General features: G+C 44.4%; 1 protein-coding gene across 3 annotated transcripts; it reads right to left on the bottom strand.

Annotated features, from left to right (window-relative positions):
- Nucleotides 1-5,651: 5,651 nt before the first annotated feature.
- ADPGK (ADP dependent glucokinase) lies at nt 5,652-37,818 on the bottom strand. 3 transcript variants are annotated; one of them, XM_027971563.3, is made up of 7 exons: nt 37,501-37,818; nt 29,737-29,962; nt 26,202-26,264; nt 16,947-17,067; nt 12,471-12,667; nt 11,754-11,852; nt 5,652-7,235 (listed from the first exon to the last, which is right to left on the bottom strand). In XM_027971563.3, exons 1-7 carry the CDS (start codon nt 37,731-37,733, stop codon nt 6,684-6,686), a joined length of 1,491 nt encoding a protein of 496 aa, XP_027827364.1. In that variant the 5' UTR covers nt 37,734-37,818; the 3' UTR covers nt 5,652-6,683. The 3 variants fall into 3 exon arrangements, with proteins under 3 accessions (XP_027827364.1, XP_027827363.1, XP_060274901.1); XM_027971562.3 differs by having other exon boundaries at nt 5,652-7,238; XM_060418918.1 differs by lacking the exon at nt 37,501-37,818 and adding an exon at nt 34,540-34,773 and having other exon boundaries at nt 5,652-7,238.
- Between the last annotated feature and the right edge of the window lie 34,271 nt (nt 37,819-72,089).

Raw genomic sequence — 72,089 nt, forward strand, 5'->3', positions numbered from 1 at the left:
AATGGCAAACCACTTCAGTATTCTTGCCTTGAGAACCCCATGAATAGTATGAAAAGGCAAAATGACAGGATACTGAAAGAGAAACTCCCCAGGACATTAGGTGCCCAATATGCTACTGGAGATCAGTGGAGAAATAACTCCAGAAAGAATGAAGGGATGGAGCCAAAGCAAAAACAATACCCAGGTGTGGATGTGACTGGTGATAGAAGCAAGGTCTGATGTTGTAAAGAGCAATACTGCATAGGAACCTGGAATGTCAGGTCCATGAACCAAGGCAAATTGGAAGTGGTCAAACAGGAGATGGCAAGAGTGAATGTCGACATCCTAGGAATAAGCGAACTAAAATGGACTGGAATTAACTCAGATGACCATTATATCTACTACTGCAGGCAGGAATCCCTTAGAAGAAATGGAGTAGCCATGATAGTCAACAAAAGAGTCTGAAATGCAGTACTTGGATGCAAACTCAAAAACGACAGAGTGATCTCTGTTCATTTCCAAGGCAAACCAACATCACAGTAATCCAAGCCTATGCCCCAGCCAGTAACGCTGAAGAAGCTGAAGTTGAATGGTTCTATGAAGACCTACAAGACCTTTTAGAACTAACACCCAAAAAACATGTCCTTTTCATTATAGGGGACTGGAATGCAAAAGTAGGAAGTCAAGAAACACCTGGGGTAATAGGCACATTTGGCCTTGGAATACAGAATGAAGCAGGACAAAGGCTAATAGAGTTTTGCCAAGAGAACACACTGGTCATAGCAAACACCCTCTTCCAACAATACAAGAGATGACTCTACACATGGACATCACCAGATGGTCAACACCAAAATCAGATTGATTATATTCTTTGCAGCCAAAGATGGAGAAACTCTATACAGTCAGCAAAAACAAGACCAGGAGCTGACTGTGGCTCAGATCATGAACTCCTTATTGCCAAATTCAGACTTAAATTGAACAAAGTGGGGAAAACCACTAGACCATTCAGGTATGACGTAAATCTAATCCCTTATGATTATACAGTGGTAGTGAGAAATAGATTTAAGGGCCTAGATCTGATAGAGTGCCTGATGAACTAAGGACGGAGGTTCGTGACATTGTACAGGAGACAGGGATCAAGACCATCCCCATGGAAAAGAAATGCAAAAAAGCAAAATGGCTGTCTGGGGAGGCCTTACAAATAGCTGTGAAAAGAAGAGAGGTGGAAAGCAAAGGAGAAAAGGAAAGAGATAAGCATCTGAATGCAGAGTTCCAAAGAATAGCAAGGAGAGATAAGAAAGCCTTCTTCAGTGATCAATGCAAAGAAACAGGAAAACAACAGAATGGGAAAGACTAGAGATCTCTTCAAGAAAATTAGAGATACCAAGGGAACATTTCATGCAAAGATGGGCTCGATAAAGGACAGAAATGGTATGGACCTAACAGAAGCAGAAGATATTAAGAAGAGGTGGCAAGAATACACAGAAGAACTATACAGAAAAGATCTTCACAACCAAGATAATCATGATGGTGTGATCACTCACCTAGAGCCAGACATCCTGGAATGTGAAGTCAAGTGGGCCTTAGAAAGCATTACTACGAACAACGCTAGTGGAGGTGATGGAATTCCAGTTGAGCTATTTCAAATCCGGGAAGATGATGCTGTGAAAGTGCTGCACTCAATATGCCAGCAAATTTGGAAAATTCAGCAGTGGCCACAGGACTGGAAAAGGTCAGCTTTCATTCCAATCCCAAAGAAAGGCAATGCCAAAGAATGCTCAAACTACCACACAACTGCACTCATCTCACACATTAGTAAAGTAATGCTCAAAATTCTCCAAGCCAGGCTTCAGCAATACGTGAACCATGAACTTCCAGATGTTCAAGCTGGTTTTAGAAAAGGCAGAGGAACCAGAGATCAAATTGCCAACATCTGCTGGATTATGGAAAAAGCAAGAGAATTCCAGAAAAACATCTACTTCTGCTTTATTGACTATGCCAAAGCCTTTGACTGTGTGGATAACAGTAAACTGAAAAATTCTTCAAGAGATGGGAATACCAGACCACCTGACCTGCCTCTTGAGACACCTGTATGCAGGTCAGGAAGCAACAGTTAGTTAGAACTGGACATGGAACAACAGACTGTTTCCAAATAGGAAAAGGAGTACGTCTAGGCTGTATATTGTCACCCTGCTTATTTAACTTCTATGCAGAGTACATGAGAAACGCTGGGCTGGATGAAACACAAGCTGGAATCAAGATTGCCAGGAGAAATATCAATAACCTCAGATATGCAGATGACACCACCTTATGGCAGAAAGTGAAGAAGAACGAAAGAGCCTCTTGACGAAAGTGAAAGAGGAGAGTGAAAAAGTTGGCTTAAAACTCAACATTCAGCAAACGAAGATCACAGTATCTGGTCCCATCACTTCATGGTAAATAGATGGGGAAACAGTGGACAGTGTCAGACTTTATTTTTTGGGCTCCAAAATCACTGTAGATGGTGAACTGCAGCCATGAAATTAAAAGACGCTTGCTCCTTGGAAGAAAAGCTATGACCAACCTAGACAGCATATTAAAAAACAGAGACATTACTTTGCTGACAAAGGTCTGTCTAGTCAAGGCTATGTTTTTTCCAGTAGTCATGTATCTGTGTGAGAGTTGGACTATAAAGAAAGCTGACTGCTGAAGAATTGATGCTTTGGAACTGTGATGTTGGCGGAGTCTTGAGAGTCTGTTGGACTGCAAGGAGATCCAACCAGTCCATCCTAAAGGAGATCAGTCCTGAATATTCATTTGAAGGACTGATGCTGAAGCTGAAACTCCAATACTTTGGCCACCTGATGCGAAGTACTGACTCATCTGAAAAGACACTGATGCTGAGAAAGACTGAAGGTGGGAGGAGAAGGGGACGTGAGAGGATGAGGTGGTTGGATGGCACCACTGACTCAATGGACATGAGTTTGAGTGAACTCTGGGAGTTGGTGATGGACAGGGAGGCCTAACGTGCTGCAGTCCATGGTGTTGCAAAGAGTTGGACACAACTGAGTGACTGAACTTAACTGATGGATGTTCCTTACTGTACGATGCTGCAATGCCACTCCTGAGCATATATCTGGAGAATATAATTTGAAAAGATACATGCACCCCAGTGTTCACTGCAGTGCTATTTACAATAGCCAGGACATGTAAGCAACCTAAATGTCCATCCACAGATGAATGGATAAAGAGGTGGTGTACACACACAGACACACACACGAATATTACTCAGCCATAAAATAGAACGAAGTAACGCCATTTGAAGCAACATGAATGGACCTAGAGTAATATACTGAGTGAAGTAAGCCAGAGGGAGGAAGACAAATAGATTGCTTATTATGGAATCTAAAAAATGATATACAAATGAACTTACTTACAAAACAGAGACTCACAGACATAAGAAAACAAAATTATGGTTACCAAAGGGAAAGGGGGGAAGATAAAATAGGGAGTTTGGGATTAAAATATATATACTACTATATATAAATCACCAACAAGGACCTACTATATGGCCCGGGTTACTATACTTAGTATCTTGTAATAACCTATAATGGAAGAAAATGTTAAAAAAAAAACACACTACGTATTTATATACATTTATAACAGTCAGTTTGCTGTACACCTGAAACTAACACAACATTGTAAATCAACTATTCTTCAATAAAAATTAAAAAGTCAAAGTCAGGAAACATTAAAAAAAAAAAGCTTTATACAAAAATATAAATACTGTGTGTTTCCATTTCTAAGAAGTTCCAGAACAGACAAAACAATTTATGATGAAAAAGATGATGATGTGTGCTTTGGGGGTCAGGGCTGAGGCTGATGCTATCCTGGAAGTGGCCTGACGGAACTATGTGGGTGATGGGAACGTTCTGTATCTGGACAGGCACTTGGGTTAGGTATGTATATAGATTTCCCAAAACTTACCAAGTGGACTTGAAACTTCTACAGTTTCATTGTTTGAATGAAAATCTTTACCTAAAAAAAGATAAAAAAATGTTAAATGATCGCTGTGGTAGTGTTTCAGTGACTATTTTTAAAGAGACCCAGGAAATGGCCTGTTCAGTTGTAATTGACAATTACCCAACTTTTAAATGTGTGCCACATATTGTGCTAATATTTTGCTTGGCATTCCTTTTTAATTAAAAACACTACCAGGGTAAGGACCATTACAAGTCTCATTTTACAGATGAGGAAAGATGAAGCTCAGGAAAGGTACCAGTATCATATGACACCTGCCATCTCAAGCCCTGCAGAGTCCAGATTTCTGCTGATGAATAACTACCTCTGCCCCACTCAAACTTGACAGAGTAAGAGCATGGAAACTGAATCTGAATCTGCACAGTAAACATTACTGAGTTTTGGTTGAATTTTTTTGTCTCCAGACAGTGTTCTGTGTGCTGCAGCTTTCCCTGAACATTAAATCAGTTTTAAGGGAATGCAAAGAGTGCTAGAAGTTTTTAGGAAGGATCCTTTTCACCAGGCATCCTTTCTAGTCCAAGGGATTTTCAAACTATTCTTCTTCATATAAAATCATACATGGAAGCCTTTGTAAAATATAGCTCACAGCCATGGGGCCAGCAGCGCCACCTCTTCAGTTTCTCCAGCCCTTCCAACTCACCGCAGCATCGTCTGTCCGTCCTCGGTGACGGAGCCCAGTTAACCTTCCCAAAGCTTAATGTGCTTGTAGGATGGTGGGAGGTTCACAGAGGGATGCGTGTACACTCATACCTGCACACACACACTCAGGAATATAGTTTTATAAACAATACTTAAAAAGAATTATTCCTGTAATGTATGATGCATTTTGATACTTTATAACCAAGTTGATTTAGTGATGATTAATAGTTCAAAACCCACCTTTTGGAAAACACTGCTGTCCACACCTTATCATCTTCCTGACATCACCAGTGAGAACTGGGGAACTTGTTGAGAATGTACTAAGGACAAGGGCTGCCTGTAAGAAAAGGATCACACAGAGAACATTGCTGCTTAGGGTTAGAACATAAATGATGAGTTATTCTGACTTTTCTTGGGAAAACAGAAATTTCTTCTCACTGAAGCTTTTCTAATAAAAGCAGAAGACTGCTAACATTTTTAATTGAGCTTCAAGGCAGACTGATGAGGTAGCAGCCAGAGATTCCCTTAATAAGCTACTTGGCTTTGAATTTCAGTCTGCATAGTTCTCTAGCCTTAAGTTGTCTTCAAAGGAGTAATCAAGCTGTTCCTTCTCAGCCAAACCAGGAGGAAAGATCATAAATTGAGAACGTGAGGTGGCTTTGAGATTCCAGAAGCTGCTGCTGTGAGCCCAGTGTGAATGATCACCCCTGACCCAAGAAGGCCTGCCACCAGTTGACACGTGTTCCCAGTGCTCTCTGAACAAATCGAGAAGGCTCTTCACACACATTTTCAAATTACTGGGTCATACTGGCTTGACTGCTTGAGACTAGTATGTCACTTTAAACCAGAGGACAGACCTATAGCTCAGACTCAATGCAATGGGGAAGACAAGATAGTCAAACACCTCAACAGCAGAGGAACATGCAAGTCACAAGTCAAGATCAAAATGATTTACATTTTAGCTGGCTCCAGAATCATGGTAGAAATGAAATCAATCACAGACAGACTTAGGATTCCGGAAATGTAAATCGTTTTTAATATATTTAAAAGCACGCTGAAGTCTTGATTTATAAAAATAAATACATAATATGACAAATTTATTTATGACCCTGGGGCTCTTAGGAGGTCAAACTCTTTAACAGATGTGATGTATCACTGTAAAACATACATGATCTGTTATACACCCAGAAGCAGATTCCAGTTGTAAAAGTAAAATTCCTTCAAGGATCAGAATGAACACAGATCAGTCTTCTGCTATAGAAATCATATCCAGAGCTGGGCAATGAGGGTGGGCCCAGGCACAGCAGCCTCTGACCAGCCAGTCTGCAGTTAAGGAGCCAGGGCAGGAAGGTGCAGCCCTCTGGCTCACAGCGCCACCCTGCAGGCCAGCCAGGCCCCTAACTGCAGAGTGACTGGCCCCCTCAAGGGCTCCATGGGGCACCCAGCCTCTGCTGTGTCTCTGAAGCACAGGAGGGCTATTTTGTCCTTACCTGTGGCTCTGTCTTAATTTGGGAGCAGAAAACTGAGAAGGTGTATTCGTTGAATACTGTCATTATAACACTGAATGGAAATTATGATCCTGTCATGGGTGCTGAGCTGAGAGAATGCAAGAACTCACACTGGGCTTTCAGAGACGGGGAGAACGGGTGAGTGAGCATGCGCATCTGAGGTGGGCAAGAAGGGAGTGCTTTCTCCAACCGACATGCTCTCATGGGCAAGGAGTCTGGCCTTAAATACCTGAAAAGGGTTGGAGAATCAAGTTTTTAGCCCTGTAACACACAACATAAAAATAAACGAGAACAAAAATCCAGTCTTGTTAGTAGATAGCTGAATTGCGATTAAAACCTGAAATGTTTCTGTGTAACTGTCAAAAGGCTGGAATGTATCTGGTAGTTTAATCTGCTGTTGTTTCTTTGGCTGTCTTTCAGTTTGATCAACAGAAATGGTTTTTGACACTCTCGATCCTATTTCCCAGACCACTGAATTCCTGTCATTTTTAGGTTGGCTAGTTTTCCTTCATCAGAAAAATGACCCCAACAACCTTCCTACGAGTGAGGGTGTACTTCTGAATAGAAGAGGCCTTCGGCTGAGATGGCATCTCCAAGGCCCACAGTTCGAACAGGATCTTTACACACCAACACTGGTGTGAAGTGGAAGGACACGCCCTCCCTGTGCCATTCGACCACTGGCTCATTTGGGTTTAACACAACCCTGGAGCCGGCCTCCAAACGGGAGGTCGTGAACTCGTGGGGTGCCTTCAGAGACACGCGGCGGGTGTCTATGGTCTCCGTCGCGCAGGCCTGTGTCCCGGCCACGCGGGCTCCTGCAGCCACGGCAGCCAGCTGGTTGGCCCAGTGTCCGTCCACAGTCGCCAGGATATGGTAGGCCAGCGTGTGGAAATGGATCCTGCTGAGGTCCGAGGCTCTGCTTTCACTTTTCCCATGTTCCTTCAAGATCCAAAAGAGGATGTCGCTGACCACGCCCACATCAGGAACACCATTCCAGGAAGAAAGAGAAGAGTGAGGTCCAGATGCCGACTGGCTGAGAAATAACAGCTCCTGTTCATTCAGCCCCAGGGAAGTCACGGCCGGAAAGACCTGCTAACAGAAACAAAATGGGGGTCTCTTTCTGATGGACACCTAGCTCCTAACCTCCTAGGACACGGCCAGTGACAAAAGTCAGGGAGGGAAGGCAGGGCCATCTTTCTTCCTTCCCAGAGGACTCCCCGCCCCTGAAGTCGCTAAGTGACAGATCAAGGTCACTATCTTGGCTCTCACACATCTAACTATCTCCACTCGCAATATCAAGTACAGTAACTGGGAAGGTGCAGTGATGCTGTGTTAGAGCCAGCCTCCTGTTACACGCTGGAGGACAAAGCAGAGTGTGTGCACTCTGGATTCCTTTCCACAGTGCCCAGTCTCTGCCTCAGCACACGCAGCAGAGCCTCTCATCACTGATGGGGCCTGACTCTCAGTTCCCGAACATCAGCAGGTGTTATATCCACACAAAGAAGAGCCCACCCCACAGCCAGGGTTGCAAGGAGAGTGCCTCGTGTCAGATCTAAGTTTTTTGAACAGGTGTGGGTTAGGAAGACTGTTAGGCGACAGTAACACTGTGGAAAACAGCACTGAACAGGAGCCAGGTCTTCTATCTTGAGGGGAACCACGATGTCCACCTCATGATCTTTCTTACTTAGCACTTCCTTCCTTAGAGCAGGGACCTGCATAAAGTGAATGTTTGTGCAAGAGATATGAGCCCTGTGTGTATTTAAATAAAAATCAGGGGTGCTAATGTAACAGCACTTCTGTTTGCCGTATAGTCTATATCAGATGCCAAGCTAACGGCTCTATTTCACTCACTTCTTGCTGTAACGCTCTGAAGGAAGCAGGGGTTGCCTCCACCTTACAGATAAGGGGACTGAGGCTTAGAAAGGTTAGGTAGATAGTTATGTAGAAAATGAAACAAAGATGGCTTTTTAAAGAAGTGAAAAAATAACCTCAAGAAGAGAAATACATGAATAAAAATCATACTGAAAAGCACCAGGCGTGAACCCTAGCGTAAACTGTGGACTCTGCATGACGACGACTTGTCAGTGTTGGGTTAGGGTTAGGGAAACGTCCCACCTGCGGATGGGGGTGCTGGGGGTGGGGGAGCTAAGTGGGAACTCTACATCCTGCTCACTCCTGCTGCGAGCCTAAAACTGCCCTAAACACCATTCACAGGTTAGACTGATGAGAAAGCACATTTAAAAATCACATTTCAGCGGCAAAGATATGAGGAAAAGAGCACTGTAAAGAAGTAGAAGTAAACCTGTGCTGTGCTCATGGATGCCAACTTTGCAGGATCAAACTGACAAATGCTTTTTATGCCTCAATCTAGCACTTCAACTTCTGAGAATGTATCATCCACATGTACCCGGTCATGGGTCCAATTAAACTCATGTAAAAGGTTACTCACGGCAGCACTGTAGGAGCAGGAAAGGGCAGTGAGCCAAACCCTCGGCTCCGGCTGGCAGTGAAGACCCTGTGTGCACCCCTGCTGCTTCTACGCATGTGGCAGCAGGGAGACTGATGACTCTCCACGTGATGACGGAGAAAACATCTCCAAAATGCATCCAGTGGGAAAAAGCAAAGTGTGCAACAGTCTATGCAGTATGCTATGCTATCTCTTGGGATAAAGAGGGACGAGATTATAAGGCTCTTCCCCATTTGCTTATATATGCACACAATGAATCTGGAGGGATGAGACAAAACTCGTAAGGAGGTTACTAACAGTGGGTACAAGGGCAGGAGGAAGGGAGATTTCACTGTGCATCTTTTAATATTTTGTGAATTTTGAACCATATATTACCCATGAAAGAAGTTAAAAAACAAGAGGTTAACTAACCTGCCTAAGTTCACAGGGCTGGAGAGTGGCAGGCAAAGCGGGCATTCCAATCCTGGTTTTCAAAATCTGTGCTCTCAAGCATCCCACTCTTGGATTTATCTGATCATTGTTACTGTCCAAAGGCTGAACACCTGGGGGCCTGATGGCGAGGGAGTGAAGTGTCCCCCGAATTTCCTTTCTCTAAGCTTCCTGAAGTTCAACTGAAAGCACCGGAGTTGGGTTTTTGGTTTTCTCCTTTGGGTTCCACTGCAAAGGGCATTCACTTCCAGCCTCCCCATGCTAGAAGGAGAAACACACACTACGAACCCATTGGTAACACGCCCCGTGAAACATATAAAAATCAGACTGATTATATTTTTTGCAGCCAAAGATGGAGAAGCTCTATACAGTCAGCAAAAACAAGACTGGAAGCTGACTATGGCTTATATCATGAACTCCTAATTGCCAAATTCAGACTTAAATGGAAGAAAGTAGCCAAAACCACCAGACCATTCAGGTATGACCTAAATCAAATTCCTTATGATTATACAGTAGAAGCGACAGATTCAAGGGATTAGATCTGACAGAGTGCCTGAAGAACTATGGGCAGAGGTTCATGACATTGTACAGGAGGCTGTGATCAAAACCACCCCCAAGAAAAAGAAACACAGAAAGGCAAAATGGTTGTCTGAAGAGGCCTTACAAATAGCTGTGAAAAGGAGAGAAGCGAAAGGCAAAGAAAAGGAAAGATATACCCATCTGAATGGAGAGTTCCAAAGAATAGCAAGGAGAGATAAGAAAGCCTTTTTAAGTAATCAATGCAAAGAAATAGAGGAAAACAATAGAAAGGGAAAGACTAGAGATCTCTTCAAGAAAATCAGAAATACCAAGGGACTATTTCATGCAAAGACAGGCACAATAAAGGACAGAAACAGTATGGACCTAACAGAAGCAGAAGATATTAAGAAGAGGTGGCAAGAATACACAAAAGAACTATACAAAAAAGATGTTAAGGACCCAGATAACCATGATGGTGTGATCACTCACCTAGAGCCAGACATCCTGGAATGTGAAGTCAAGTGGGCCTCAGAAAGCATCACTATGAACAAAGCTAGTGGAGGTGATGGAATTCCAGCTGACCTATTTCAAATCCTAAAAGATGATGCTGTGAAAGTGTTGCACTCAATATGCCAGCAGATTTGGAAAACTCAGCAGTGGCCACAGGACTGGAAAAGGTCAGTTTTCATTCTAATTCCAGAGAAAGGGAATGCCAAAGAATGTTCAAACTACTGCACAAATGCACTCATCTCACACACTAGCAAAGTAATGCTCAAAATTCTCCAAGCCAGGCTTCAACAGTACGTGAACTGTGAACTTCCAAATGTTCAAGTTGGATTTAGAAAAGGCAGAGGAATCAGAGATCAAATTGCCAACATCCATTAGATCATAGAAAAAGCAAGAGAGTTCCAGAAAAGCATCTACTTCTGCTTTACTGACTACGCCAAAGCCTTTGACTGTTTGGATCACAGTAAACTATGGAAAATTCTTTAAGAGATGGGAATACAAGACCACCTTACCTGCCTCCTGAGAAATCTGTATGCAGGTCAAGAAGCAACAGTTAGAACCAGATATGGAACAATAGATTGGTTCCAAATTGGGAAAGAAGTACGTCAAGGATGTATACTGTCACCCTGCTTATTTAACTTGTATGCAGAGTACATCATGTGAAATGCTGGGCTGGATGAAGCACAAGCTGGGATCAAGACTGCTGGAAGAAATATCAATAACCTCAGATATGCAGATGACACCACCCTTATGGCAGAAAACAAAGAGGAACTTAAGAGCCTCCTGATGAAAGTGAAAAAGGAGAGTGAAAAAGCTGGCTTAAAACTCAACATTCAAAAAAATAAGATCATGGCATCTGGTCCCATCACTTCATGGCAAATAAATAGGGAAACAATGAAAACAGTGACAGACTTTATTTTTTTGGGCTCCAAAATCACTGCAGATGGTGACTGCAGCTATGTAATTAAAAGATGCTTGCTCCTTGAAAGAAAAGCTATGACCAACCTAGATAGCATATTAAAAAGCAGAGACATTACTTTGCCAACAAAGGTACTGTCTAGTCAAAGCTATGGTTTTTCCAGTAGTCATGTATGGATGTGGGAGTTGGACTATAAAGAGAGCTGAGTGCTAAAGAATTGATGTTTTTGAACTGTGGTGTTGGAGAAGACTCTTGAGAGTCCCTTGGACTGCAAGATCAAACCAGTCCATCCTAAAGGAAATCAGTCCTGAATACTCACTGTAAGGATTGATCCTGAAGCTCCAATACTTTGGCCACCTGATGTGAAGAACTGAGTCCTTGGAAAAGACCCTGATGCTGGGAAAGATTGAAGGCAGGAGGAGGAGGAGATGACAGAGGATGAGATGGCTGGATGGCATCACCGACTCGATCGACATGAGTTTGAGCAAGCTCCGAGAGTTGGTGATGGAGAAGGAAGCCTGGTGTGCTGCAGTCCATGGGTCACAAAAAGTCAGACATGACCTTTTAGCTTAGTTGGCTAAACTGAACTAAACAAACCCATCAATAACCCTGCCCCATGAACCCATCAGTAACTCTGCCGTCTTCCTAACTTAGCAGGAGATCCTGCTCCAGGGCAGTCCTGGCTCCTGACTTGGATCTCGTGGACCAGGTCTGGGTGAGATGGCTCCCACAGCACACTGAGCCCTGAGTACTGCCCGTGGGTTACCTGGTGCACAATGCTGCTCATAAGCTCCTTGTTGGTCATGCTGGCCAGCTCCAGGTGAACTGGAACACCCGTAGGGATGTCAGAAATGGAGGTCACGACCTGCAGAGACAAGAGGAGAGCACTGCCATCAGAAACAAGGAGTCAGGCAAGAGGGAAGGATGGGTCCAAGAGGCAGTGCATCCTCATGACAGCTCCTGGCTACGTGGGCAACCACACTCTCTGTGGACAAGGGAGGCTTTGCCCAACAGGGACAACTAGGCTCTGCAGGGAGGCGCTGGGGTTAAGGACTTGGAGCACACGGGGAACCTCCCCAAACAGTCACAAAGCCAGCCTCTTCCTGGGGACCTAAACTGAGCAATTGGCTTCAACTGCTGTGTGAACCTGCAACACGCTGATGTGAATGAGAGGATACGGAAAACATGAAGGACACAGACCACAAACACTGCAGCCTGCAGCCATGTTTGGTTTAGCACAGGAAGCAGAGGCTCAGGCAAGATGATGTTCTGACCTGTCCTACTCAAGCTGCCGCCTGCGCCTGAAAGAACACCGTGAGGCGCCTTGCTGGAGTGGGAGGCAGGCTTCCTGGCTACCACGGCCCATCCCGGGAGGCTGGGACCTAGGGCAAGGTGGTGCAGGCTGCAGAGGCCCAGAGAGGCAGGAATCCGAAGGAAGACACGAGCTGCGATCTGTGAAATTCTGTAGCAGTGCCACGGTTACCTCCAAGAGCCTCTTCCTCTGGAACTCCTTGCTCTGTCCCTCCATCATGTGCAATCCAGAGAGGACCACCAGGTCTGGCTGAAACTCCTCCAGGCTAGACACAAACACCTCCAGCATATTCATGGCCCCGTTGGAGAGGTCGTGGGAGAAGATGAACCGGTTGGCATGGGGAGCTTTTAACTGGTCCCACTCCTCCCCTAGAAAAGCCCAGTCAACACAATGGGAAGAAAAGGAAGAGGCTTTGAGTCTCCGAGCTATGTGGGGAAGCCAGGGCCTCACTGGAGCCTTGGCTCGGGGCAGGTGGGCCTCTGGTTGAGTGAACCCCAGCTGTCACGGCCTAAGGGGAGCACGGTGCCCTGGCCAGGACAGTGGTTGGCAATGCACCAGAAACCCCAACCCCACAAAAACACAGTATGGGTGCTGTGTGCCTTTGTCAAGGGCTGGCAGGGTCACGCCCCTGGAGTCCCAGGGAAGTTCTCCTGCCCCCTCAGCTCTCATACCCAGGAGCCCAGGTCCCTCCCCACCCAGAGCATGATTCCCAAACACCAGTGTGCAGCACACAGTGTGGGCCTTCATGCAGGCCAGGCTGCCTTTCCTGAAGCAACTTCCACCTCACGGGAGCGGCCTAGCACCTGTCATTTCGTTGGGACCTGAGGAGGCTGGAATTCCAAGAGCCAGGCTGACCACACCCCACCCCCCAGCCCTGCTGCCCACTGGTGGCTTCTGGGCATTTGATCTGGAAGCAAAGAGTAAATGGCTGCTCTAGCCTGTGAGCAAGCTGCTGTGGAATAATGACTGTAACAAGGAATAAAGACTGAGTTCACGCCTTATTTCCTCCCTAAATGGTTGCTGACTGCTCAGCCCACGGTGTGCTCCCGCTACTTTGAGGATCCAGTGGTTTTCCTTTACATGGTCTGAGGATCTGTCACTTTGCTTTGAGTTTTCTACTGTTTTATCTAGTGTTCAAACCTGTATCATTACTCCTCTTTGGGCCACATCCCCACTCAACACCGTGTGTCTTTGATTCCCACAGCCCAGTCACGGCCCCCTGCAGAGACTGCCCACTCAGTGTTCACTAATCTGATCCAAGCAGGAGGAGGCCAGAGCCTCCCCAGCTGGGTCCTGGGCAGGGGTAGCTGGGAGTCTCTACAGCTTCAGGAGTGCCTCTCAGCATCGGCCTAGTCAGAACCTAGTTTTTAATGTGCAGATGGCAGCCCCCTGTAGATCCTGATGTGCAGTCAGGTGGTGAAGTACCAGTTAAGACACCCCCATATACATACACACAGCTGCCAAGCACTCGAGGGGAGGGTGCTAGTGCCTGAGTCCTAAGGGAGGGGGCGGTGTGGGGGCAAGAGGTTTTCCTAAGCCCACTCTGCGCCATACCATGCGGATCCCACATTCCTCTCCTTAAAGTCTTGAAAATCTCAAAACTCAGCCTAAGGGCTGCCTAGGCAATTCCTTAGAGGCCATGTCCGCCTGAGCACCAGGTGGAAGCAGTCACCCCCAGCCTGGGGTGCTGCCAGAAACTGGCATGATTTATGACCCGAGTGTACACAGCTTTCCTTCCACGTGAAGCATCTGTCCCATTTACAAACCTCAAGTCCATATGATGAAGCCTAGTTTTTCACTGGTTTCATCATTTACTGGCTATTCCTTCAGAAAGTTTTTCCCAAGGCAGACTAACCCTGGCAGAGGGTCCCTGTACGCTGCAGGCTGATCTGTCCCCTGGGTCAGTGCCCCACTTCCTTCCTGCCTCCGCTGGGCCTCTGTGTTTTTTTTTTTGGGGGGGTGGGGGAGTGGCAGCTATCCTCCCCTTACTCTGAATTCAGCTTTACTGAATCCATTCCTCTGAAAAACATTTTATATGTGGGACATATGTATAAAAAAATCTATGAAAGCAGGAAAGAAAACAGCACCAATTTCCTAAAACCTGATATAATGGTTATATTTGTTAAAACACCACATTCCTTTCTTAACTCCTTGCCCATATCTTATTATTTGTCCAAAGAAAATGCCCCATGGTGATCCACAGAGCTGACGGCAGCATTCCCCCTCTGCTTCATCTCTGAAGACCCAATGCAGGGGCGCCTCACTGAACTGTCACCTCTGAGCAGACTCAATTCCAGTACCTTCTCCCCCAGGCCACTGCTGTATTAGAGGACTTGGCACTTGACTGTGCCATCATTTATTCAAGAGTCCACCTCCTGTAGTGACGTGTAGGCTGAGGAAAGGGCCCCTGTCTTCTTTTACCAACACACTTCTACTGCCTCACACCACACCTGGCATTCAGCACAAGACCGAATCAGCAAAGGAACAGTAAGGAAGAGGACAGACCAGTGACTCAGGTCCCCATGACAAGCGATATGGGGTATGCATTCTAAACCAACAGTTCCCCAACCAACAAGATTCTGTACAATGGTAAAAACATGCAACACGGGTATTCTCCGCAGGACAAGACCTGGAACTGCTACTCAGACTGAAACTGTGCAGGAGCATGCTCTAACTTAACCCAGGAGAGAAGCGCCACACAGCATTCAAAACAAACTGATTCCCTCAGCAGAAACGAGAGGGAGGCAAAAATAAACACGCTTCCGCAAGGCAAAGACACGGAGGGGAGTGGAGAGCTGACTGCGGGGAGTTTCCTCAGGACGGATGGAGTGGCTCGAGAAGCAAAGTGGCTGAGACGCAGACAGGGTGAGCCTGTGATAAAAGCCCATGCCCTTCTTTTCTAAGTGTTGAATTTATTTCCTTAAGTGATCCCTTTTCTCAGTTTATGATCCTGCCCTTCAGCCAGTAAGTCAGCAAAACCAATGCAGTGACTCACTGCCCAAAGCCTGAAAATAAGCTTCTCTGAGGAGGGCTGGTAAGAGAGAAGGGACAAATGTTGACAAATCCCGTCTGGGAATTTATCCATCTAGGTTAGAGACGCTGGGGATGGATTTATGTTAAGAGAGCTGACCTGAGGGCTGCCGCCACGAGACTAGGTTTCCTCCAGAGGCTGATGAAAATGTAACTTCACACTGAGCTGACTGGAAGGCCACTGCTTAGTACTAAGAAATAAGGCATGGAAAAGAAAAACGAAAGTGGGAAGCTTGTAAACCCAAGGATGGAAACAACCTCTTCAAGATAAGCTGTGCTGTCTTCTTTAGCACATACAAGGCACAGCTGTCAAATACACCGAAGGCTTGGTGGTAGCTCTCTCCACTCTGCCATCACCAGGGAAAATGACTGGAACAGGGACCACAAGCTCTGAAGGGAGCACCAACAAAGCGAACATGAGACAGGCGTGGGACTAGCAGCAGCGGCAGTGGCGCCCCGAAGGCACAGCTTCGGCTCTAGACCCTTCCAGTCAGCAGACTGACTCATGGCTTTCGCTGAAGCAGTTCACTGCTCACCACTGCCTTCAGGCACTGAAAACCATCACTCTGCTCGCCCATGAAAACGGAGAGAAACTCAAAAACTGTGCAGATGGGAACTGCCCAGTCCAACATTCTGGCTCTAATTTTCAGACTCTGCCCTTCCTAACCCCCTCAATTCCAGTAAGCATCCAAAAGAGAAACAGAAAAATTCTCTTTTTGTACTTGTAGGAAGGCGTAATTTTTAAGATGCACTATATTTTATTTCTTAAAGTCAACTACTCTAGTAGGTAAGGGTTTCTTAAGCGTCAGACTTGGAAGTACTTCACTAATGCTTATTAAGTAAGTACTGCTTTAAGGTACCAATTAGTCTATTTAGATGCTTAATTAAATCTTTAACTTGAGTTAATAATGTGAATCAGAAATTCAAGAGTTCTATGCACAGGAAAGACACAACAGCAAGTACATGGACTCAACCAATTAAAATGCATTCAGGTATTCAGGATCTCTCAGAAATCGGATCTGTGTTCTGTTTAACACATAAAATCTAGTAGGGGTAGGATGGGGTGAATTTGGAATTATAAATCTTGCAACATTATATAATGGGAAATAGTATGTGTAGTTAAATATAAAACACTTCCACTAATGCACCCAAAGGAAAGGAAAATCCTTCAAAGGAAGTTTGCCAGAGGCCTGGAATTAATCCTGAGCAGCTTGGAACAGCTGGCCAGCAAGGCCGAGGGCAGAACCCAGCACAGAGCTCAGAGATGCTACCTGCCCTTCTCTTTTCTTCATAATGAAGGAAAACTTTATATACATGTGTCTCACACATTTTCATTTAAGGTGCCTGCTCTCCTACCGCCTGATTTCTCTTGGGTTCAGATCAATCATACTTGAGGACCTGGGAACTTTATTCAGTGTTGTAATACTCTCCATTATTCTCCCTTGAGACAAGGCCCTGTATCAGCTCCGTAGGACCAGGGACCAGGAAACCTGTGGTAAGGCAGGAACAGGGCCCTGCCAATTTACAAAGAAACATTTCTAGCACATTCACACCCCCACCTGACAACACACAGCCTTCTGACCAGGCTTACGCCGTTACTTACTCATTTCCTCTTACCTGCTTGATACTCTAAAATGAGGTGGAACTCATCCACTTCCTGCAATGACTCTGGTGGGACAAATACATTGTCATCAAGAAGCTCATGCAGCTTTGGACCAACTGGACCACAAAGAAGAACCTGGAGACAAGCAATATGAAGTCTATCAGGAGATCTGCCCCCTTTCCCATGAAATCTGTTCAGTAAGGTACATCCAGCACTTTCATTTGTTTCAACAAAAAACACTGGACTCCAAATCCAATTCTGAAAGCTTTTGGTTTGGAGGTATGGACTGGAAGAGCTCCTACCAGGGAGCAGGCCTGGACGGTATGGACGCCAAGTACCCAGAAATGAGAAGCTGACAAAAGACCCTTGTCAAGCACCCACGTGTGTTACACAGGCACTCGTGCGTCTGCTGAATCCCAGGCACTCTGTTAGGGGCTGAATGTTTGTTCCCCACCCCCACCCCCGCCTCCCCTGGTTTCCATGTCAAGGTCTGACTGTCGATGATACTGGAAAGGGTTTTCAGGATGTAAATGAGGCCATAAGGGTGGGTTCCTAATCCAATCGGACTGGTGGCCTTAGAAAAAAAGGGGGAGAGAGCAAGAGATTGCTCTTTCTCCACTACATCCATTAAAGAAAGGCCCTGTGAGGACACACAGGCAGGCAGCAGTCTGCAAGCTGGAGAGAGAACTCTCACCAGGAACCAGACCCTGCTGCAACTGTGATCCTGGGGCTGTCCAGCCTCCAGAACTGTGAGAAAACAAATTTCTGTTGTTCAAGCCACCTGGTCTACAGCATTTTGTCATCAGGGCAGCCTGAGAAGACGAAGATGCACTGTACCTCACTTTCTTTTCTTTACTGACTCACATCCTGTGTAAGCAAAGAGATACAGGGTGCTGTCTGCTCAAAGCTGCCAGACAAAAGCAACTGGTTGACTTTTACACAGTATAGAAAAAAACCTCAGGGTCACAAGACTCTAATCAAGCAGTGACCTAACTTGTGGGGTCAGGCTGCCTTGTGAACAGGACTGACTTCTCAGCAGAAGAATTAAAGAGTGCTTCAGTTCATTAAGTTTGGGGGGAGGTATGCTGCAACTTTTAAAAAGCATTTTCTTCAACTCCAACCTGGGCCTCTTCCTGGCAGTTCCTTCTAGAAGCCATTTCACACCTTCTGCTGTTTCTGCCATGCCAGCTCTGGCCCCACTCATGACCAGGACAGACTCAAAACCACTGAGGCATGAAGGCTTGGACCAGGAATCAAAGGCAAGTCCTCAGAGATGACTGTCACCAGTGCAGGTTTAATATGCCCCACCAGAAGCTTCCAAAAGTATTTTTACTTTCTAATTAATACTTGTTTGTACAGAGGCATTTTCATGTATCTAAGAAATCCCAGCTAGTGAGCAAAAATACATCTCCCTCTCCTTGACACATGTCTGCTGTTTGCCAAATCTGAAAAGTCTCACCGCTATAATTTTATTTATTTTCTCTAATTCTTGGCTAGAATTTCGGCTTCCAAGGTGAGACAACAAGGGCCAGATTTACCCTCCTGCCTGAAACAATCACAACAAAACAGATAAAATACATGAAACAACAGTTTTCAGAACATTTGGGCACTGGGCCACCAAGGACAGTGATACCTATAAAACTGAAAAAAACTGGGTAAGCCCTACAAATCCCTCTGTACAAATGAGCCCAAAGGAGTTTTCAGAGGTATAGATGGTCAGTACCAAAATCAGACTGATTTTATTCTTTACAGTTGAAGATGGAGAATCTCTACACAGTCAGTAAAAACAAGACCTGGAGCTGACTGTGACTCAGATCATCAGCTCCTTATTGCAAAATTCAGACTTAAACTGAAGAAAGTAGGCAAAACTTTAGGTCATTCGGGTATGACCTAAATCAAATCCCATATGATTATACAATGGAGGTGACAAATAGATTCAAGGGATTAGATCTGGTAGATAGAGTGCCTGAAGAACTATGGATGGAGGTTCATAACACTATACAGGAGGTGGAAACCAAAAACATCTCACAGAAAAAGAAATGCAAGAAGGCAAAATGGTTGTATGAGGAGGCCTTACAAATAGCTGAGGAAAGAAGAAAAGTGAAAGGAAAAGGATAAACAGAAAGATACACCCATCTGAATGCAGAGTTCCAGAGAAGAGCAAGGAGAAACATGTATACTATCATGTAAGAAACGAATCGCCAGTCTATGTTTGATACAGGATACAGGATGCTTGGGGCTGGTGCACGGGGATGATCCAGAGAGATGATATGGGGTGGGCGGTGGGAGGGGGGTTCAGGATTGGGAACTCATGTACACCCATGGCTGATTCATGTCAATGTATGGCAAAACCAATACAGTATTGCAAAGCAAAATAAAGTAAAAATAAAAATAAAAAAAAAGAAAGCCTTAAGTGAACAATGCAAAGAAATTGAGGAAAACAATAGAATGAGAAAGACTAGTGCTCTCTTCAAGAAAATTAGAGATACCAAGGGAACATTTCATGCAAGTTCAGTTCAGTTGCTCAGTCGTGTCCAACTCTTTGCGAAGATGGGTACAATAAAGGACAGAAATGGCAAGGAACCTAACAGAAGCAGAAGGTATTAATAAGAGGTGGCAAGAATACACACAAAAGATCTTAACAACCCGGATAACCACAATGGTGTGGTCATTCACTGAGAGCCAAACATTCTGGAGTGTGAAGTCAAATGGGCCTTAGGAAGCATCACTATGAACAAAGCTAGTGGAGGTGACAAAATTTCAGATTAGCTATTTCAAATCCTAAAATGATGCTGTTCAAGTGCTGCACTCAATATGCCAGCAGATTTAGAAAACTCAGCAGTGGCCACAGGACCAGAAAGTCAGTTTTCATTCCAATCCCGAAGAAATGCAATGCCAAAGAATGTTCAAACTACCATACAATTGTGCTCATTTCACATGCTAGCAAAGTAATGCTCAAAATCCTTCAAGCTAGGCTTCAACAGTGGGTGGAGCAAGAAATTCCAAATGTACAAGCCAGATTCAGAAAAGGCACAGGAAACAGAGATCAAATTGTCAGCGTCCGCTGGATCATAGAAAAAGCAAAAGAATTTCAAATAAACATCTGCCTTGTGGACTACTCTAAAGCCTTTGACTGTGTGGATCACAATAAACTGTGGAAAATTCTTAAAGAGATGGGAATACCAGACCACCTTCCCTGCCTTCTAAGAAATCTGTATTCAGGTCAAGAAGCAACAGTTAGAACCAGACATGGAACGACGGACTGGCTCAAAATTGGGCAAGGAGGATGTGAAGGCTGTATATTGTCACCCTGCTTATTTAACATCTCTGTAGAGTACATCATGAGAAACGCTGGGCTGGAAGAATCACAAGCAGGAACCAAGAAGCTGGGAGAAATATCAATAACCTCAGATGTGCAGATGACACCACCCCTATGGCAGAAAGCAAAGAGGAACTAAAAGGCCTCTTGATGAAGGTGAAAGAGGAGAGTGAAAAAGTTGGCTTAAAGCTCAACATTCAGAAAACTATGACCATGGCATCCGGTCCCATCACTTCATGGAAAATAGACGGGGAAACAGTGGAAACAGTGTCCGATTTCATGTTCTTGGGCTCCAAAATCAACGTGGATGGTGACTGCAGCCATGAAATTAAAAGACGCTTGCTCCTTGGAAGAAAAGCTATGACTAACCTAGACAGTGTATTAAAAAGCAGAGACATCACTTTGCTGACAAAGGTCCATACAGTCAAAGCTATGGTTTTCTAGTAGTCATGTACAGATGTGAGAGTTGGACCATAAAGAAAAAGCAGAGTGCTGAAGAATTGATGCTTTTGAACTGTGGTGCTGGAGAATACTCTTGAGAGTCCCTTGGACACCAAGGAAATCAAACCAGTTAATTCTAAGGAAATCAATCCTGACTATTCATTGGAAGCACTGATGCTGAATCGCCAATACTTTGGCTACCTGATGCTGGGAAAGATTGAGGGCAGGAGAAGAAGGGGACGACAGAGGATGAGATGATTGGGTGGCATCACCAACTCAATGGGCATGAGTCTGAGCAAACTCCAGGAGATGGTGAAGGACAGGGAAGCCTGGGTGCTGCAGTCCGTGGAGTCATAAAGATTCAGGCAGGACTTACTGACTGAGCAACAATGAGATATACAGAATCTGAAAGAATTAACCGCTAGCAGACCTGTACTACAAGAACTATTAAAGGAAATCCTTCAGGCAGAAGGAAAATACCAGATGGAAATACTAATCTAAACAAACCAAGAATGCCAGGAATGGTACTCTAAGTACATAAGATCTTTTTATTATTTAACTGTCTTTAAAAGATAATTAACTATTTGAAGAAAAGTATTAACTGCATAGTGTGAGATGTACAGTCTGTCTAGAAGTAACAAATATGCCAACAACAGTATAAAGACTGGAGGGGAGAAATGAAGGCACACTACTGTAAAGTTCTTACATTCCATCTGGTGGTTTAATAGTATCAGTTGAAAGCAGACTGTGATAACCTAAAAAGGTGCATCATTAATCCCATCAACCGCTAAGAGACAAGAAGCAAGCTGTGAGATTTAAATTTAACCTGATATAACAACAATGATGCTAAATGAAAATGGTCTAAATACCCCAATTAAAAGACAGGAAGGACTTCCCTGATGGTCCAGTGGTTAAGAATCTGCCTGCCAATGCAGAGGACATGGGTTTGATCCCTGGTGGGAAGATTCCACTTGCTGAGGGACCACTAAGCCTATGCACCGCAACTAATGAGCCCACGCGACCTGGAGCCGTTGCTCTGCAATAAGAGAAGCCTGCGCACCGCGAGAGCAGCCCCTTCCCGCAGCAACTAGAGAAGGCCCGAGCACAGCAATGAAGACCCAGTGGAGTCAGAAAACAAAAACTAAGCAACGTCAGAGTGCATTAAAAATCAAGCCTCAACTGTATGCTGCCTTACAAGACACACATTCTAAATATACAGACACAAACAGGTTAAAAGCAGACGAATGGGAAAAGATATATCATGATGACACTAATCGAAACTGGAAAGGCTATTTTAATCAAAATTGATTACAGAGCAAAGAATATTATCAAATTATTTTCTTTATCCCTGGTAATGATAAAAAAAAGTCAGTCCATGAAGAGATGAAGCAATTCTAAACAGTTATGCATCTAAAAAGGGGCTTAAAAACACATGAACCAAAAAGTTATAGAACTTCAAGGGAAACAGACAAATCTATAATTATTGTAGAAGATGTCAGTCTCTCTCTCAATAGTAGATAAATCAAGCAGACTGAAAATCAGAAGACTCTAGAAGACTTGAAAACAATCAACTTGGCCTGACTGACATTGATAGAACACTCCACCCAAGTGCTCACCAAGATACACTATCTGCAAGGTCATAAAAGTCTCCATAAATTTAACAGGAATCAGAAAAGCATATTCTCTGATCACAATGGAATTAAAATAGAAATCAATAATATAAAGATATGTGGAAACCCTCTCAATATTTAGAAACTAAATAACACTTCTAAGTATTCCACAAGATAGGCTATTAAATACCTCACCTCAAGAAATCAAAGGGAAATCAGAAAGTATCTGGATTGGATGAAAATAAAAACAAAGAATCAAAATCTGGGGGATAGTACTGAGGGGAACATTAAATGGCAACCCACTCCAGTACTCTTGCCTGGAGAATCCCATGGAGGGAGGAGCCTGGTAGGCTATAGTCCATGGGGTTGCAAAGAGTCGGACACGACTGAGCGACTTCACTCTTCACTCTTCCAGCACTAAACACCCTGCATCAGAAAACAAAGGAAGCTCTCAAATCAGTGACCTTAGCCACGAATTTAAGAAACTAGAAAATGAAAGCTAAATTAAAAACAAATAGAAACCAATGAAATAGAAAAGAAAAAAAAATATAGAAAAAAAATCAACGAAACTGAAAGCTATTTATTGGAAAGATCAATAAAATTGATAAACCAATAGCCAAACTTATCAAGGAAAAGGAAAAAGAAAAAGATATAAATTACCAGTATCAGGAAAGACAGAACATCACTACAGATTCCACAGACTTAAAGGAGTAAAGGAACATTATGATTAACTTCAAGTCAATAAACTCAACAATTTAGATGAAATGGACACATTTCCTGAGAGACAAAACTACTAAAGCACACTCAAGAAGTAGATAATCTGAATTTCTTTTTATCAAATCATTAAACACCTTCCCACATCAAAAACTTCAGGCCTCTACATGGGAAAAGAATTCAAAAAAATAGTGAATATATGTATAACTGATATACTTTGTTGTACACCTGAAACACCACATTGCAAATAAACTATACTCCAATAAATTTTTTTAATCTCCCCTCCCCAAAACAACAACAAAGTGAAATGGAAAAATTAAACACTAAAAACCAAACAGAGGTAAAACTTTATGCCTGGAGGGCTTCACTGGTGAATTCCACACAAATACTTTTTTAAAAAAAATCGAAATACTCCCCAATTCATTCTATTAGGTCAGTATTACCCTAATATTAAAATCAGACAGACATATGAGAAAAGAAAAATACAGATTAACATCCCCCAGGGAAACTGATGTAAAAATTTTAAACAAAATGTAAGTAAACTGAATCCAACAATATATAAAAAGGGTACTACATCAGAAGCAAGTGAGGTTTATTCTGGGATACATGGTTCGTTCGACATTTGAAAAATCAGTGTAATTACCATTTACCAAAGTAAAAAGCAAAAACCACACAATCATCTCAACAGATGCAGAAGCAGCATCTGCCAAGATCCAACATCTCCTTCTTGGCTAAATTCCAGAATATATTTCATAAAGACACTGCTCTCTTCTGTTATCTGGCTTCTATTTCACCATTCCATAACATCTGCCTTTATTATATTCACCAGGGTCTATTTCTGAGACCCTGGTTTGCTTGGAAACAGCATGGACTCTGGAGCTAGACTACTTGGGTTCAAACTTTAGCTCCACTCCTTACTATGTATGTGGCCTTGAACAGCTTTAACTTCTTTATGCCTCATTTTTCCTATCTACAAAATGGGGATAATAATAGACCTCCCTCAAGGGCTTTTTGAGGATCAAATAGGTTAATATAAAGCAAAGCACTTAAGACAGTGCCTGGGAAACAGTAAGAACTATGAAAATGTTAATGATTATTATTACCTATGGAAAATGCTGCTGCTGCTGCTAAGTCGCTTCAGTCATGTCTGACTGTGCAACCCCGTAGACGGCAGCCCACCAGGCTCCCCCATCCCTGGGATTCTCCAGGCAAGAACACTGGAGCGGGTTGCCATTTCCTTCTCCATTGCACGTATGCATACTAAGTCGCGTCCGTCGTGTCTGACTCTGTGTGACCCCATGGACAGCAGCCTACCAGGCTCCTCTGTCCACAGAATTCTCTAGGCAAGAATACTGGAGTGGGTTGCCATTTCCTTCTCCTTAATCTATGGTTGTTTTTAGATATCACTTGGTCATGTTGAGAGGCATTTCAGCAAGTTAAATTGAATCTGAGACAGCAGTATAGGGTGGTGAGGTCAAGGCAGAGCCTGGTGTTTGAATCCTGGCTTTATTGTTTTATCACCCACCATCAGCTGGGTGACCCTGGGCACATTACTTAACCTCTCTGGACCTCCTTTCTTTAAAAGGATGGTAATACCTAAATTCATCAGATTATTGTGAAGATCATAACAATCTGATGAAGGAGTAACAGATACCCTTTTCTTCCCCTCAATCTTTTACTAAGGTTAGACTCTCTCTTTTTTTTTTTTTTCCCCTTCCCCTTTTTCTTACCAGAATACTTTCCAATTGGACTGGTCTCAGGCCCAGCTTCTCCAATGACCAACAGCAAATACTGGTCTCAGGAGGAAATACTGAAAGGAACATCTAACCTAGAACTTCCAGGGACAGAATTAAATTACTTCTCAGGGTCAAGAGGGCATTCTTCTAGGGACCCAAACAAATGCCCAGGATTCTGATACAAAGGGCCTGGGTTCTCTCCAATGAGCTTACGATTGATCTTCTTTTTCATCCATTAGCTGGCAATACTTCTAAAGATCAGCTCTGGAACTTCAAATATTCTTTGTCTGAGAGTTTATCACTATCTATAAAGATAGTGACTCAAAAAAATTTCCCACTGTAATCTCTTATTAAAACTTTAATCCTTATAAAAATGTGAATGCCCACACTTTAATATGCTCTCTATATCTAAGCACATCCATCTCTCGGTGTACGCTGTGGGTCCATATGAATTTTGTCCCCTCAAACTGTTGATCATTTATCTGTGTTTCTGGGTCCGCCTCTGCACTTTTGATTCGGCACCCCTAGGAACTGTTGATGGTTTCCTCTCTCCATCGTCAGTAGTCACATCTATTCTGCACTTCTCAGGTTCATTTACTTCAGAACCATCTCCGTTAAACTTACCTTCTTTGTCCCTACATATGGTCTATCACCAAGTGATTCCACTAGGCTTTAGACAGACATGTTTCTCCTCTTCTGGCTACTCGAGCCAAAGCCAGCAAGGAGGTTAGTGCTGTGGTCTCGCTGCAAAATGACTGCTTTTACAAGACAACAGCAATAACCTCCTTGTTGGCTTTCCCTCTCGGACCTATTCCACTTGCAGCAAAAAAAAGAACTTCTTACTCAGAAGCTATTTTGAAAATAGCAGTGATTTTACTTCTACTTAAACCAAATGATTTAAGACTTGAAGACACGACCCTAACAACCCCCATCCAGTAGCCTCTGTTTTTAACACTGTGGATCCAGCCTCAAGAATCAGCCAACTAAGTCTTCTCTCATCACTGCACAATCCCCAGCCTCAGGCACTGACTCCAGAGCCCACACATGCTCTTAATGACTACCTGGTAAGGTACTCGAGGACATGGACTCTGGGGTCTGAGGTTACAACTGTTCTATTTGTTCAATACAATTGTTCTAGCTGTAAACCTCTCTATGCCTCAAGCTTCACACAGAAAGCATGACAATAACAGTACCAACAACAGTATCTATGACCCTATAGGTTATTGCAGGGATTAAATGAGGTAATCTACATCACACACTGGAGACAACATTAGACACGTAGCAAACACTCAGGAATCATTAGCTACCACTCCTGTCCTTCGATGACTATATTCCTAATGAGAATCCCAGGCAAGTTGAATCAAGGAATGGACAGGTACTCAGTATTGCCCCTAAAATTACTGAAATACTAGTGAAGGACATAGGTTTTAATCTGGGAATCTGACTTACCTTTAAATCGGAGTTGGCTGCAAACTTCTGTCCAATTAAAGCTGCATTTCCTCCTACATAGTGCTGTAAGACAGTTCAAGGTTATTAGGCAGTTTTTTAGCATAACTATGCTACTCAAGCTTAATAATGTTTTGATTTATTTAATAATACTCCATTTTCCCCCAAAAAAATTTGAGGTGACTTTACAACAAGTACACACATATGGGGTTAATAAAAACATTAACTCCACAGATGAGGAGACAATGAGTTATAAGGAAAGGTGAAAAAAACAAAACAAATTGCTACCTTTGGAAAACAGTGTAATTGCCTTAACTGTAGATCAACCTTGGCTTTGAGCTTCCAGGCAACCAGAACAGATAAATGAAACAAAAGGGAATACAAGTATGGACAGACTTTATCTTCTGCACTGTGATCCTTCTAAAATGTGTACAACTATGTCAGTCTCCTCCTGAAAATCGTTCGATACTACAATGATCCAAAATCCAACTCTCAATTTTTTCCCCTTATATTTGATATATGTTACAATGGTACAATGTAGTGATTCACACCTTTTCAAAGTTATATCCCATTTATAGTTATTATGAAATATTTTCTATATTCCCCATATTGTGCAATATATCCCTAGCTTATTTTATACCTAATAGTACCTCCTAATCCCCTACCCCAATACTGCCCCTTCCCCCTTTTCCTCTCCTCACTGATAACCACTAGTTTGTTCTCTTTATCTGTGAGTCTGTTTCTTGTTACATTCACTAGTTTGTTGTATTTTTTAGAGTCCACATGTCTAAGTGATATCATACAGTATGTGTCCTTCTCGGACACTATTTCACTAAGCATAATGCCCTCCCAGTCCATTCATGTTGCAACAATGGCACACTTCCATTCTTTTTCACGGCTGAGTGAGAGTCTATTACATGCATGCACGTGCGCACACACATCTTTATCTGCTGATGGACACTTGAGGTTGCTTCCTTATCCTGGCTACTATAAATAATGCTGCTATGAACACTGGGATACATGCATCTTCTTCAATCAGTTTTAAAATCCAACTCTAAGTGAAGTACACGGGTCTTTATGTGTCCCCTGCTTTCCTTTCTGCTTCTGCCTGTCTACAGCTCTCCAAGTCTGCCTTCCTCTCTGTGTCTATGCCTTTAAGCACATGCTGCTGCTTAGACCAGGATGGCTCCATTTCTCACTCACTGGTCAGGGATCACTTTTCAAGTATCAGCTGTAACGTCACCTCTTCTGTACTGCTTTCTGTTGCCCTTTCCCTATGGTCACCTCCATCACCACAATCCTCCTTCCAGAGAGGACTGCGGATCCTTTGCTACTTGCCACCTCTAGACTCAGAACAGACCTCCACTACAGCCCTTGTCCTCTTGCACTAGTGTCACCTGGGGACATGTCTAGCTCCTTCAGGGCAAGGACTGTCTTCTTACAGCAAGTGCTCAGTAACTGCTGCCAGATTTTGAGAAAGGAAGAAACACACATTGATGCATCACGAAAGGAAATGGGTTCTAAAAGAAGACACATCACATCTCTCAGCTGAGGACTAAAGGAGAAGAGCAGAGAATTCTCGTATTCCTTTGTTTTAAGGATGGATTCACATGCTCTGGAAACCTGACAAATAGGAAATAAAGCTAATGCTCTACTATGTAAGCTGAGAAACTGCATCAACAGCCCTGTCTGGAAGGACCGAATGCTATCACCTTACCTCTCTAGTCCCTAGCCCCACGTAGAGGCACAGACTAAACAACTCAATTCTAGATGCTCAACAACACTTTTAGTCCAACCAAGTTTTGTGCTGATGGATCACTGGATTCAGATGGGACAGTATGGCTTTCTAGAGATAAATTTGAAACTTTGTGATATACAGGCTGAAATCTGGCCTTTTAACATGTTAACCTTAGTTTTTTATTTAACTCTGATGGCTAGAAGAATTTACTAAAAATCCCAGGGGAAACATTAAGATTCCATGTAATGGATTTTAGAGTTTTCAGACAATAGTTATTATTAACTGCTGTTTATCAGTCCATCTGCCTTATAGTTTAAGGGAGTTTGACAAAGTACCAAATGAAGTGTCAGACTAGTGGAAGATAAACAACACATTTTAGGTTTTACAACGTTAAGAAATAATTTTGATGATGTAAAAGATAGATAAAATTTCTGTAGAAAAAATGTTTGCATTATGAAACAAAAGGCCAAAGAGACTACAACAGAAAGCAAACTGGTGTTTTAGTTACTACAATCTTAAAGACTTTTAAGCAGTAGATTTGCCATCTTGTTAGAACTTTCAAGACTATTTCATAAAAGATAGAATCTTGGGAGTTCCCTGGTAGTCCAGTGATTAGGATTCCATTGGGGAACTGAGATCCCACAAGCCATGCTGTGTGTACAAAAAGGAAAAAAAAAAGATCAGAATCTCACTACCAAATTCAGCTATCAAAATGACTAACTGAGGTTTTAACAGCTTGCTGTCTCCTTGAGAAACTCAGCTGGGAAATACCAGTGCCCACTGCTAATGTTCAAATGGGTGGCTTCCAAAGAATAAAAAAAACTTTAAGAGCTCCCCAAGTGAGAAATACACCCAGACTGGGGTGATGGGTAAGAGAAGATTTTAGGTAAAAATTGGGGATGAGATGCTCATGAGATGCAGTGGGCGTAAAAGAGATGCTTAAACAACAAAATCCTGCCCTTAAGACGTGTGTGAGCCTTCAAGAAGTGTCTGGACCATGCAGGCTCCAGAGCCTTGTTCGTGACCACCAGGTGGGTAAGGAGACTCCTAAGTTCTATCTCTGACAGTCTTTACCCTGTAGACAAATGGTTCTCAGAACAAGGTGTTCAGAATAGCATCAACATAACCAGGAAACTTGCTGTAACGGTAAATTCCTGGAACCACCCCACAAGTACTAATCAGAACTCTGGAAGGGCAGCCCAGGAATGTGTGTTTCAATACCTTCCACATGACTCTGATGTGCATTCAGGTCAGAGAGCCACCAAACTAGACCAGAGGTTCTCAATCAGGGTGATTTTGCATCCCTTCTCAGGGTCATGGGCCCGACCCTGGAAACATCTGACATGCTGGGAGACATTTTTGACTGTTACAATATGGGAAAAGGAGGAGTGACACTGTCACTATTTCTCTGTGGGTTTGGCCTTTTTTGGTTCAGGAAGAACTGAGCCATATTAATATTACTGCATGGTATCAGCCAAGCAGTACCCAAACAACTGTGGAGTAGACATTTTCCTACTTTAAACCTGAGTAACAGGAAAGAAGAGCAATCTCATGGGTAACTCAGGACTAAAATTTTAGTAAGCAGGCCTCGTTAATGTTGGCTGAATTGAAATGACTAGCAACAGCGGAGTTAAAGGAAGGTCAGATACACACTTTTCCAAAAAGAGAAAAACACTACAGAACTGTATTGCCAACAATCACCCTCTATGGGCGAACTGGAGAAGAGTTGCTTGGTTGCTTCTAGAAATCATACAAAGTATCTTTTCCCACCCTATCTTAATTTACCACTGGTAGACAGACCTGGGCTTCTGGGAACTCTGATGCAACCTGGGCGATGTCATGGAAAGTTTCCTTATCACTGAAGAAGCGTTCAGCAGCTGCTCCCTTCCCCATGAAGTGAACGAAGGCTTCTTCTAGATCATTCCTTGAATGCAGCTCGCTGTGATCTTTCCCATTCCCAGGACTCAAGCCAAGCGCCTGCAAGAGCTTCACCCCTGACAGCACTACATCTACACATGCATTGACGCTGGAAGGAAGGAAGGAAGAGATGGTGAGAGACAAACAGAAGCACTGGGGCAACAGCTTTGCATTTAACACCAGGGAAATGTTTCAGAGGCCTGTGCTCAAACAGGGAAACAGAGGTAGTGGATCTGAAACCTGGCCTGGAAGGCAAATAGCATATGGTGGAAGGAGGATTACTTTATCTGGACATGTATGTCTTATCCCAGCAATAGCTTGGTAAACTTTTACACAGGACTCCTGGCAATAGTTTGGTAAACTTTTACACTCATTACAAAGAGAGAAGACAGGTGCTCAGCATTTCAGAACAAAGTATCATAACACAAATATACCATTTCTGAGAAAATGATGGCAGAGCCAAACTGCCTGGATTCACCCTGGCTGTGTGACCTGGGCAAGTCACTTTAATCTCTTTGTCTTCAGTTTCCTCCTCTCTAAAATCGTGTAATATGAGTATTTAACTCACAGGGCCGTTGTGAGGATCAAGTAAGATAATACATGTTTAGGAACACTGCTTGCTACAGAGAAAGCAAAGTAAAAGTTTTGGTCAAAAGCCACCTTCCCTCAAAAGACAGCTGAGGATGGTGGTTAAATACACTGACTACTTCCAGGTGAAACTGAGAGCTGAGTGATGGCTTAAAGACTTAAGTGCACCTGCAGCCTTGTAACAACTCAACACTTGGCAGGTGTTCATCATGAACTTTAAAGACTAGTAAGCAGTCAGTGTGGTATCACCTGGTTAAGGCATATAGATTAATAAAATACACATAAGGTTGTCTGGCCCTACCTCTCCCATGCATGCATGGAGAAGTTGTGGCTTACCTTTTCAGTGTTGTGTGTGTGTATGTGTGTGTGTGTGTTCCAAAAGCCAATTCTTAAAAAAGAAGTTCCAAATACTTTGCGCAGGTAGATGAGGTCCCTAGGTACCTTTATTCCTGCCTCTGCCATTCCTGCCAGTGGGGTTGGATGACCAAATGAAAAGGCTTTGGGTGACAAGGGTGGCTTCCCTTCCATGTTAGTTCCAAGTAGTTATGAAACCAGAAGTTGTGTGCTTCCCTGGTAGCTCAGATGGTAGAGTCTGGGTCGGGAAGGTCCCCTGGAGAAGGAAATGGCAGCCCACTCCAGTATTCTTGCTTGGAAAAGCCCACGGACGGAGGCGCCTGACAGGTTACAGTCCATGGGGTCACAAAGAGTCGGACACAACTGAGTGACCTCATTTTCACTTTTCATGAAATCAGAGGGTAAATTCATCAATCAAGAAGGCCCAATGAATTGGATTCTGGTGTATAATATATAACCACAATGTCTCCCTTCTAGTCTCCTTTAAAAATCTCTTGATCACCAAATCGTTAATGGTGGCCAGCTCTAAAGATGAGGAAAGAGACTGCAGGAAGGGAGAGGAATTTTATTTTTCATTAGATGTATTTTTAATATTGATAAGCATACATTACTTTTAGAACCGTACAAATAATTCTTAAAAGGTCCTCATGTGGGTTAGATATCATTTACATCACTCATGGGAGGTTTACAAGGGCTGGAAGACACACAGCCCTCCTCACAACACAAAACTGACTACATTCTCATTAAGATTCTATTATTAACTCTTCTCCTATGAATCCCACATTTTTGAAAAGGTTTTTGCCTACCATACAGCATTTAAATACTCAAATGGTCTTATTCTTTTGAAGTCAAACATACATAATTACTCTGGTCAACTGGGAAAGCATAACCTAAGAGTGAGTCTACCTATCATACAAAGCACATAAAACACACTGACCGCACGTCACAGCCTTACATGATGCGAACCACACACCTTGTAAACTGGTCTCCGTGGCACCTCACACGGAGTGTCCTTTATTTCTACTGGACATCACATTAGATGTCTGAAGGGTAGAAGCTTAAAAGGAATACAGGTATCCCTGGCTCTCAGACTCCAGAAGGCTTCCAATGTTCACACAGTGAAAGTTTGGATAGTGTGGGACATTATTTCCATGAAGCAGTCCTACCTAAAATAAATGTATCTAAATGGATTTGGGTCCTGAGTCTGCATAGCAAAGGTTCAGATACCAAGGGATGTACCCATATTTGGAAATAACGACTTCAAAACAGACGTCAATAAACACATCACTTCCGAATCTAGTTCTGCTGAGAACTTAACTAATTTGATTTCTTAAAGATGAGAATGGAGAAAGTTACAGTTACAAAAAACAAAACCAAAAAGAACACTGTTTATTTACCACATTTTGCAGCACAAGAGGAAACCCAACCGAACTAATTTTGAGTTTAAACAATATAACTACCACAGGAACATTTTCCATCCCCCACCTAATTACACCATGAATACTAAAGAGGAAAATCTTAGGAAAAAACTTACTTGGTAGCTATTAAAATAAAATCACTGTACCCTACTGTGTGCCAGATACCAAACAAGGTACTTTTACCTCTGCTTCCTAGTTATATTTTATAATGCTTCAAACAGAACAGGAATCTTTCTCTCCACTTACATCAATTCAACAGCACACTAAAATGTAAACAAGCATACTACTTATAGGGAAAAGAAGTATGTGCATGTGGGGGGTGGTCAGGGTGGAGCAAAAAAACCAGAAGACAAAATTATGTTCATTTGACACGCAGAATTTCACAGAAATGTATCAAAGATTACAATGTGAGTTTTGAGAAAACACAGACACAGACAAAACAACTGGAAGGTAAAATGAGGTAACAGACGCTGAATGCCTACACAAGTGGCTGTGCTAGCAGAGGGCGCGGGGAGCCAGGGCTGCCAGGCATATTATCAGAGATTTGGGGTTGGGGTGGGAAAGAGGAATTGTTTCTTCTAGTCTGTAAATTCCTTAAAGACAAGGACCATGGTTCTTATCACCTCCTTTCTGTTTTATCATCTGTAAAACGTTTCCTAAGGTTCTTTTCAGCTTTCACACTATGCCTGAGATAGTATGAAAGCTAATCATAATCGCTCTAAGATACACAACCACAGAGAAGAGAAACCCAAGAGGGCAGGGTCAGTAGTCCTTGGGCCACACCCTGGATGATGCTCTGGACAGAGAAGGCAGGCATTTTCAGACAGACCACACCAATCTGCAAAACATTCTAAGACAGGAAGTAGTCATCACTGCTTTCAGCTGAGAAGAGTAAGGCTGGGGGCCTTACATTCCAAGGTCATGACTGGAGGAGCCCACATTCAAACCCAGATTTATCTGATATTGAAAGCCACAAGGAGCATGCACAAGCAAAGACATAGAATAAGGGATTAACCTTGTGCCTGGACACAACAGGAATGGTGACCCAGTTAGGAGAGTCTGAACATGGTCCAAGAAGAGCAAGGCAGGTTTCAAAGGTCAGAGTGAAGCAGGTGAGGGAGAATGAGTGCTAGAATGAGGGATTCATCATGCACCCAACAAGTCTTAGGACCAGAGCCCGGTTCTGAAGCAGAGGAGGCAGCATACATTTTAGAAAGATGTGGCTGTGGGCTTGCCATTGACCATCTTCTTGAAACTGCTCCTTTATTTCTCTGGTCCTTTCCCATCAGGCCCTTACTTGGCAGTGCCCACCCCTCCCCCACCCCTGCCATTTACCTTCCCTTCTTGTTCTCTTCCTGGGTGACGCTGTCTAGCCTCTGGCCTCAACCTAGGTGCTGGAGTCTCCAAACTGCGACCATGCTCCTCAACTACAGCCTCTAGCTGTCAGCAGTTGAGGGCTCAGCTTCCTCTATAATCCTATAGGCATGCACATTTCTCCCCTCTGAAACCAAACTGGTTACCTTCCACCACATACTGGTTCCTTTCTTAATCTCTCTTCATGGCAACAATGTGGCACATAGAGCCACAAACAGGTTTCAGCTGCACCTCTGGCACTTGACAGCTGTGAGATCATGGGCAAATCAGTATATATGCTAAGCTGTGTCTGACTCTTGCGTGACCCCACGGACTGTAGCCCGCCAGGCTCCGCTGTCCACGGGATTTCCCAGCCCAGTATACTGGAGTGGGCTGTCATTTCCTTCTCCAGGGACTGAACCCACATCTCCTGCATTGCAAGTGGGTTCTTTACCACTAAGCCACTAGGAAAGCTTGACAATATATGTGTCTGCCTACACGAAGTTATAATATCCCAAATACTAAGAACGTGTCATTTGGAACTGCCTCTATTTACTCCACCACATCTAACCTCTTGTCAAATCTCACCTGTTTAGCGCCAATGCCAAACAAGATAAAGCTCTATGGCTTTGTAGCTAGTGTCAGGGTCTCAAGACTTTCCTCTTTATTAGTCTGTTACCCACAAAAATAACGTGAAGCAGTCAAATAGGTCAGAACCACTCTCAAATTTTCCATTCCTCCAGTGAAGTCTGTGAAAAGGACTCAGCATCATTTGTGTGTGTGCACGCCCATTCATGCTCAGTTGTGTCCAGCTCTTTGCGACTTCATGGACTGTACCTGCTTATAAACTTTTATGGTTTTCCCATCACCCACACTGACACATAAGGCCCCTTTCAGATTCAGCTCGACATCTATCATAAAGTCCTTGCCCTAAACACAGGACCAACCTGCTATTGCCAAACAAGCCAAATACCTTTTCACATTTGGTTCTCTCTTCCCAGGTGGGCTGATTCCCCAGCCTTCTTGTGGATAAATTCTTTTTTTCTCCAGAGCCTGAGCCATGCAAGTCACTGTAGCAGAATATATTTTCCGAGGTTGCCACAAGATGTCCCGTCCCACATGTTCATTCTACAATGAGACGCTGACGTCCCTCCCTCCCAGGTGTGTTCTCTGTCCCGTCTCCTCAAAACCATTTGGACCTGAGCCTGTGGAAGAAGTGACACTGTGTGCTTTTAAGGTTAGGTCATAAAAGGTATTAACACTACTGCTCGGTCCTCTTGGGGAATTCCTTCCCCTAATCCAGTCATCCTGCAGTGAGAAAGCTAACCAGTTACAAAGAGAAACCACCTGTATGTGTTCAGGTAAAACCACAACTTAGGTCACAGCTGACGACAACAATCAACACCTTGAGATGATCCCAGGCCCAGCCATCATCTGCCTGAAACTGCACGAACCCCCAAATAAGAATCGCCTGGCCGAGCCCAACTGAACCTCAGAATCATGGAATAAAATGACCACTGGTTTAAGCTAAGTTGTGGGGTAATGTGTGATGTAGCAATAGTAAATGGATTGTCAGCTTGTAGATGGAGCTTCTCTTGAAACCTCATCCTGGGAAGAATTACTAGTTATTCTCTGGGACACAAGAAAGCACTTTTTAAAAATTGTTATGGACAGCATTATGTCCCTCTCCCCCACCGCACCCCATTCATATTGAAGCCCTGACCACAAATGTGACCATATGTGGAGATAGGGACTATTTAAGGAAGTAATTGAGGTTAAATGAGGCCATCATCCAGGATTCCCAGGTGGTGCAGTGGTTAAAAAAAAAAACCTGCCTGCCAGAGCTGGAGACAAAGGAGGTGAGGGTTCGATCCCTGAGTTGGGAAGATGCCTTGGAGCAGGAAATGGCAAGTCAGTCTTCTTGCCTGGACAGAGGAGACTGGTGAGTTACAGCCCCTGGGGCCACAAAGAGTCAGAGGTGACTGAGTACGCATGTATGCAGCCATTATCCATAGGACTACTGTCAGCTCAAGAAGAGGAAGAGACACAGGAAGTGCTCATGAATAAAGGCCATGTGAGTACACAGTGAGAAGGCAGCCATCTGCAAGCCTGAAAGAGAGGACTTCCTCTCGGATTATCAGCCTGGAGAACTGTGAGAAAATAAATTTTTGCTGTTTAAGCCCCCAGTCTGAGGTCCTCTGTTACGGCAGCCTGAGTGAAGTAATGCAATAATGAACATATTTGTTTCCAAAAAATGAGGCTGGGACCTTGCTTCATCCATCCCCGGATTCTTAGAACATAGCATGGACCTGCCGCATACCATGTAGTTAATGAGTATTTAAAGCGTGTGCTCAGTAATGTCTGACTCTTTTGCAATCCCATGGACTGTAGGTTCCTCTGTCCATGGGATTTGCCAAGCAAGAATAGCTCCAGGGGATCTACCCAACCCAGGGATCAAACCCATTGCATTTTGCAATGCAAGAAAATGTCTCTTGCATTTCCTGCATTGGTAGGCAGATTCTTTACCACTGCACCCCCTGGAAAGCCCACAAATTGACTGAAGACTCACAAAACCAGGGAGGACAATTAAGCTGATAAGGATACAGGTGAAAGTGCCTGAACTTGAAAGAGTTAAAAGAAGATACACATGAAGAAACAATAAAAATGTTAACATATATATAAGTACTACCTAACATTAGCTGTCTACTCTTTAAAGCCGACACTGTGCTAAATAACAAAGATAATTTAATCTTCATGATAACTCTGCTTTACCTTACCCTTTGTGGTCCCAATACTCACAGAACTAGTACCGTACTTGGTAGAAGATCTGCTTTTGTGGCAAGATATTCAAGTTGAACTTAGACAAGAACTAAAATTTGTAGAGGGAATAATTTACTTACAAGCAAGAGGAGAATATAAAGAAAGGAGGCACTGTGATTTGGGAGAATCCTAAAATTGCAATGTCACTGAAATCTGGGGAAGAAAAGAGTTTCAAGGAGAAGGCATGCTTAATGCGTGGAAGGCTGCAGAGAGCTGACAGTGAAAACTAAAAGTGGAAGCTGATTATGAAAACCCACAAGGCTTAGATAAGCTTTGAGAGAGAAGTTTCAGTAGAGTGGTGGTCTCCAGACTATGGCATTAAGGAAGCGAAAACAAGGCATAAAGAAAGAAACTCAGCAGCTAAAGACAGCGACCACACCTTCAAGTAGTTCAGAAGCAGGAGGGTGCCACTGAAATGGAAAGACCAAGCATTTCTGACTGCAAAGCAGTAACCGCCAGAAGAGCAGAGATTGGAATGAAAGCGACTTGAACTTTACTGAGTAAGCGGGATTTCCAAGAGGCTATTAGGCTGGTTCTAGGGGCTGGTCCCGGAGAAGGCAATGGCACCCCACTCCAGTACTCTTGCCTGGAAAATCCCATGGACAGAGGAGCCTGGTGGGCTGCAGTCCATGGGGTTGCTAAGGGTCGGACACGACTGAGCGACTTCACTTTCACTTTTCACTTTCATGCACTGGAGAAGGAAATGGCAACCCACTCCAGTGTTCTTGTCTGGAGAATCCTAGGGACGGGGGAGCAAGGTGGGCTGCCGTCTATGGGGTCACACAGAGTCGGACACGACTGAAGCGACTTAACAGGGGTTGGTCCTACAGAGACGAGGAAGGCGCAGGAGCCAGCAGAGAGGAAAAAGCAGTCTGGTGAGCCCCGGTAGCAGTGACAACTGGGGCTCGTCCCAGACGTGCGACGCTTCCAGCCAGGCAGGCAGTGTGGACACCAGCACCAAGGGCCCTCCGGGGGACCTCTAGGAACCTGTTTCCACGCCGGCTCTACCGCCCAGCTCCCAAGCCGTCTGACCTCCGCCAAGGAGGCCCCCAGAGGCCCAGAGCGCCCGCACCTCCTGGAGACACCCAGAGAGGCAGGCCCCGCAGGCACTCACCCCACGGCCACGCGGCGCCAACGCCGGGCCGGCCGCACGATGAGCGCGTCCCAGGCGGCTGCCAGCCGGCCCTCAGGGGAGCCCGCTCCTGGGGGCGCGGGCGCGGGCCCCAGCTGCAGCGAACTCCACAGCGAGCGCAGGGCCGACCCCGGCAGCTGCGGCTCCAGCAGGAAGACGCAGCCCACCGCGAGCGCCAGGAAGCCAGCGTACGCGGAGCCGCGCCACAGCGCCATGGAGACAGAGGCGTGGAAGCGGCGGAGAACACCTCCTGGCCCGGCCCGCGCCTCTTCCGGGCTCAGCACGCGCCGACGCAGACTCGCGCGCCACGTCACGCCGGCGCGTCGTGGTCCCTCGGCTGGGCGGGGCGCGGCGGGGCGGTGGAGAGGGGCGGAGACTCCTCTTCCTTGGTCGGAATCTTAGCTCTTGGGGGCGCGCGCGGTTTTGAGTGTCTGAGGGAGGTTGGACAAAGGCCATAATGCCTGTCCGGGCGCTGTACCTTTTCCCAGAACTCCATCCGTACCCAAAAATAGAGAGGCAAGGATCCGTTTGTTTTCCTAGTAGGATAAACCAGACCGATTCTGAAGAAGCGGGTAAACCTCATGTCAGTCTTTGAGCCTGTCGGTGTTCCCATTTGAGCTGAACCCGCAGTTCCTCAGAGGGGCATAAATCACACTCCCCCTGTTTTAATCGGTCCCTCTGCCCGTCTGTCCATCCTCCATTGTTAGCTAAACTCACCCTCTTTCAGACCCGGGGCTTGGCGCTCCCCGGAGGAATATGATGGCAGCAGCGCTGCTTGTGAGCCCTTGAGGACAAGAGTGGCAGGGGGATTCTGTCCCTTTGGAGGGTGACCGAAACCTGCAGCTGCTTGGGGGCGTTTGCCGAGACAGGGGAGTCGGGAGGGATTGTCCTCGCTGGATGATCAGCTTCGAACCTTAAAATAACCCTTTGGGGGCGCTGTTCCCTTTAACAACCTCAGAACATTCACAAATGCACACAATCTTGTGTACAACACAAGGGGTTCTGGACCTGCGTTAAGAAACTCTGGTTTCTCCTCTTCTCCCTTGGTAACATGACTTAAACCCAGCAGACTCTGTCTTCACTATGACTCTTCTGTGTGTGAGCCTTGGTTGAGAGTCAGTGAAGCTAGGCTTGCTGCCAGCTCATTCTCAGCAGTAGTCTTGCCAGGGCCTGGTCTTATTCCTGGATGGTTTCCACTTTTCCAGTTCTGCTGGCTCCTGACCTTGGCTCTGCGTCCGATTTTCCACTCTGCTCCTGACCTTTGGACTTGGCAGTGGTTCTTGATTTCTCTAGCTTTGATCTTGGGCATTTGGCTTCATTTCCCCCAGCATTTCCCCATCCTGGTCTCATCCCCTCCCTGTCTCACCCCACCCAGCCCACCTGACCATAGCATCCCTTTCAAAGGAGATGTTCACACAGGAAGCGATCTGGGCTATTACAGAAAAGAAAGGAGCCAGTGAGATCTGTGTGAAGCTGTCTTCACTAGAGTTACCTGCCCCTTCTCTCACCTCAGGGAGACATGCCAGTTAGTTCCCAGAGAAACTGCTCCCCCACATGACCCCCAGTGAGCAGGTTTTCCTACCACCCTGTAAGTGACTGAACCAGCACATAATTCAAAAGCAGTGAATTCACTGACTGGCCAGAGAGCACGTCTCTCCACTGAGAATTTGAGCCAAGAGTCGAGAGTCTGTAGCTACTTGGTTTGGGTTGTGGACCTGCAAGGTCACGTCATGTTGAAGGTTAGATAGGGCCAGTTAAATATATTCCGAAGGTGGAGTTTTAGAGGGGGGAGCTGAGGAAGCTGAACTGTGGGAAGACCATGGAGCAAACCAGCTTAGAGGAAGAGGAAAAGTGATGTAAAGAGAAAGCCACCTGGGGCCTTCCCTTCTGGCTCCCAGGAGACTTGCTAAGCTGCCAGCACTTTGTACTGAATTCTTCTGCTTTTTCCTAGGCCTGCCAGAACTTTCCCCCCCTCTAGTTTTATTGAGATATAATTGGCATATAACATTGTACAAGTTTAAGGTGTACTACACATACATTTTGTGCAATGATTACCACAAAAAGTTTAGTGAACATTTATTACCTACATAACAATTTTCTTTTTTTTTTTTTCTTGTAGGACTTTTAAGATCTACTCTATTAGCAACATTCAAATATTTCATACTAGAATTTGAGGTTTACTCACAGAGGCAAAGCTGAGACAGGCTGGAATCTGGGAAATGTCTCCTCCCCTCCTCCTGGAGAAACAGAATACAAAGAAACTGTGAGGGACTAAAAATAACTGCATACATGGGGAGTCAGGCAAATTATGAACTATAAGATACAAAAAGGCTGAAACAACTGCCACTTCTTGTTTTAAATTTAATTTTTTAAAACATATTTTTTATCGAAAGTGAGTGTTAGTTGCTCAGTGGTGTCTGACTCTGTAACTCCATGAATTGTAGCCTGCCAGGCTCCTCTTGTCCATGGCATTTCCCAGGCAAGAATACTGGAGTGGGTAGCCATTTGCTTCTCCAGGGGATCTTCCCTACCCAGGGATTGAATCCAGGTCTCCTATATTGCAGACAGATTCTTTACCGGCTGAACCACCAGGGAAGCACCGCCCCCCACCACCTTTTTTTAAATTGAAGTGTAGTTGAATTACAGTGCTGTATTAATTACTCATACATAGCAAAGGGACTCAGTTGTTCATACATAATATGTACATTCTTTTTCATATTCTTTTCCATTATGGCTTACCTCAGGATATTGAGTATAGTTCCCTGTGCTATACTGTAGGACCTTGTTGTTTATCCATCCTATATACACCATTTTGCATCTGCTAATCCCAAACTCCCAATCCAACCCTCTCCCATTCTCCTCCCCTTTGCCAGCTGCCACTTCTGAGGTGCTGGGAGCCAAACCAGAGTACTGAATGTGATCCCTGCACACAGCACCACAAAGAGGGTGGGCAAACCACCTGAGCCAACCTTCCAACGAGACCCACCAGTCCACCCTTACCCTTACCCCCCTTAAGGGACCAGCTCACTCGTCCTCCCTTAGAGAGCCAGCAAAGACATCTGTTACTTGTTTTCACTGCCTTGTGCTACATCATGAGTTCCAGTAAAGCCTTGCCTGGATTTCTTTTCTGGCCTCTTATTAATTTCTGTAGATTAAAGAGTTCAAGAACCCAGGCTGGTAACAAACAACAGCAGCTTGAACAAAACGGAAGTTGATTTCTCCTGTAAAAGTCCAAAGGGGACTTCCTTGGCGGTTCAGTGGTTAAGGCTCTGAGCTTCACGATGCAGGGGCCTTGAATTGGATCCCTGATTGGAGAACTAAGATCCCACATTCCACAAGGTGCAGCTAAAAAAAAGTCCAAACAGGGTGCTAGTACTGTGTGGGCAACTGCAGCAAGCCAGAGATAGATGCTCTGTGCTCCTATTGGTTGGTGTTTCAGTGTCAGTTTGCATTGTGGGTGGTGGTGGGGTTGGACATGGTACTCATCTAATTCTGAGAATTAGAGGCAGGAGCTGCAGGAATTGCAGAATATGAGTGAGCGTTGCCCGTCGTGGTGGAGCTTGTTGGGGCTTCTGGTCTTATACCAGTCACAGGGGCCTTGATTCCTTCTACTCCTCACTAAGGGCTCAGGGGCAGGCATTCAGTGTTCTTGGCACTACAGTTCCTCTTGAAAGATTTCATTAGTGAGCAACAGTCATTTCAGATTTTGATCATCGATCTGTTTAATGACTCTGGAATGCTTTACAAGCCAATTGTTTTTCTTGAAGTTAGATTTCTGGGGGCAGTTATACAAAACAGCCCTAAGTGGATAGGTGGGGCTGCCCAGTTCTGAACAAATAGAAAAGGACTGTACAAGCCTCAAGGCACCCCTCCCCCAACCCAAATTGCTTCCAGACATGGCCTTTGTTATTGGTTATCTCTCTGAGGACCTTGAAGTGAGAGCAAAAAGCAACTTTATTTCAGAAAATTCAGAGGCAGATGGAGGCTACAGGTGTCCCACCCAAGACCCTGACCTGGAAGGCCAAGGAGCAGATCCCATATTTATATAAGGAGTTAGCAGAGTCCTGTCAGTCCCAAATTAGCTTAAGGCAAGGTCTTCCTTGATGGCTCAGAGGGTAAAGACTCTGCCTACAATGTGGGAGACCAGTTTTGATCCCTGGGTTGGGAAGATCCCCTGGAGAAGGGAATGGCTACCCACTCCAGCGTTCTTGCCTGGAGAATCCCATGGACAGAGGAGCCTGGAGGACTGCAGTCCATGGGGTCGCAAAGAGTTGAACACGACTGAGCCACTAACACAGGCACAGTCCTTAGCCGTGACGTAACCACCAGCCAGCACACAACCCGTGTGACCTGAAAGGTTTTAAGAAGCAAGTTTGTTCCCACATTTGGAATAGAAACTAAAGTAGGACCAAACAGGCCTCATGAAAGCTGGGATAACCCACTTTTCCCATCATTTCAAGCCTCTAGGGTTTGATCCAAGGTGCTCGCTGAAGTCCATACCGTGTCAAGGCCTTTGCTGTTACCGGGGACATCGCCCAACACAGGTCACACCCAAAGGCCAGCATCAGAGCACAGCTTTGACGGTTATAGAAAACTCCTAGGAGACAAAAGAGAAGAAATAAAGGGTCCTGGGATCTGAAAAGAGCAGGCTTTGTGTCTGGAGCCAGAGCTCTCAGGCTGTCAGACATCCTCCTCCCTAAGCTGCATCAGGAGGAAACCAGCAAAACAGAGGCTGGGCTGCTGCATGGGGCGCAGCGGCGCCCTTGGAGGCACAGGAGCTGGGTGACAAGAACGGTGGCAGCAAAGCAGTGAAGAGAGGTGTGCTGGTTCCTTGCCAGTGACCAAACCTTGCTGCATGGATTGGGAGCTTCTTAGTGTGTGGGGATGTAACGGTGCAGTGGTCCTACGTTTACACTTCAGGATGAATTGCTCGGAGAGAGTGCTGAGCAGGGGAAAGCGGGAGGTGCAGTGCTTCTGTCTGGCGGGGACCCAAGAGCTTCACAGGGCAAACTAGTCAGCATGCAGGGGAAGCGCGGGCGGGTCCCATGGTGCTCTCTGGACACTTCAGGCTCCTTGGAATACTGCCATCACGCTGCCTGGGCACTTCCCTGGTGGTCTAGGGGTTAAGAATCTGCTTTCCAATGCAGGGGCTCGGGTTTGATCCCTGGTCGGGGAACTAAGATTCCACATGCCGTGGGGCAACTAGGCCCCTGTGCTGTAGTTACCCACCCCATGCGCCACAACTAGAAAGCCCTCACACGGCAGTGAAGATCCCGTGTGCCTCAACTAAGACCCAACACAGGCGAATACATATATAAATATTTTTAAAAATAGACAAACACTGCCTGTGCAGCCCTTTTGTGTGTACAGGCCCTCCTGCTTGGTGTTCCTCTGCAGGCCGTGTCCGCCAGCCCTGTCAAGCATCATGTAGTATATGCTATAGTTCTGATTTGGGTTCTGATACCCTTGCAGCATATGTTTGGAAGGAAATGGAAACTGTGCCTTTAAACTGCATTTCCTTCTTAATTCAAGAACCTCAACTGTTCTTGAAGCATTCTGCCTTTGAGTGTTGTTTTCCAAACTAAAATAAAGAAAAAAAGTAAATGAAAGGAAGCAAAAACTGATCTGGCAGGACACCTCTGCTATCCAGTCGTCAGGGTCCCAGACTTGTTCTGTCTTTTGCTCTGCCATCCCTAGGGCACAGCAGAAAGGCGGGAGTCCATGATGACAAAATCATGATGGCTTTGAAAGAATCAAATCAGGGCTCTGAAAGAAAGGAGAGGCAGTGAATGCTTGTTGCCAGGCAACCACCAGTTTCTACTTAAATGGAGAGATTGTGGGGCTTGATGCCTGTGTTTTGTTTTTCTTTTTTTTTTCCAGTTGTTGTTTGTTTTTGGCCAAATTACGTGGCATGAGGGGGATCTTAGATCCCAGACCAGGGATTGATCCCATGGGTGCTGCATTAGAAGTGAGGAGTCTTAACCACTGAGCCAGCAGGGAAGTCCCTAATGCTTGGTTTTAAAACTTCACTTCTGCCATCCACTGTCTGTGCGACCTCAGGCAAGTCATTTAACTTTTCTGTTCCTCAGTTTCTTTACCTACAAAATAATTCCTACGTTACCAAATGGTTGTGGGCGGTAGAGTTATCCTCAAAGAGCCTACCACACGTCTGCTACAGGTTGACACGTGCCCAAGCACTCCCTGCCATTGCTCTGATTGGTTCTTGAGAACTGTGTTTAATTTTCTTCTCAGGCCTCCTGGACTGCCACTGTCTGACTTTAAGGACGATTGGCATCTCTGCACAGATCACTGTACAGTGACCTTTTCTAATTTTTAGCTGCTCAGCACCTATGCAATATTCCGCTGAATGAAAATATGGCAGTTCATTTATCAACTTTACTGTGTGTAGGACATTTGTAATTTTCCCAGTGTTTTCCTAATATGTATAATACTGCTCTGCACACACTTCTGATATACATATACAGATGCTCCTTTAGGGTATACATTAAGAGTGAAATTTCTGAGTCATATGCTAACCCTTGTCCTCCTCAACTTTACTAGATAATATAAGACATCTTTCCAAGTGGTCCATCAGTTTACCCTCCCACTGGCAGCATATGAGTTTCTCTTGCTCCAAATACATAACAATAGATTCTTAAAAATTCGCCATTTTATCGGATGTGCAGTGGTGTCTTACTGCGGTTTTGACAAGGTTTCATCTATTAGTTGTGAATATCTTTTCCTCCACCCCTGTCGCTTGTCTTTTCATTCTTTTCATAATAGCCTTAGTGAATAAAGTTCTTAATTTTACTGTAGTTAATAGTTTCTTCCTTTTTATTGTTGCCTTCTCCTTTGTCATTGGTACTTTTTGTTACTGTTTTTAGAAATATTTCCTTACTTGAGGTCATGAAAATAAATATTCCCCTATTCTCCTTTTCAGAGGTGTAAGTTTTTATGTTTCATGTTTATATGTTAAATCCACTTTGAAATTGATTTGCGTATTTTGTGGCGGGAATTTTTATAAGTACCCAATTGGCACAGTGCCTTTTATTGGTCATTTCTCAACAACTCTGCATTCCCACCTTTGTCCAATATCAATTATCTGCATATACGTGGATCTATTTTGAGGCCCTTTATTCTGCTCCATTGGTCTATTCATTTATCCTCATACCAGCACCTCACTATTTTGATATGAGAATGTAAATTTTTTAACCTTAGTTTGCAAGAGCAGCTTGGCTATCCTTGGCCTTCTTTTAATTCCTGAATACATTTTCAAATTGACTTGTCAACAACAACAACAAAACAAAACCAAGAAAACAGTTAAGACTTTCATCAGTTTCATTTGGGGAGGATTGACATCTTTTCAGTATTGAGTTGTATTTCCTAAGACTACAATATGTCCATTTATTTATTTAGACCTACTTAAATGTTTTGCATAATGTAAACTTTTATGTGTAGAAGCTTTGCATATTTTTAGCATGATTTACTTCTAGGTGCTTAAGATTTTTAGTACCTTTATTGAGATAAATTAGCATACAATTGAGATAAATTAGCATACAATAAACTTCACAATAGAGTATACAATTTAATAAGTTTACCCTGTATACACATCCCAAACCATCATTACAACTCAGATAATAAGCATATCCATCACCCTGAAGGATTCCTCATGTCCACCCTCTCATCCCTTCCTGCCCAGACATCCCTGCTTCCTACTCTGTACCTAGGCAACTGATGACATACTTTCTGTTGCTATCGGTCAGTTTATACTTTCCAGAATTTTATATAAATAAAAGCATACAGTATGTGCTAGTGTGTATCAATAGTGGGTGGGTCTAGTGGTAAAGAACCTGCCTGCCACTGTAGGAGACCTAAGAGATGCAGGTTGGATCCCTGGGTCGGGAGGATCCTCTGGAGGAGGGCATGGCCACCCACTCCAGCATTCTTGCCTAGAGAATCCCATGGACAGAGGAACCTGATAGGCTACAGTCCACAGGGTTGCACAGTCAGACACGACTGAAGCGACTTAGCATGCAGACTGTAGTGTGTATCAATAGTTAATTGCTTTGGGGCCTTCCCTGGTGGTCCAGTGGCTAAGACTACACTCTCCCAATGCAGGGGGTTCCATACCTGGGCAAGAAACTGGATCCCACATGCTGCAAACGAAAGTTTACATGCCACAATTAAAGATCTCGCATGCTGCAATGAAGATGGAAGATCCTGAATGCTGCAACTAAGACCCAGTCAAATACATAAATGAATATTTAAAAAAATAAGTTAACTGCTTTTAAAAGAACTTTTCTACTTTGAAATAGTTATAGATTCATGGGAAGCCACAAAACGATGGTTCAGAGAAGTCCTCTGGACCCTTCACCCAGATTCTCCCTTGGATCTCTGCCTGCCTGGTTGCTTGCTGCCATCCATGTGCGTGTGCATGCTCGGTCACTCAGCCGTGTCCAGCTGTTTGTGACCCCACAGAATGTAACCCACCAGGCTTCTCTGTCTGTGGGATTTTCCAGGCAAGAATATTGGAGTGGGTGGCTACTTCCTTCTCCAGGGGAACTTCCCAACCCAGGGATTGAACCTGGGTCTCTTGCATCTCCTGCACTGTAGGTGGAGTCTTTCATTCATCTCTCTGCTCAAATACAGCCTGCTCACATAGAGCTTCCCTGAGCAGCCAATGTAACATTATGAGCCTGGAGGACTCTCACCTTTCCCTCTGCTTTATGTCTAGAACTTATTCATATCTGATTCTCTAGTTTGTTTATTGTGATCTCATCCAATTAGAATATGAATTCTGTGAAAACAGGGACCTTGTCTGTCCTAGTCAGTGACTAGAATAGTGCCTGGCATTCAATAAATACTTGTTGAATAATAACAGATCTTTCAGCAACTGCACAATACGAATATTGTTCTCTCCATGTCACAGATGAGAAACTGAGACAGATTATGTGACTTGCCCCAAACCACAGTTGGTGGTGGTGGGGTGGACGTTGGGTGCTGAGATTTGAATCTCTGATTTCTAAAGACACACTACCTTCTCTTCTTAAAAGAATTCTGAAACAGGAAGCAGGGCAGAATGAAGGCGACTGCATCTATCTCCTTAACAGTAGCTCTCTCTCTTTTTTTTTTTTTTTCCTTTTTATAACTTTATTTTTATTTTTGGCTGTGCCAGCTCTTCTTTGCTGCACAAGCTTTTCTCCAGTTGCAGTGATCTGGGGCTACTCTCTAGTTGTGGTGTGCAGGCTTCTCGTTGCAGTGGCTTCTCTTGCTGTGGAACATGGGCTCTGTGGCTTGTGGACTTCAGTAGTTGTGGTGTGTGTGGGCTGTAGCGCACAGGCTCAGTAGTTGTGGCGCACGGGCTTAGCTACTTCTTGGCATGGGGAATCTTCCCTTATCAGGGATCAAACTCGCATCTTCTGCATTGGCAGGCAGATTCTTTACCACTAAGCCACCAGGGAAGCCCAATGGCTCTTCTTAATACCACAGACTTAGACCCTAGTGCCAGGCCATGGGTAGCGAACAGCCCAAGTGGTCAATTTTTGGGGTCACTGGCCTCAGTAGCAGTGGCAGGGCCTGCAGGTCCCATTGTGGATGTTATTTCCCTACCTCCCAAAAAGGGCACGCAATTCATCCCCCCTCATGTTTATATTTTTCTTTTTGTTAATGAATTAATATTTCCAGCAATTTACTTCTAAACCATTCTTTAAAAGGTCATCTAAATCTTTAAAGGGCCATTATAGTTCATTACAACCTATTGCAAACTGATTTCTTTAAACAATCCGTTGCTGATGCTGAAACTATATATATATATATATATATATATATATATTTTTTTTTTTTTTAGTTTTTGGCACTATGTACTCAGATGCTAGGAGGGATTGGGGGCAGGAGGAGAAGGGGACGACAGAGGATGAGATGGCTGGATGGCATCACCGACTCGATGGACGTGAGTTTGAGTGAACTCCGGGAGTTGCTGATGGACAGGGAGGCCTGACGTGCTGCAATTCATGGGGTCGCAGTCGGACATGACTGAGCAACTGAACTGAACTGAACTGAACTGTTTAGAACAATAGAGAATAACTTTTCAAATAAAAACTGGGTGATACAGTGGAAAAATACTGGGTAATACATTGGCAAAACTATTTTCACACGTAAAAATTCTGCATATCTTCAATTAAGGTTTATGAAAAAGTTAATTTCAAAAAAGATACAAGCTTCATAAGTCATGATGAAAGTTAGCTGGCTTTCTTGAGAAGTGAAATTAAAAACAGACTGAACTGCTTACTTTTCAGCAAATTCCACTTTGCCAAATTTCAGAAGGAAAAAGCCCAACGTAGTTTCAGTGTTGTCTTCTTGTCTGGGAGAATCTGGATGACTTGCTCCTCTCTGACAGCCTACATTGTCATCTCTGCTCCCAATCACAGCTGAATCCATCAACAGGATGGCTTCACATGCTGATCATTCACAGCCAAGAATGACAAGCCCAGGTTGGTGCAGATACATCCTCTGCTTCTTCATTGGATCTCAAACATTGTTCTATATACTCCGGTCAATTTGCATGGAGCTGGTACAAGAAAGAAACCACATTACTTACTGCATATTCATCAACCTTCTGGAATTTGGTGCACTGGCCAGTTACTTTATCCAGTACAACTCGAATGGGTATCCAGTAGCAGTTTTTCTTCCAGAGCTTCTGATCTGTGGCCAAATGCATGATCCTCTAAACTGAGTCATGCTGCAAACTGTGTTATAATCAACACTTCGGAAAATGTATCATCACTATCACATTCTTCAGAAGGAGCCGCTCTTGGTGACCATGATTCCTGTGGCTGTTCTGGCGTGAGCATAGGAAAGGCCCCCATAATCCTCTTTCCTACTTCCTTTATCCAAGTTTTTTGGCTGCTCTTTCTCCAGTAAGTGAATACTGGACTTTTTCTGCTTACAAAAGAAACTATAAAACAATACATATTCAGTATATATCATTTAGAAAATATAGAAAAGAATGAGTACTTTAAAAATCACCCTTAATCCCACTGATCAATGTTCAGTTTTTTGCTGTATATCTTTGCAGACTTAAAAAAAATACTTCTATGTCTTTATTTTTGGCTGTGCTGGGTCTTTGTTGTTGCACTCAGGCTTTCTCCAGTTGCAGTGACTGGGGGCTGCTCTTCGTTGCAGTGGGCAGGTTTCTCCCTGCAGTGACTTCTCTTGCTGTGGCTCCCAGGCTCTAGAGCACGGGCTCAACAGCTATGGCCCATGGGCTTAGTCACTCTGAGGCATGTGGGATCTTCCCACACCAGGGATTCAACCCATGTCTCCTGCCTTGGCAGGTGGATTCTTTACCGCTGAGCCACCAGGGAAGCCCTTTGCAGACTTTTTAATATAATGTGTGCACACAGATACATACATCTTCACAAAAGTGGAATTTTATTACATATTTTGTTCTGTAATGATTTATTCCTTAACAATATAATGAACATTGTGATATCACCAATTTTTTTCATCTAGTATGATTTTTCATGGCTGCATAAGCTGCTGCTGCTGCTGCTAAGTCGCTTCAGTCGTGTCCGGCTCTGTGAGACCCCACAGACGGCAGCCCACCAGGCTCCGCCATCCCTGGGATTCTCCAGGCAAGAACACTGGAGTGGGGTGCCATTGCCTTCTCCGCTGCATAGGCTACTAGTTGTCTAATCTACTGGTAGAAAGTTGCATCGTTCGCAAGATTTTGCTATTACAAACCATGAAGGAGGAACATTCTCAGTTCCTCCTTTAAGGAGGAAATCTGCAGTTTCTTAAACGTCTCTTTAGGATAGAGTCACACCTACCTCCTAGGACACTTCCAATGATGTTCTCAGATTTGCCTCCCTTAAAGTTGCTCTACCTTCCTTCTGCAGTAGCTAAGAATAACCCCACTCCACACACACTCTTGTTCATACTGCAGCCTTGCCAGCCCATCCCAAGAAGGATGCTTCAGGTGACCTCTCTGGCTTCAAGAAACCGCGAAGAGAGGGCAGGTAGAAAGGGACTCAAACCATGTCTGAGGTCACATCTAGGCTCTCTAGGGTAAAGGATGGGGTCCCTAGGCGGAAAAAGACGAGAGAGGATGGGCCTCAGGGTCCCAGAGACTCCTCTTGGAGCCCGTGGATGCGTCTTAGAATCCGGGCTTCCTCATCTGCGGAATGAGGATGGGATTTCTCGGTGATGGAGATGCGTGGAGGTCACCTTCAGAGATGCATCAGAACCGAGCCGCGCCTGCAGGGGCTCTCCCGGCGCCTGGAGGAGACCGAGGACCGGACAGTCTGGCGGGCAGCCTAGGAGCGCCCCTCAACTCGTGCCGACGTCTCCGGGCTGGCCCGTGCCAGGAGGGAGAGCCGCTCGGAGCCCCCAGGGGGCGCCGCAAGCCCGCCGCAAGCCCGCCGCAAGAGCCTCAAACTCGCCGGGTGGGGACCGCGTGAGCCACCGGGAGGGGCTCCCGAGCCTTGCGGCTCAGGGACTAGGCCCCACAATGGGTCTTCATCTCCTATGATTTCTTTTTCCGCACAACAAACAGAAACGCCTTCAGCCCAGCCTGTCCGCGCTTGGAGCGTGGGCTTTTTTCATCCCCTGCTCAGTCCCGCAGCTGCCGTGCAGTTGCTCCTGGGCTTGAAGTCTTGGCTCCAGGGTTTTCAAACCTCAACGCGGAGGCCACCGCCTTAGGGCAGCCTTCCTTGACTCCCCCAGATCTCGGGGGCTTGGCGCCTGGATGGAGCCTGGTCCTGTCCCGATGAGACCCACTTCCCAGGCTGGGCTGTCTAAGGATGGGGCTTTGGCTGCCTCCTTGAACTCGAGCCCTTATCGCAACACCTAAGCATCACATTGCCTCTGGCTCATGGTTATAAGTGAGGGAACAGCCTTTCTCTCTGCGTGGCACAGTCAAGGGTCTGTGGGAAGGGATCACGCTCCAGTCCTAGCCCTTCAGCTGCTTGGCAGAATGGAACCCGGCCCAGGTGTGTGTGTGTGTGTGTGTGTGTGTGTGTGTGTGTGAAATGGGTGGGTCTTGATTCTGTGTGGGAGTTTTTACATGTCAACAGAGTGTTTGTGCATATGTGATTGTGTGGATATTTGGGAGAAAGCATTTTCTAAATGAATGATATTCTATATGGAGTTAAATATATGTCAGTGCGGACAGCATTTCAATCCTGGTTACTTGATGGTATAGGTAAAATGGACAAATTTGAGGGCCGGGATGTGTGTGCTCAGTTGTGTCTGACTCTTTGTGACCCCATGGACTGGGGGCTGCCAAGCTCCTCCGTCCATGGGATTCTTCAGGCAAGAATACTGGAGTGGGTTGCCATCTCCTCCTCCAGGGGATCTTCCCAACCCAGGCATCAAATTGCTATCTCTTGTACCTCCTGCTTTGGCAGGCAGATTCTTTACCACTGCTCCACCTGGGAAGCCCTTGAGGGTTGGAGGTTGGTTCTATATTTGCAACCACAGGCACCTAACCTTGGGCAAAACTCCTCCTCATTTTCTCCACTTTCTTAAAAGATCGTTGTTTAGAGGGAAAAATCATAACTCATAAATATACAACATGAACACGTGTGAGATTTTAATTAATTAATGAGGAAACCAGTGATGTGTTAAACATCTCTTCAGGGGACAATACAAAGACCAGTTATACATACTGGCACTCAAGAATAATGAAATGAATTTGTTAATTGATCCAAAATTGGTTTTTCCACAGTAGGGAGAAATCAATTGTATCTCCACCTGAGAAAATTCATTTGCTGCTGTGGACAAGAATCATTTGTATAACTTTCAGTTTTCTATAACTTATGGACTCAAAGACAATGACAGTTTAGAGTCACATAACCTGGAAGGTTACACTAGCTCAATATTTGATAGGGTAATTTTCCTCCCATTTCAAAAGACTTTCACGATTTTTTCTGACTGTACAGTAGGGTTGGGTGGCACAAAGTTTCTTCAGAATTTTTGTGGAACTCTTTTCTAGGTGAAATACTGCAGGAAACCCTAATATATTTTTAAATGTTTCAGTTAAAATAATTTATTATACAGTTAGTACATGTTCATTGTAAAAATGTCAAATAGTACAAAAGGTTATTAGGTAAAAAAATCAGCCTCCCTTCTCTTCCCCTCCCTCCCTCTCCCCTTTCAATTTCAGACTTATCTACTGTAACAGTTTCCTATATACCCTGTGGGTACCTTCTGTGCATGCACAAACATGTTTTTAAAAATACAAATGGGATAAAAAGAATTTGTTCTTCTGTACTTAACTTTTTTTTTTCAATTAAAAAAATATATTGTGGGAAAGCATTAGGGAAGTTTCTCAAAAATCTGAAAATAGAACTGTAACGATCCAGCAAGTCCACTTCTGGAGATATATCCAAAGAAAATGAAACGATAAACTGAAAAGATACATGTACCCTGATGTTCACACAGCACTATTTACAAGAACCAAGACAAGGACACAACCCAAGTGTCCATAAGCAGATGAATGGATGAAAAAGATGTGGTTTAGCCAATGGAATATATATGCAATGGAATATTACTCAGCCATAAAAAGAATGAAATAATGCCATTTGCAGGAACATGGATAAACCTAGAGATTGTCATACTGAGTGAAGTAAGTCAGACAGAGAAGGGGAAATACCATACGATACAGCTTATATGCAGAATTTAAAAAGAAATGATACGAATGAACTTATTTACATAGTAGAAAGACAGAATGAACTTATGGTTGTCAGAGGGGATGGATGAGGAGAAGAGATAGGGAGTCTGGGATTGACATGTACACAATGTTATATTTAAAATGGATAACCAACAAGGTCCTACTGTAGAGCACAGGGAACTCTGCTCAGTATTATGTGTCAGCCTGGATGGGAGGGGAGTTTGGGGGAGAATGGATACATATATATGTATGGCTGAGTCCCTTTGCTGTCCCCTTGACTATCACAATATTGTTAATTGGTTATACCCCAATACAAAATAAAAAGTTAAAAAATGAAATTTTGCCATTTATAACAACATGGATGAATATGGAGGGTATTATGCTTAGTGAAATGAGTCAGTGAAAGATAAAACTGTATGTTATCACTTCTATGTGGAATCTAAAAAATAAAACAACATAGTAAATATAACAAAAAAGAAACAAACTCAGATAAAGAGAACAAACTAATGGTTACCAGTAGGGAGAGGGAAGGTGTGAGGGGCCAGGTAATAGTAGGAGATTAAGAGGTATATTGAGAAGGAAATGGCAACCCACTTCAATACTCTTGCCTGGAGATTTCCATGGACAGAGAAGCCTGGCGGGCTGCGATCCATGGGGTCACAAAGAGTTGGACATGACTGAAGCGACTTAGCATGAGTAGTATTCCATGTTTTGTGCACCCTTAACGTTTTTAAAATTAATTTTTCTTGGAGTATAGTTGATATACAATGTTTTATTAGTTTCAGGTGTACAGCGAAGTGAATCGGTTATACATAAATCCACTTTTTAAAGATCCTTTTCTCATAGAGGTAATTACAGATTATTGAGTGGAGGTCCCCGTGCTCTACAGTAGGTTCTTATTAGTTATTTATTTTATATATAGTAGTTCGATACCCTTATTTGACCAGTTTTTTATTAACAGATTTTGTTAGGTGTTTCTAATTTTCTGGTTTGTAAACAAATAGTATAATGAACCTCCTTAATAAGTATTTATGTACGGTGATATTTATCTACATATGGAACAACAGACTGGTTCCAAATAGGAAAAGGAGTACGTCAAGGCTGTATATTGTCACCCTGCTTATTCAACTTATATGCAGAGTTCATCATGAGACACGCTGGGCTGGAAGAAGCACAAGCTGGAATCAAGATTGCAGGGAGAAATATCAATAACCTCAGATATGCAGATGACACCACCCTTATGGCAGAAAGTGAAGAGGAACTAAAAAGCCTCTTGATGAAAGTAAAAGATGAGAGTGAAAAGTTGGCTTAAAGCTCAACATGCAGAAAACGAAGATCATGGCATCTGGTCCCATCACTTCATGGGAAATAGATGGGCAAACAGTGGAAACAGTGTCAGACTTTATTTTGGGGGGCTCCAAAACCACTGCAGATGTTGATCGCAGCCATGAAATTAAAAGATGCTTACTCCTTGGAAGGAAAGTTATGACCAACCTAGATAGCATATTCAAAAGCAGAGACATTACTTTGCTAACAAAGGTCTGTCTAGTCAAGGCTATGGTTTTTCCAGTAGTCATGTATGGATGTGAGAGTTGGACTGTGAAGAAAGTTGAGTGCCAAAGAATTGATACTTTTGAACTGTGGTATTGGAGAAGACTCTTGAGAGTCCCTTGGACTGCAAGGAGATCCAACAAGTCCATTCTAAAGGAGATCAGTCCTGGGTGTTCATTGGAAGGACTGATGCTAAAGCTGAAACTCCAGTACTTTGGCCACCTCATGTGAAGAGTTGACTCACTGGAAAAGACCCTGATGCCAGGAGAGATTGGGGGCAGGAGGAGAAGGGGATGAAAGAGGATGAGATGGCTGGATGGCATTACCGACTCAATGGACGTGAGTTTGAGTGAACTCTGGGAGTTGGTGATGGACAGGGAGGCCTGGCGTGCTGCAATTCATGGGGTCGAAAAGAGTCAGACACGACTGAGCGACTGAACTGAACTGAACTGAAGGTAAATTTTATGAGTGGAATCACTGGGTTTAAGGTTAGCTACATTTAACGTTTTGACATATATTGCCAAGTTACCTGTCCCAGAAATTGTAATCTTTTTTTTTTCTCCCAAATAACCTATCTTTACACCCCCACCAACACTGGATATTATCAAACTTTTAAATCTTTGCAATCTGATAGAGGAAAATGACACCTCATAATTTCAGTGCACTTTTCTACAGTTATCTCTAGCAGTTAAACATCTTCCCTTTGGTGGGAAATTGCTTCATTATTTGTGTGACTTCTTTCTGCAGAATAATTCACCTGGCATAATTTGAAAACCCTTGAGCTAGATTGATTCTCTGGGATCTCCTATTCCAGGAGGCAGTTTCTGTGTAAGTGGGGGTTGGGCCCTGCTGTGTCAGCATGGAGTTTGCATGTCACCTGCACGTGGCCGTGTCTGATACGTGTCTGAGCATAAACGTGTTCCTGTCAGTGACTGTCCACGTTTCCCCGGCAGTGGAGAACAGAGGTCATGCAGGTTACAGAGGTGGGGGGCAGTTATTGCAGGGAATAGAGAACTCTCCCAGTTGGGGAAAAAAAAAAAGAACAGCTGGGCCTTCTGTTACCTAGAACTGGAAATGGGAAAAGGGCGGAGGACAGAGGCAACTTCGTGTTCTCTGTCTCCATCACCACACTCTGTTCTCCTGGGATGTGCTCCTGTCTCTCTGTGGACTCATAAACTTCCCCAGGAGCCCGGAGCAGCCACCTCAGTCTGAGTTTGCTTGCCTTTCAGTTGAAGTGGCCATTACTGTCTGGAACAGCAACTTGGTTTCCCAAGAAATCAACCTGTCGGTGTGACTGGGGAAGAGGAAATAGCCACCAACAGGGTCTGTTTGCAGGGGCTTGAAGGAGTGACTCTAAATCTCTGCTTCATCATATGCTCCATTATTTGGAAAGCAGCTGGAAGCTCAAGTCACTGTCCATGGACAGTGCCAACAGTGTATATGGAAGAGATAGGAACTCAGGAAGGAGAAAGACCTGGGTTCCAGCCTCAGCTCTTGCTAGCTGTGTGACTGAGGGTAGGCCACTTGACTTCTCTGAGCCCCCAGCCCTCATCTGTGCGTGCGTGTCTGTGCACGTTCAGTCGCTAAATCATGTCAAACTCTTTGTAACTCCATGGACTGTAGCCCGCCAGGCTCCTTTGTCCATGGGATTTTCCAGGCAAGAATGCTGGAGTGGGTAGCCATTTCCTCCTGCAGGGGAGCCCTTATCTGTAAGTTGAGATTAATGGCACCCCTATTGTGAAGTCATTGTGAGGATTAAATGAAATAATAGATGCTGTGGATCATAATAAGCACTTCAGTGAGCACTCCCTTGAAAGTGACATTTTGATAATCACACTTTTCAAAATGAGGATCTCAAAGGTCCTCAAATATTAGAAATGGAGGGGATCCTTCCTCCTTTTGTGCACCCATTCAGCAGCAGCCTTGTGCCTGTGGTCTCTGGCAAGAACTGCAAGAGTTGGTTCTGTCTCCCCTTCTGTGCCTCTTGCTGCTCACAGTTTTATTTATTAAAAAAAATTTTTTTTGGCCACACCCTTCAACAGGTGCAATCTTAGTTTCCTGACCAGGGATCGAAACTGCATCCCCTATGAAGGAATAGTCTTAGCCACTGGACCACTCGGGAAGTCCCACTATTCACACTTTTAATTTTAGCCAAATTATGCCACTTCATGCCTCTGCTCCTGCAGGCCCGTCAGCGTGGAGTGCTCTCCCCAACCTCACTCCACCTAGCAGATGTCTACTTACACCTCAAAACATAGCAGGGCAAAAATATATATTATTTAATCTAGCACATCTGGCTATGTGTCTGAAACAGAGTCAGAGTGGACTTCTATCTTATCATATACAGAAATAAAACTCCAGCTGAATTAAGGGCTTAAAATGTAAAAAAGAAAATACTGGGAGTCTGGCAAGACAAACCACAGTACAACACTAGCGTGTACCTACCTAATGAAAAAGTCGGATGATACCAAGTTCCGGGGAGGATATAGAACAACTAAGACATCTCTCACATTACTGCTGGGGGGTAATTGGTATGACTACTTCGGAAAACTGGCAATACCTACAAAGGCTGGATGTACACATATCCTGTTCTCCTGAAATTACATTCTTGGGTAAATATCCAACAGAAATGCAAACATAAGAACATTCATAGCAGCACTATTTGTAAAGGCTGCAAGCTGGAAGCAACTCAAAAGTAAGACAGATAGATACAGTGTGGCATATTTATATATATATGAATATTATGTGTATTCATATATATATTCAGTATTCAGTATTATGAATACTGCATAGGAACAAGAACGAGTGGGCTACATGAATGAATCTTATAAAAACAGTGGTGACTTAAAGAAACTAGACACAAAAGAATACATATGGATGATTCATTTAAGCAAATTTTGACTCTAACCTATGATTTTAGAAGTCAAGGTAGAGGTTAACCTTTAGGGAGAGTGATGACTGGAAGGAGACATGAAAGAGCTTCTAGGCTGCTGGGAATGTTCTGTTCCTTGAGCTGGGTCCTTCGTTCCATGAATGTTTTTACTTGTGAGATTTTATGGATCCACAAAAATATGTGTGCTATTTCATATGTATGTTATACTTCAATAAAATTTTTGGCAAGGAGGCCTCGTATAAACTTAGGGTTAGAAGACCTTCCCAACTAAGGTTGGAAATCTAGGGGATAAAAAAGACAGCTATTTTTGCATATAGATATTTTAAAAATCGTTTTTATGGTGAAAGATACCGCAAGCAATGTCAAGAATAAGCATTAGATTTGGAAAAAATATTTGTAATGCAGGTGATAGTCAAAGCTGTGATGTGTAAAGCACTCTTACCCGTTGATAAGACAACCCAATGGAGAAATAAATAAAATGATGCAAATGCAAGTCAGAGAAGAAAATTATTCAACTATATGGAAAAATGCTTAAATTCATTACAATTCTGGGGAATGTAAAAGTAGTAATAAGATTGCCAATTTGTACCCTTTGGGCTGGCAAAATTAAAAAGAGCTTCTGTATCTATTGCATATGGGGGAAAAGTGTGCACTTAATCATTGCTGGTGAAGATGTAAATTATTACAGCCTTCTTGGAAATCAATCAGGAAAAATCCATTGAAATTAAAAATACATATGCCCTTTGACCTAGCAGTCCCACTCCAGGGAATCTATTCCAGAGAAATGAAAGTCTCCACCTAAGGGCCCACGTACAAGGGTGTTTATTGCAGCATTGATTGGAGAGGTGCATGCATGGTGCCTGTGTGTGTGGACATACACATACACCCGCCCCCTGAAGCAAATGCCTTTCAGCAGAGAAGTGGTATAAATGATAGTGCTTTCCCTCAGGGTTCACAGTCCAGAGGCCTCAGGGTAAACTGTGATCTTTCAGTCCATAGGAGGTCTTCACCTCCAGTGCCGGGGAGGGTGGACAGTTGGGGATGACTGAAAGCCCTTTTCCTCTCGTCCTTAACCAGCAGCTTGGATTCCAGAGCAGGACTTGGACCAGTGACCATTTAGGACAGTGGCATCCTATCTCAGCAGGGCTCAGATCCTGTCCCTGCAGGATCAAAGAAGGGACACCCGCAGAGGAGGATCACAGAGGTGGTTCTTATGGATATCCACTGTCAGTCACGCCTACAGTGGCTTTTTAAAGTCAAAGTCAGGTAACAATCTCTACTACCTGAAGAATAAATGAGACAAGAGACCAACTGCAAATAATTATTATCTAAAAGCTATGTTTCCCTTCGGATGTTTGCATTCAAGTCACATCTCCATTCACCTGATGCTCTCTCCCTTAAGGGAATTAAAGTGTGAACCAAGCTCACTAACCTCCATTTGGTTGCTGGGCAGCCGTGGCTTAGCTCAGGAAGACAACTCTAAGCAGGTCTCTATACTAAATGGAGGCCCACGTGATACATGGGTAAATATTTAAAATTATAAGCCAAGCCAATCAACTATTAGATAAAAATATTTTATCCTCCTATCTTGAAAAATATACCTTCATAAGACAGAAAAATTAGTTACAGTATAACACTATGGTTTTTATGTAAATGAAAGTTGGCAAGCCAGTGAAGATTACAGAATTTATTTTTGCACATATTTGGATATTCTGTGTCCAAATAGGGATATGACTGGCTGGTGATGTTTAGATAAGCAATAAAATCAAGATCTACATAAATCATAAATTATTGTGTGGCTCAGCAGTAAAGAATCTGCCTGCCAATGCAGGAGACACTGGTTTGATCCCTGGGTCGGGAAGATTTGGAGAAGGAAATGGCAATCCATTTCGCTGTTCTTGCCTGGGAAATCCCATGGACAGAGGAGCCTGGTGGGCTACAGTTCGTGGGGTCTCAAAAAGTCCATCAGGACTTATCGAATAAACAACAACGACAAACTTTTCATTAACTTTATTTTACTTTCTTCCTTTATTGCAAAATTACTTAATCACCATTGTGCAAGATTTTTGCACAATTTATGCTCTATTGAAAACGATGACAAATTAGACTATCTTTTTTGAATCAATGAAATTCTTAGATAAATTTAAAAATTCATTTCAATTTGGAGAAAGTTTCAATAATAAGTGAGATTGTCATCAGAATCTTAAAAACCACATTTACTTATTTTTTTAAAATTTATTTCTTTGGCTGCTCTGGGTCTTAGCTGCAACATGTGGGACCTAGTTCCCTGACCAGGGATTGAACCTGGGTCCCCTGCATTGAGAATGTGGAATCTTAGCCACTGGCCCTCCACAGAAGTACCCTAAAAACCATATTTAAATTTGCAAGTGAAACATGAGTTGTACAAATCTGTTTAAATATTTTAACAAAGTTCAGATAAACCATATTATTGCAGAAAATATTATAAAATCTTTTAATTTCACAATATAAAATTTTACCTCTTACACTGTAAATTTTCCTGTCTCTTAAAGGAATATCTAGGTTCATGCAGTGATAGGAAGAATTAGTGTCATACCCTGTATGCAAGACAGGAAAAAAGACACAGATGTGTATAACGGACTTTTGGACTCAGAGGGAGAGGGAGAGGGTGGGATGATTTGGGAGAATGGCATTCTAACATGTATACTATCATGTAAGAATTGACTCGCCAGTCTATGTCTGATGCAGGATACAGCATGCTTGGGGCTGGTGCATGGGGATGACCCAGAGAGATGTTATGGGGAGGGAGGTGAGAGGGGGGTTCATGTTTGGGAATGCATGTAAGAATTAAAGATTTTAAAATTAAAAAAAAAAAAGAATTAGTGTCATGTATCTATACTTAACATATATACTGTTTTAAAGGTAAAATAAAGTGCGATTAGTGAAAAATGTTCCTCAGCCGCCATGTGAAACTGTGTAAACCATACTGATTCATGAGTACCCACTAGACCACAAACTGGAGCACAGAATGAAGCATGAAAATGGACGCATGGCCCTCCTGGGAAACGGTGCTCCATCCTGCAAGAAACTACTACATTCATGCTATCTGAGAAAAAGGATTTGACAAGTTAATTAATTTGTCTTTTTTTTTTTTTCTTACTTAAGTGCTTCTGCCACTCAAATCTTCCTCTTATTCTGAAGCAGTGTCTGTCTCCGATGTTGCAGAAGCACAGCCCTGAAACCTCTGTGACATTCAGACATGGCTGCTCTTTGTGTCTAGGGCATAGGAAAGTGGTGTTTCCTGGGGCCCGAACTGTGTTACCTGCAGGCTGTGCTCTGCCCCCGTTGAGCACCAGATTCCAAGTGCTCCTTAATCCATTTATTTTTAGTGTATTTGTGATGTGTGGGAACTTCTAAAACAGGGGCTTTGCAAACTTTCTGTGGTACAGGATTGCTTTTTAATTTTCCAATCCAATCCAGACCAATTCTTTTGTAAAAAATCCAATAAAAATATATCACTAGAAAAATGAAATTAAAAAAATCCATACAAAATACAAGGCTGAATTTCTACAGATTCAACAGACATGAAATTACTCTTGGTTTCTGTGTGTACCCATCAAGGATCAGTAACAGACTGTGGACAGGCGCTGGTCCATGGACCACATTACTAAGAAAGTCAAGGGACTCCGGGTAGGAGCCACTCTTGCTTGAATCCTACCCTGCCGTCTTTTTCAGTCTCTGAGTGAGCTTTCCCCTAGGTTATGCAGCTGTCATTTCAGGCCTCCCAGTCATCTGTTCTGTCATTGTCCTGACATAGGTGCAAATATCCAAGGCCCCATCATTTCCATGAGCCTGCATAGCTCCTACTTCTCCCCAAGTCACCCCACATCGGTGTATGAGGAAGGGCCTTGAGTGTTAAGCCTGGAGAGGGGCTTCCAAGTCAAGGACCACGCTGAGAGTGTGGTGTTGCCTTTGACACAACCAGGACCTCTCCTAGGCCTCTCCCCACATTGTTGGGATGAGGGTCAGGCTCAAGATGGCTTTTTTAGCCCCTTGAACTCAGGGAATGTGGCTACTTCTCTGCTCTGACAGGGCCAGAGGGCAGGAGCATTTCTGGAGCGGAGACTAGGCTATTTACCTGTCTTTACTCTTAGGGGCTGAGCCCAAAATTCGAGACTGGATTGTTTCAGGTATTGTGCCTGCTACTGGCACCCCACTCCAGTACTCTTGCCTGGAAAATCCCATGGACGAAGGAGCCTGGTAGGCTGCAGTCCATGGGGTCACTAAGAGTCGGACACGACGGAGCGACTTCACTTTGACTTTTCACTTTCATGCATTGGAGAAAGAAATGGCAACCCACTCCAGTACTCTTGCCTAGAGAATCCCAGGGATGGGGGAGCCTGGTGGGCTGCTGTCTATGGGGTCGCACAGAGTCGGACATGACTGAAGCGACTTAGCAGCAGCAGAGTAGTCAGGGCCCTACATCCAGGGCAAATGGTAACCCATGCCATAGGTAGCAGGAGATGTTTGGATATGAGGTATTTATGAAGATCAGACCATAAAGAGTCCACCTGTAATGCAGAAGACCCCGGTTTGATTCCTGGGTCAGTAAGATCCTCTGGAGAAGGAAACGGCCACCCACTCCAGGATTCTGGCCTGGAGAATTCCATGGACTGTATAGTCCATTGGGTCGCAAAGAGTCGGACACGACTGAATGACTTTCACTTTCATTTTCAGGATACTCTGGGTTTTCTCAGTGGAGGTAGGAACTTCCATTAGGCCTGGAGTCAAGAACTCAAAACCTGCTCCCAGAAATTCTACATGGGACAGATACAAGCCTCTAAAATCAGTCACATGTGTTTATCACCCACATACTGTTTTATGACCCAACTCAAATTTTCTGTTTGTCATTTAAGCTTCTCATAGATAATTTTTGCAGAGGACTTAGTTTTATTAGTTACCAACTACTGACTGTCCATCTAAACTTTCTCCTTTAATGTTTTAAAATTACAGAAGGAACTCGGAAATATACAAAATGGAAGTCTATGTTCATCATCCCCACAGTCCTGTGCTCTTCAGTCCTCAATCCCATTCCCAAGAGTTAAGGTGTTTTTTTCTTTTTTACCAACTGTTACTGGTATGTCCTTCCCAGTTCCTGCCTACATACTTGCAAATACTGTCTCTTTATGCACCACTGGGGAAGCTCTGTAATGAGCAACCTACGGAGAGGCCCAAGTGGAGAGGACCTGAAGCCTCTGGCCAGCAGCCATGTAGGTGAGTTGAGACTCAGGTCTTCCAGCCCTCACCAAGCCTTCCACTGGGGCTGCAGTCTTGACTGGCCAGGACCACTTTGAGAAATTCCTCAGAAACTGTGTGAGATCATAAATGTTTGTTAACTTGCTATGTTTTGAAGTTATGGGTTATACGGCAATATAATTAACACAACTTTCATTTCTCTCCAATTCCTCTATCATTGTTTAGTTCCCTATGACAGCAAAACTCTTCAAAAAAGTTGTATTGGGTTGGTCAAAAAGTTTGTTTGGGTGTTTCCATGAGAGAGCCCAGGAAAACCTGAAGGAACTTTTGGCCAACCCAGTGTCTACTTGTCATCTTCTTCTCCTCCCCAGCGCTTTTATCCCACCCAGTCCTGTCTGTTCTAATGTGTTAGCTGGTAACTACCACCTGTGTGTCTAGGACAGGGCACTGCCATGTTCTGATTAGTCAGAATGTTCTCATGTGACGTGCCTGTTGCAGACCCTGAGCTGACGGGTCACATGCAAGACATTCATTAAGGAAGAGCTCCCAAGAGAGCTGGAGAAGGAGCTGGGCAAGAGCACAGGGAAGGGGAAGAGGTGAAGCAAGAGTGAAATCTCAGGCAAAGTCCCAGTCTTAGACTGATCCTGCTGGCTTTGGAGAAAATGACATCTTATAGTTTTGTTCTACCTTCAGGCAAGAGAGCTGGGCTTTCATACTGCTAGCTGGTCATTGGATGGGCAACCCTACAGGACATCAACTCCCAGACTCTTTGGGCTATCTGCATATACAGACAGAGTAACTCCATTAATCCAAGGGCAATTAAGGATCCAAGAGGAGGTGGGCAGAGTATAGCTAATGTTTTTTTTAGCAGTGCTTTATTTACTTATTTGCTTATGGCTGTGCTGGGTCTTGGTTGTGGTATATGGGCTTTGTTGCCCCACAGTATGTGGGATCTTAGTTCCCTGGCCTGGGATAGAACCCTTGTTCTCTGCATGGAAAGGCAGATTCTCAACCACTGGACCACCAGGGAAGTCTTTCAGCAGTACTTCTTAAGCTTTAATGTGCACTCGACTCATCAGCAGTACTTGTTAAAATGCAAACTCCGGCTGGGGAAAATTTGAGATGGGGCTGAAATTCTGTGTTTGTAACAAGCTTCCAGATGTTCCTCAAGCTTTGAGTTGCAAGGGGCCACAGAACCATTCATGGGAACTTAATGTAATGGGAACTACTCCTTCAGTGAAAGAACATCAGGCACGTTCTGGGCATCTACTGCTGTGTATCAAGACACCCCACTCCCCTGAAAAGAGTGATTTACTACTAATTTATTACTCTATGGGTTGATTTGGCGTAGCTCAGTGGGGCTCAGTGGACATGTCTCATGCAGTTGTAGTCAGATGTTCATTGGAGCTGTGTGGTTTTCTGTGTGGAATGTTCAGGAGGGTTTACTCATGTAGTTGGCAGCTGATGCAAAATGTTGTTAGGGAGCTCAAGTAGGGCTACTGATTATCACATCTCCCTGTGGCCTCTCTGTGTGGCCTGGACATCTCATAGCATGGTGGCTGTTCTAAAGTGTACCCAGGGGACTTCCCTGGTGGATCAATGGTTAAGAATCCACCTTACAATGCAGGGGATTCAGGTATGATCCCTGGTAGGGGAACTAAGATTCCACATGCCACAGAGCAACTAAGCCAGAGCTAGAACTACCGAGCCTGTGCGTCACAGCTAAAGAATTTGTGTAGCACAACGGAATGTCCTGTGTGCCGCAACTAAGACCCAATGCAGCCAAGTAAATAAACAAATATTTTTTAAAAGGTGGGGACTCCCCTCGTGGTCCAGTGGTTAGGAATCCGCCTGCCAATGCAGGGGACCTGGGTTCAATCCCTGGTCTTAGAAGATTCCACATGCTGCAGAGCAACTAAGCCCGTGTGCCACAACTACTGAGCCTGTGTGCTGCAGCTGCGGAAGCCTGCACACCCTAGGGCCTGCGCTCTGCAACAAGAGAAGCCACTGAAATGAGAAGCCTGCACACCACAGCTAGAGAGTAGCCCTTGCTGCAACTAGAGAAAAGCCAGAGGGCAGCGATGAAGACTCAGCACAGACATAAATGAATGAGTGAAAGGTGTACCCAGGGTTTGTTTTCATGACGTGCAGACATGGAAATGACTGTCACAGAGGAAGACGTTTACACGCACAGATCTCTAGAAACAGGAGGCATGTGTGCCATGCAGGGCCACATGAGGAAACACTGGGGTTGGTCAGGAGGTAAAAATTGGGGAGAAGAGAGCAGGATCAGAGTCTTTATTAGGGTTTTCATGGGAAGGTATGGGCAAGACACGGTAGGCACAGTGAGTAAGTTTAGGATTAGATGATTCAAATATTATCTCGGTAGGCTCTGGCTATGGCTGCTGCTGCTGCTGCTGCTAAGTTGCTTCAGTCGTGTCCGACTCTGTGATCCCATAGATGGCAGCCCACCAGGCTCCACCGCCCCTGAGATTCTCCAGGCAAGAACACTGGAGTGGGTTGCCATTTCCTTATCCAATGCATGAAAGTGAAAGGTGAAAGTGAAGTCACTCAGTCGTGTCTGACTCTTCGCGACCCCATGGACAGCAGCCCACCAGGCTCCTCCGTCCATGGGATTTGCCAGGCAAGAGTACTGGAGTGGGGTGCCATTGCCTTCTCTTCTGGCTATGGGGTGCTGCTAAATTGTCTGGCACGTGGCCCTGGAGTGATTTAGGGCAGTGAGGATATTGGCTTAGTGTGCAAGAATATGCTAAAGGAAGTCTGGGCTCTAGATTTGTTGGAAAGAAAGAAAGAGAAATCACTCAGTTGTGGCCAACTCTTTGTGACCCCATGGACTGTAGCCTACCAGGCTCCTCTGTCCATGGGATTTTCCAGGCAAGAGTACTGGAATGGGTTGCCATTTCCTTTTCCAGAGGATCTTCCAGACTCAGGGGTTGAATCTGTATTTCCCGGATTGCAGGAAGACACTTCACTGTCTGAGCCACCAGGGAAGCCCAGATTTGTTGGCTTTTGTATCAAATCACACTCATAAGGGAGGGTCTAGGAATGAATTAACCCTGGCAGGGACATTATTTCTAGGATCCAGGCCTCGAATGTCAGAGCATTAAGAATATGGAAGATAAGAAAATATAGTCAATAGCTCAGTTCTGAAAGGGATCTAAGAGGGAGCATTCCAGAGGCAGAAGGCAGAAGCTACGAGGCCAGTTAGAAGCTATGTCTAGAACTGAAGCAGTATCACTTTCCCTGGATTCTATTGGTTGAAACAAATATTGAATAACTTAGAGTCAGAAAGGGATATAAATTCCACCTCCTGATAGGGGAGCGGCAGGGTTCCATCACAGAAGGACGGGTGATATTGCTGTGGCCATCTTTGGAAAGTTCGATTCATCAGATATATGTCTTAATCAGTGTAAATATCCGTACAAATATCTGACAACAGCCAACTTGGGGGATTCTGCAGGTAAAATGATCTCACACCGAGACAGTTCAACGTATCAAGGCTTTGTATCCCCACCTATCTGAAGAGCAAGACGTTCAATTCTTCAAAATGTGTCCCTCCTCAGTGTTTTCAGTTTCCAGTAAAGCCCAAGTGAGCCTACAAACTCTTGCTCATCTCTGCCCCCTGCTGGTGAATCAGAAATTCAGGCACTCCCTACCAGCCACTGGCTCCCACCCTCATCATATCCTCCAAGTGACTCTAAGTTACAGGCTTAAATACAAGGTGAGCCCTTCTGAAGGGTTCAGAAATGAGACATGTATCTGGGGCTGCTCCAGTCCATTAGATATGTTTTTCTATCCTCTGTTAAGAGTGATACTTATTTTTTTTCCCCAGGGCAACAGGTGAGTACAATCAGATATTAAGACTCAGCTGGACTCTTCTGTCAGTAGTTTTCCGGCCCATCCCCGTGCAAACAGCCGTATTCAGTTACCTAAGTCAGACTGGCATGGCAATCCTGGCTTTCCCAGGTGGAAATGGGTGGGCAAGGCTTGAAGAAGAAAGGACGGATGTCGCTATTTCCTTTTCTCAAGGCATGTGGGAATGCAGCAAACACCCGTTCAGAATGTCCTGCGACTTTAGATTTTTAAGTTTACAGAAACTGCACTCAGGCAACTGAAGCCCAGGCCTCTTTTCCTGTAAAGATCTACTATTCCACTTTCTTTCTTTAGTCTGGGTCTCTTTTTCCTATGGTCTGATGAGGTCTGTGCAGCCCACTTCTAGGTGCAACAGCTCCTGCTAGGGTCTAAAGAAGGATCTCAGAGCAGTCTGGAAAGGAAGGCCCAGGTGGTTTTGGGAAGGTCCAGTGGCCAGAGTGACCACTCAGCTGCTCACTCATCCTCAGCCAGGCCTCAAACTGTGCTCCCTGTGGAGTTCTCACAGTCATTCACAAGGAAAAAAGATTTTATGTGGAAAAATGTGTTAGTTACAACTCCCCTCTGCCTCCTGAGAAACCTGTAGGTAGGTCAAGAAGCTACAGTTAGAATCATACGTAGAATAACAGACTAGTTCACAACTGGGAAAGGAGTATGTCAAGGCTGTATATTGTCACCCTGCTTATTTAATTTATAAGCAGAGTACATCATGTGAAACGCTGGACTGGAGGAAGCACAAGCTGAAATCAAGCTTGCCAGGAGAAATATCAACAACCTCAGATATGCAGATGACACCACCCTAACAGCAGAAAGAGAAGAGGAACTAAAGAGCTCTTGATGAAAGTAAAAGAGGAGAGTGAAAAGCTGGCTTAAAACTCAACATTCAAAAAAACTGATATCATGGCATCCAGTCCTATTACTTCATGGCAAATAGATGGGGAAACAATGGAAACAGTGGCAGATTATATTTTCTTGGGCTCCAGTATTACCGTGGACAGTGACTGCAGCCATGAAATTAAAAGATGCTTGCTCCTTGGAAGAAAAGCTACGACAAATCTAGACAGTGTATTAAGCAGAGACATCACTTTGCTAACAAAGGTCTATATAGTCAAAGCTATGGTTTTTCCAGTAGTCATGTATGGATGTGAGAGGTGGACCATAAAGAAGGCTGAGTACTGAAGAATTGATGCTTTTGAACTGTGGTACTGGAAAAGACTCTTGAGAGTCCCTTGGACAGCAAGGAGATCAAACCAGTCAATCCAAAAAAAAATCAACCCTGGATATTCATTGGAAGCACTGATGCTGAAGCTGAAGCTCCAAAACTTTGGATACCTGATGCAAACAGCCAACTCACTGGAAAAGACACTGATGCTGGGAAAGACTGAGGGTAGGAGGAGAGAGGGGTGATAGAAAATGAGATGGTTGGGTGGCATCACTGATTCAATGGACGTGAGTTTGAGCAAACTCTGGAAGAGAGTGAAGGACAGGGAAGCCTGGTGTGCTACAGTCCGTGGGGTCACAAAGAGTTGGACATGACTGAGCAACTGAACAACAACTGTCTTCTGAAGAAGATGAAGCTCAAAGACTGTTGACTGGGGTCATGGGACAGAAACTCTGAAAAGCAAGACAAGAAGAGTTATATGGGGTAGGTGGCAGGAGGAGAGGCTGGAGGAGAGTCAGGGGAGGAGAATCAGCATGGTTGATAGAAACTTCGCAGGGAGAGAGAGATGTCTAATTGAAATTTCTGTCGCATTTGCAATGTGACACTCTACTCCGTCTTCCCTGCTGGAACTTCAGAGCAAAACGAGTTTCTTCCTTTAATGCATGCGCGGTGGATTTTCTCTGGAGGAACAAAGAGGGTGGCTGGAGGGTTGGTGGGGTGGAGTGGAGGCTCCCGCCACAGAAATGCCAGGCCTAGGCTCAGGGCCACACGGAGCACTGGGCACCTCTAAACTATGTTCCAGTCTGGCCGTTCTCTTCTTTTTAGGGGGCTGCGCTGGGTCTTTGTGGCTCGAGGACTCTTCATTATGGCTTTCTCTAGTTACGGTGTGTGGGTTTAGTTGCCCTGCAGCAGGTGGGATCTTAGTTCCCTGATCAGAGATCGAACCTGGGTCCCCTGCATTGCAAAGTGGACTCTTACGCACTGGACCACCAGGGAAGACCCCTGACCTTTCCCTTCTTGACAGAAAAGAACATTTCAAGTAGAGGGCACAGCTAGGACAAATAAGTGAGTTTGGAGAATGAAGAGGCTGGTAAGGTTGGGGATTGTGAGCTGGTAAGGAACAGTGGCAATAGGTGAGTTCAGGCTCTGGGTAGAGCCTTGCTTACCTTCCGCATGAAGGATTCTCCCAGATACTCTGCTAGTCAAAATCTTAGGGTAATCCAAATAAGTCTCAGCACTCTGTGTGCTACTGACTTGGGTACTTGAACTCTTTAATCAATGGAAATTAGTAAGAGACCAGATGAAGAATTCAGACAAGGCTCTCCTAGGACCCACACTGCAGCCGGTGGACTAAGCAGGTAACAGCTGCCCCTGCCCATTTTCTGAGGAGGGCTGGGTAGTTCCTCTAGTGGATGAGGGTGGGAGCATTGGTCGGTTGGGGCTTGAGGGGTGGCTTGGGTGGTCTGCCCATTCCCTTGGTGGTGCTGTGTGCAGGGATCATACCCTGCTTTTGCTCCCAGCATCTCGGGAGATGGCTGTTGGTTTTGACCTTTTTCTATCTTCTTGTGCAGCACTTTCCTGATTGCGCATGCGTGCAGTTGTTTTCGGTCCCTTAAAGTCTGGTTGAATTCTGTTGCTACGAGACCAGATGTTTGTCCAGGTGCACGCACTTTGGTAAAGGGTCCCAGGTCCCAGCCTGTCTCACCTGTGGCCCAGCTTGATTCAGTATCACATTCAAAGCAACATAGTCCATCTCTGTGGTGGGAAGCCCATCAGCGGTAATCATTCATTGTACGCATGCATGCGTGCTCAATCGTGTCCAGCTCTTTGCAACGCCATGGACTACTACCCTCCAGTCTCCTCTGTCCATGGATTAGCTTCCTCCAAATAAAACCTTCGATTCCACAGTGAGGAAGGCTCCCGCGCTTGCCTTATCCCTTCTGCAGACACGGACCACCGTGGGAGGACTTGGGCAAGGCATTGCATAATCCTAGGCTGCTTGGGACATTTTGCAAGGCACATTCCAGCGGGAGGTGAACTAGCTCCGGAGAGGAAGCGTCCTGTTGGCTGCAGGGTGTTTCGGATCCCTTACTCTTCTCTGTATGTTCCAGCAAAGGTCTCCACAGAGCTTCCTGGCAAAGACATTTCACACTTTTTAACTACTTGGCAAGTGGCTTACAAATCCTTCTAAATACCAGCAGATTAGTCCGTGGAAATCCAAAACTTTAGAAAAAATTAATTGAAAGAGCTATTGAATCGAGGAGGTTTTGCCTGAGTAAATATTTTCTCTATGGAATTCTGATCTATTCATTTAGTAACCCTAATTATGGTTTTGCTAATTTGGGAGTAGTTTCAGAGAAAGCACTTTATTCCACCAGGAGCCGTCACTAGGTTAAGAGGATTTTGTTTTTCATCTGTGATGTTTCAAAGGAAATTCATTCTTGGAAGAGCTTTAGCTCTTTTTTTCGCTTGTGTCTGCTGCTTTGCTGCTCAAGGTTGACAAGAGAATACCGCTAGCTTTTGTTTAGTTGCCGCGGCTGGGTCCCTTGTGCCCTGGCCACGCTCTCTCTCTGCCAGCCCTCCTGGGGACTCACAGTAGATGCAGGCAGAAGTGGGCTCACTGCGTTTTGCAGGAATCTCCGTTTTCTTCACTGTCTTCAGAATGAAGGTCAGATCTTCAGAATGAAGGTCAGATAGTCAGAGCAGAAGCCACTTCTCTCAGGCCTTGGGGTCCAGATCACTATGTAGGCAGTCCCTACCGCCTGAAACTCTCCCCCTTCCTCTTCACCTGGCTCTAAGTCATTCTTGGGTTCTTAGCTCATCTCTTGCTTCTTCTGGGAAGTTTTCTCTCACTCTAGGTCTATATCCACAGCCATGGACCTCTCTTCTGAACTCCAGACCTCTGGACCCATTAGTATTGGACATTTCATTGGATGTCCTATAGGTACCTCAATTTCAACATGTCTCAAACTGAACAGCGCAGTTTGGGTCTAAAGTGCCCTTTAGACCATTGCCCTTTCTTTCTCACCTCCATCTCTTCCCTCTCCTCTGCTCTAACCCTGTGTCTTCTGCGGTGTTCTGTGTCTCCAGGTAGGGCACCATGGGCCATAAAGTTACCGGTACCAAAAACCCAAGAGTTATTCTAGAATCTTCCCTTTCTCATATTCCCATGTCTCTCTCAATTCTTCTCCGTTCCTGAATCCAATGGATCCCACTTCTTAAGTTTCTTTTAAGCCCATTTTTTCCTTTCCTTCTGTTACAGACTTGATGTTTGTACCCCTTCAAATTTCATACGTTAAAATTCTAATCCCCAGTGTGGTGATATTTGGTGATGGGGCCTTTGGGACTTCCTTATAAGAAGAGACACAAGAGGGCTTGCCTCTCTCTCTGATCTGCACCATGTAAGGGCACAAGGAGAAGGTGGCCATGTGTAAACCAGGAGGATGGCCTTTACCAAGAACCCAATCATGCTGGTACCCTGACCTTGAACTTCCATACTCCAGCACAATAACAAATGAATGTTGGCTAAGCCAGCTAGTCTATGGTTACTTGTTACATCACACTAAGCCAAGATTCCTTCCTCTTTCTAGCTTGGGAGGCTATCTCTGTTTGCTTGGATTACTGGGTTAGGCTTCTAACTTGCTTCTTTGCCTCTGGTCTCACCTTCCAGCCTGGCCACCATACTAATCTCTGATGTGAATCATACAAATCATGTAATTTTATTCCTTGCTCTGGGTTCTTCAGGTTCTACAGCCCTTATCCCATTGAATAGAATTTAAATTCCCACCTGGCCCCTTCCTACTTGTCTAACTTCATCTTCTGTCACTTTAGACCAGTCAGGGCTCTTTAAAATGCATGGAACAAGAAAATCCAATTCAAGTGGGCTTAAGCAAAAAGGAAATTTATTGGTTCACATAACGGAATGTCCTGGGGGTAGATCTGGCTCAGCTTCAGGTGTAACTGGGTCCGAGGGCTCAAGCAGTGTCATCAGTTCTAACTCTCAGTTCTATTTTTTCCCTTCTAGTTCATTTCACCTGTAGACTTCTCTTCACATTATGGTAAGACAACTGCCACAGCTCCAGATCACTACATCCTAACAGGAATACATCCAGGAGAAAGAATGTTCCTCTCACATAGGTGCTCTAGTCAAGTATAGGATTAACTCTGGTTGGATCTGATTGGCTTGCTTTGGGTCAGGGGCTCACTTATTAACCAATCATATCTGTGAGAGGAAGGTGATGCTCCAATGGTCAAGGTCTTGAGCCCATCCCTGGTGCAGAGGTTAGAATCAGCTTTTCCAGGCAGCATTGCAGAGGAAAAATGGAGAACTAACTGGGAGAAGTTGGAATGGAGACAGGGCAGGCCAACACAGACATGCATGCTCATGCCCTTTCTTGAAGGACCACTCCTCCCGCCACTCTTGTTTCCTGCTCTCCCTCCCAGCCGAATCCTTTCCTGTTAAGGTGTAGCCTAAATTCTTCCCCTTCTGCGGAAACTTCTCTCTAATCCTCAGCAAGGCCTGGTTGCCCTTCCTCCCTCTGTTTCCATGTCCCTTGCTTTGCAGCAAAGATGTTGCTACATTGTTACCTTGGGTTCTCATGCCTCTCTGCCTTCTAGGTTGTGAGCTCGTGGAAGACAGAGACCCATTCTTTACATCTTGATATTGCCTGTACCTACCTGGTACAGGGCTTCCCTTGTATGAAAGGTCTGACCTACAGTGGATGCCTACCAAGAGTTAAATGGTGAAGTATTTAAAGAGACTGCATACTGCTGCTGCTGCTGCTAAGTTGCTTCAGTCGTGTCCAACTCTGTGCGACCCCATAGACGGCAGCCCACCAGGCTCCCCCGTCCCTGGGAGTCTCCAGGCAAGAACACTGGAGTGAGTTGCCATTTCCTTCTCCAATGCATGAAAGTGAAGACGGAAAGTGACACAGTCGTGTCCAACTCTTACGCATCCATAAAAAAGAATGAGACAATGCCGACTGCAGCAACATGGATGTAATTAGAGATTATCATACTAAGCGAAGTAGACCGGAAAGGGAAAGACAAATACCGTATGATATCACTTATATGACACAAGTGAACTTTTCTACGAAACAGAAACGGAATCAGAGGCATAGAGAACAGATTGGTGGTTGCCAAAGAGGAGGGAAGTGGGAGAAAGTTGG

Source organism: Ovis aries, chromosome 7 (genome assembly GCF_016772045.2).
Source record: "Ovis aries strain OAR_USU_Benz2616 breed Rambouillet chromosome 7, ARS-UI_Ramb_v3.0, whole genome shotgun sequence".
Classification (NCBI taxonomy): domain Eukaryota; kingdom Metazoa; phylum Chordata; class Mammalia; order Artiodactyla; family Bovidae; genus Ovis; species Ovis aries.

Bases quoted from the DNA above. Each gene is read 5' to 3' on its own strand.
- ADPGK (XM_027971562.3), bottom strand. From the start codon at position 37,733: ATGGCGCTGTGGCGCGGCTCCGCGTACGCTGGCTTCCTGGCGCTCGCG. The intron at 26,265-29,736 runs GTCTGTCTACCA...ACTGTCTTACAG, and splicing joins CAGAGTTCCCAGAAGCCCAG to CACTATGTAGGAGGAAATGC. The intron at 7,239-11,753 runs GTAACCCACGGG...TGTTTCTGTTAG, and splicing joins TGAGCAGCATTGTGCACCAG to CAGGTCTTTCCGGCCGTGAC.